A 70,741-nucleotide genomic window follows, 5' to 3' on the forward strand; every position below is an offset into this window, starting at 1 on the left:
TTTTCAGCATTTTCTCTAGTGAAAATGTCTTTACTAATGAAAGATAATATTATGTTAAGAGAGAAAAAAACGGGATTTTAAACTTAGGTATATAGCACAAATCCTGGTTGGAAATAGACCAAAATGTTGATAATCATTGTTTCTTTTACAACTTTATGTGTTTTCCAAATTTTCCCCAAAGACTATGTATTACTATTATAATCAGACAAACTGGTGGGTTTTTTGCTGGGGGAGGGGGAGAGATGGGGGGGAATCAATACCATTGTTAGTACTTCCTTCAAACACATACCACACACACACCCTGTTCTTAAGAGTGATTCAGGGTCAAGGGAAGTGAAGTCAGCTAGATTTATTCAAACACTGAGGCTATTCTGAATCAATGAAAATTAGCGTGTTCACACAGCAGTTCTGATAACTGTTTCTATTGTGCGGGGCAGAGCACAGAGCGCACGGCTTATAAGACTGACTTCCCTTTGTATAGGTGCTCAAAGCCACAGCACCGTGAAATGAAAGGGGAGCATTGATTTGGATTCTACCCACATAGAAAAGTGGAAGCCTGGGGTATTAATGTTCGGGGGTGCCGCATGGGTTAGAAAAAGCCCACTGTTCTTCCACTTCCAACTGCTCTAAGCAGGTCTTTCATTCAGGCTGTGTCGCTGCTTCAGTTAAAACCCCCTCCTTGTGAAATGTATTGGCCCTTTTTTCCCCAACTCCTACTCCCCGCTCCCCAGGCCAACTCCCAACAGGAGTATGCTAGAGGCTCAGGATGCTCTGCCACTAATACCTCCCTCTACCTGGAACACCTTGCACCCTTCTCAACTCAGCCGCTGACCCCAGAGTCAGGCCCTGGTGGTGCTCTCCCACCAACTCCCTCCTCCGCAAGTTGTGACCCTTCTGGGTTCCTTTGCTTATTTCTGTCATCACTACTGTATAATTTACAGGTGTTTTTTCCCCTGAGGCTACAGAAACCTTTGCCAGATAGGATCTCTGGCTTATTCAAACATTTGATCCCTGCAGCCTTGCACAAAGTAGGTGCTCAATAAGTAGGTGCTCAGTTTGATTCCAGCCCTGTGGGAGGCCGGCCTTCATGTGGAGCTACAGCAGGAAGGAGCTGCAGTCAGCCCACCAGGACTCCCTCAGTTAGAATCTTCCTGGCTTGAGCCTGAGTGACACCGCCCCGGTTGGCAGGGAGCAGGTGCCCTCAGGGTGTGTGTGGAAAGGCAGGCAGCCCCACAGGAGGCCAGGCACACTGAGTTATGGGGGCCCCCTGGTACTGCTCCTACTAACAGAATCCACAGTTGGCGTTCAGGTTTATGTGCTTTATGTCTCATTGTGACCAGTGTGAATGGAGATACAGACTATCACACCCACTTACACATCTCACTCTGGCTGGGCTTTGTGAAAACAGGATGACACCTCAGAACTGGTGGGCACCACCCCTGGTTTTGCTGTAGCAGGAGGGAAATTTGTGACCTTGTGAATTTTGGTGGGAGTGAGGGTGGGGGGGAGCTTTAGGTACAAAAGGCCCTCCAACTTCACCTCCATTCTCTGAATTTTTTAGTATTATTTACTTTAGCACTTTCTCTGGATGGTTTACTTCCTGTATTTGGAAACCCGGCTTCACAGTTTTACCCCAGCTTGGGTCCTTTGGAGTGTGTGTCCATTTGTAGTTCAACAAACTGCTATCATGGCCCTAGGTCTTGGTTCCTGCTGCTTATCGGCCTGTTCCTCCACTTTCTGTTTTTATCGCCCTACTTCTGGCCAAACCAACAAGAATGTCCCATTGTACCTGTCCTTCGGGAGTCTTTCCTACAACAAGCACGGGATTGTTCTCACTGCCTTGGCTTCCTGGTTTGCTATCAGTTAGAGTTGCTGATCCTAACTGTACATTCAGCTCAGTGCTGACAAAAAAACAAACCAAGCCAAAAAACAAAACCCACAGGAACCATTAGTTGTCTAGAAGTTTTCAGTCTTAGTGAGACAGATGAAACAATTTGGACGGGAATGCTGCTGAAGACAGTGGGATCCTAAAACGGCCCAGTTGCTCGCTGCCTTCCCTAGCTGGGCTGCATTCCCTTCTCTGCTGCTGCTCTTCTCAGAAGCTTCCAGTCACATCCCTCCTGGGAGCCACTGGAGCGGGAGGGGGAGCTGACACTGTTGAGCACCTATAATGCATCAGGCCCTGCATTTAATCCTCAAAATCAACCCGTGAGGCAGGTTATGACTGAAATGGAGAAGCCAGGTTAGTAACTTACCCAAATAAGTTGGGAAAACAATGGCCCTGAAATACATGTCATGTTCTCAACAACCGCCAGCACCACCCCTCTTACAAACTCTCTTGTATCGTCGGCTTTCCATGTCAGTCTGCCTCACCAGGTCCCGAGTCCCTCCAGGGCAAGGACTGTGTCTTCACATACACATTAGACACTCCAGAAATGTTGGTTTATTTCTCTCGCTTCCCTTCCCCTAGTCATCGCTAAACACAGCATTGCATACGCTGTCTCATGATGTGCCTGCATGTTCCACAATTCAAGGATATGTTAGTGCTTAGGCAGTTTAGCTTAATTGAGGAAATGATGTCAACACACATGATGCGAATGTTACAAAGCAAGGGATGCATTAGGGCTCAGCTGGGTGGTAGAGGAAAGGAGAAGAGTGACAGCAGAAGTGGTGGGGTAGCGCTGGGTTTCGTGAAGGATGTGGGACCTCGAGTCATGGAGGACCAGCAGGATTTGGATGTTAATCTGTACATTCAGACCGCAAGGGGAGGTTAAGCTCCCATCCCATGGCAAGCCTGGCTCTGGCTAGGGAGAGTGTTAAAAAAGTAAATGACACCCCGGCCGGGTGGGGCTCAGCAGCTGGGCGTTGGCCTAGGATCCAGGAGATCGAGGGTCTATTCCAGGTAGGGGCACATGCCCGGATTGCGGGCTCCATCCCCAGCAGGAGGTGTGCAGGAGGCAGCCGGCCAATGACTCTCTCATCATTGAGGTTTCTCTCTCTCTCCCTCTCCCTTTCTTTCTCTGAAATCAATAAAAACACATTAAAAAAAAGTAAATGATAAATAAGGGATCAGGTTAAATAAGTAAATGATAATAAGCTAGGGAAGGGCCTTTGGGCCTGGACTTGGTGTTTCCTGGGAGAACTAAGGGCCCGAAGCCCAGAGCTGCACATAAAGAACACTTCTGCCTTCACCCTCCTGAGACATCAGGGGCTAGGAGGAAGTGAGCTTTCTCCTGCCCCAACGAGCATCTTCTAGGGGATATGAATGAGGGATGGGTGCCAACTGCAAGCCATCAGTTAGCATGTCTTTCAGACTCTCCCTCAGCAAAGCTCCAGTCTGCTCAGGAAAAAACTCAGTTTTTATAAGTGTCAGGACACAGCTTTTCCTGCAGATCTTCCAGCTCTGAGTTAATCTCAGTTCTGAAGCTAGGAAGTCTTAATATATCACACAGGTCCAGCGGGTCTGGAAAGAAAACACTGCGATTCAAAAGGATAAGCGCTCATGTAGAAGACATGGCGTGAACTGCAGGCAGGTCTCGGGCTGGCGCTAAGAAGAGTGGCACGCATAAAGCGCCAACTCTAGGTCATAAAAAGGTAGGGCCTGTGGCAACTGCTTTAATTTTTTCCAGGAGAGCTCAGCGGTCAAGTTAGAAGGATTGTAGAGAACATTCAGTTGTAGTCCAGATTCCTGCTGGTGATGAAACTGGCACACAGGGCCAGCCCCTGGCCCTGGATCTCTTAGTTGGTCAAGCTGAAATTGGGGTCTTGGGTCCAAGAACAGTGTTCCAAATACATCAAGGTTTAAAGTGGGTGAAATGTCTGCATATACAAAGACTATTTCTGGAAGGATGTAGAGTGTGGGTAACTGTGGTTTCTTCTAAGGGGGACATGGGATGGAGGGAGATTTAATATTCACTGAATACCTTTTTGTACCTTTTGAATTTTGTGGCATGTATATGTTACCTAATCAAAAGAGAAAGAATTTAGTTTTAAGGATTCAGTGGAGTCCTGAGTATTGCTTTGTTTCCCTGTTGTCTCATGTTCATGTAAAACATTTTCCTGACTCAGGCTGTCTCAGCATGTAAATGGTTTTGCAGGAGCAAGGTTAAGCACTTCGGAAGTGGCAGTGGCAATTGGTTACTACTTTGTGGCTAGAACAAGAAGAGCCTCCTGAACCTCAAGCCAATGCTATTCCAGAGTCCCAACTTCCTGCCAACTTTGACTGTGGCACAATCTGGCAGGATACAACCCAGAGGAACACAATCAATTAGCAGTCAGTGATTTCATTCACTTCAGAGCAGGATATAGTCATTAACAAACCTTGATGGAAAGGTCTCTGTTAGCCAAAACTGTGTCCTTTCCAAGACAACGGAAGATGCAAAGGCGGGAATCCAATGTAATTCATTAGTAAATCCCGTCAATGGTTAGAGCCTTGTGCTAGAAGAATCGAGCTGCTCCTTGACCCAACGAACTGTTGCCCAATAGAGGCAGTGAAAATGTCTGTGTCCAGAGGGCAGTGTAACAATGGAAGAGCTAATCATCTGCTGGAATTTTTCCAAAAATAGTATTTACAAGAGAGGATAGTGTGTGATGTATTCCAAGGAGATTTAATACATGAATCTCACTGAACGAGTGAGAGAACATGGCTCAGACTTCCCAAGCTAGTTTTTCAATTGGAGCTTCCACTGAAACTCTAGTCGATATGGAAAATTAGAATGTATTTGTAAGACTTAAAATGCTACTTTCTGTACAGTAGGGAAAATACTCATTCTGTCATTGGGTATTGGGACCCTATGGCATTTTGAAGGATACAGAGATGAGATTAGCTTTCCTCTTAGGTTTCTACACATATCTCCCGATTAATATTGTGTACAGAAGTATTATTTTAGTGGCTGTTATACTGCTAAAGTCTAGAGTTATTCTTACTTGCTATTTAGTCCACAGTAGATATTTTAAATGATGTCCTTGAAACAATAATACTATTATTCATTTATTGCTTACTATATGCAAAGCACTATGGTAAGTGCTTTATATTAATTTTTCCCCTCAATTCTCACATCAACCCCATGAGATACTTACATAGGAGCCTCACAGAGACCAAATAATTCATGCTGGTTCACATGTGGTAGAGCAGGGATTGAAATCCAGGTTGTTATTCAACCACTATTTAATGACTGCCTACCTGCCAGGCATGAAAGGTAGAGGAAAAACAACATAGCTAGTCCCTGCCCTCTTGAAGATTGTTATCTGTAGAAGGCTTTCTGATCCCAAAGTCCATAGTTTTGACACTGACATTGACATTATACTACTTCCCTAGATCTTTGCAAAGAGGAGTCACATTTTCAAAGGCAATTACTCCTAAGATAAAACTGGCATCCTGAAGGAATTTGGCCAAGCATTTCTGCTCCCTAACACAACATTCCCTATGCTTACTAAAATCAGATTTCTGTCTGGGCTCAAAAGATAAATACTGAGACCTTAAGAAGTATAAAGAGCAGTCCGGAAGCACAGGCTGGATCATTTACTAGCTGCCTGACCTTAAGCAAGTAACTTAATCCCTCTAAGGATGGGGTTATTATTTAAACCCCGACTGAAAATTGGTACATTACCATTACATGTGTTTGCAGGGATAACTAAATGAGGTGGTAAGCCCACCCCGTAGTACACGTTCAATAATAAAGGATCGCTGCTGTTATTAATAGGATTAGGGAGCCCAAGAAAACCTCAAGCCCCTTATGAAGGCTTTAAGTTATGTACAGTTTTCTCGAAGGAGCACACAATCTGCTTGATCCCTGTGTCTGGGGCATACGCACGCAATGAGTATTAGTTGAATGAATGAACGAACGAACGACTGAAGGCAAGGTCAGTCTCTCAGTGAGTTAAGAAGTTCAGATGGGTAGGACATTTATAAAACAAAGTCGATACAATCCCCCTCTTCAGTGTATGTCCTCTGTTCCCGAAGACCCCTTCAAGTTTCAGTGAACTTAAACTGTAAAATGGGCATACCGACACTTCAAGCCCCACCTCGCAGTTGTGAGATCGGAGGAAACGCTGGACGTGAAAGCCTTTGCACACGAGCATCCACTGCGTGAGTGTGGCGCGGTACCAGAGACGCCCCCGCCCGCGCCGCCGCTGCGGGCTCCGAGCCCCCTCTGCGCCCCCTTCCTGGTTTTTCCCGGCGACCCGCCCCTCCGGCGTCATGTGACAGGGGTGCTCTGCCAGGCCGAGCTTCTGATTGGCGGGGATGCAGAACGCCTCGTGATTGGCCTAAAGCCGGCGGGCCCCCGCCTCCCTCCTCCTCCTCGCCGCGGCCCACGTGAGGGGGGCGAGTCACGCGATTTCCGGGAACCCGTCAGGAAGGACATAAACAAAACAAACCCGAGGCAGCATGGAGAGGGGCCGCGGCCCCTGCAGCGGAACCGGACCCAGCTCCTGAGCCGCCCCACACCCACAGGTGAGAGCCGCTGCCTGCCGCCCGGAGCCCGCAGGGGCCTGGGCTGGAGGACGACCGGGCGGGGGGCGGAGGAGGGCCGCTGGCCTAGGAGGCAGCAGCGCCGGGGCTCTGAGCCGGGCCGGCGCGGGGCGGGGGCCGGGACCAGGGCCGAGTCTGGGGGCGCGCGGGCCGCAGGCTGCCGCCTGCCGGTCACGGGGGCTCTGGCCCCCCTCCCCCACCCCTGGCCCAGGACGGTTATATAAAAGCGCGGGGCGGCCGTAGAAAGGACCCACGGGCGGGAGGCAGGCTAGGTCAGGGGTGGGCAGCGCCGGGCGTGCGCCCTGTCGGGCCGCCCGGCCCTTCACCGCTGCCTCCGAGCCCGGGGCCGTGGCTGCCGGCAACCGGCCTGTCAGAGAAGCGAGCGGGTGGGAGGGGCCGGGGAAGGGAGGGGAGGCGAGGCTGGCGGGGGAGGAGGAGAGAGAGAGGGGCGTGTGAGGAAGGGCCGGGGCCACGAAGGTTGTAACCGCGCTGGCGGGAGACTAGGAGGCACGGCTGGGGGTGGGGGGGTTCAGGCAGGGGTGTCTCGGGGGTAGCCGCTCCCCCTTCCCGTCCCCACCCCAGCGACAGGCGAGAGGGGCCTCCCTCCGGGGATTTGTTTATATGTCTTCTCAAAGCAGCTTGAGGCGGCTGGGAGGCGTAGCCCTCGGCGCGGAGTGGCAGGCCGTGCCGTCCAATGGAGCAGGCGGACGGAGGCAGCCTCGCCAATGGACGTGGGGAAGGCGGTGCCTCGGCCCCCCCACCCCAATTGGTTAGGCTGTGCCGGGGGTGGGCCGGGTGGTGCGGCCATGTTAGATGGGAGGGGATCATTGGTGGTGGGTCACTGAGAGGGGAGGAGACAGGGCAAAGGGCGAGGGAGCCGGGCCGGGGGCGTTTCGGGTGTCCGAAGGCGAGTCGGCTCCGACCAGGAAGTAGCTCAGGGGAGCCTGGCCCCGACCCGCCGCGCTCCCCACCCGAGCAGAGGAGGCAGGGAAGTACCGAGGGCAGTCCAGCCGCCCCTGGGGGTGGTTCCTGGGACTGGATGGAGCTCAGTCTCTGGATTCTCCCTCTTTCACGGCCCTACGCTTCCTGACAAGCCCGGCCGCCAAACCCTGTAATTGCCCTCCTTTAACCCGAGAAGCAAACCTTTTGCTGTTTCTGAGCGGGCTTGAACCTTAGGACTGCCTTAAGAAGGTACTTGGATAACTAGCGGTCTGAATTTCTGCACCAGGCCTCAGATAGAGGCAGGCAGGGAGGAGGAGGAAGTTCTGCTTTACTGGATTTTGCACAGAGAAGACCAGGACTAGAAAAGCAAAGAAAGTTAAGGGCTTGGCGGGGTTTCCTTTTTTTTATTATTATTATCAGAATACCCTCTAAAGATCAGGCCCTTCCGTGTTTGCCCCTCCTCACGTTGGTAATTCATGTGAATGAACTTCATGAGCCTTGAGAAAAGTGTTTAGGTTTGAAGGTTTTTTTTAGGATTTTGTCTTGCGAATACTGTGCAGGTGAGAAATAGGATCAAGATCTGACTTATTTCTTTTAAAAAAGCAGAAATTAAGACTTTTATGTAAATCTTGTGATCTGTGGTAAACTGGTTGTCATTTTATTGTACTTTTAAATATTTTCCCCCCTTGTCTTTTAATCCAAAATAGCTAGGAGAAACACCAAAGATGAAGGGGGAAATGGTATGGGTAATTAGAAAATCACTAATTTTACTTTGTTTCATGATTATTTTGGCATCATGTTGACCTTATGAAATGCTTAATTTAGCTTTATGTTAACATCAGCTTACAACCTGTGACTGCATTGGTATTGTCAAGGGTACCAGGCTGTTGATGCATCTTTGGTTAAGCACTTATGGGCCGAAGCAACACACCTTAGATATATCATGCAGGGGCTATTCAAGGGTTGACTGTATTTATTTAGGAATTTGCATTATCTCCTATTTTGTTAACTGGAGAAAAAGAATTGGTAAATAAATGATTTATCAATTCTGTATTTGACATGATTGACTCACACAGTTCTGCTAAGAATGATATGTAAAAATATAATCTCCAATTATTTGATAGACTTCAGTTCTTAAGTATAATTAGCAGCAAGTAAAAGTATTAGCTTGTTTTTTTCTCTTATTTTAAAATGGCAAGTATATCCAACAGGAGTAATTTGGGTGTAATTCTTTTGTATGACTGATATAGCAGCTTTGGGATTTTTAGGCTAGTAAGCATAGAGGAGACTAAATACATCCAGAAGAAAAGATATTGGATGCTTCGCTCACCGTCCCAGTCCCTGTATGTCATAACAGGTGAAAACAAACTTCCAAAGACTATGTCCTACTTAGTTTACCTGGTTCATGGTGGGTGGGTTCTTGGATATTAGCATAAGGAGTAAAGGATAACTAATATGGTTCCTGGTGGTGCTTAACTGAGTACGCATGACAATAAAAGTACATTGAACTTGTATGTTGATTCTGTTAACACAGGACAGATTTTAAAAGATGAAGAGAACTAAATTCACCGTTTGCTTTTAAAGTTTAGTTTTTAGTTAAGATTGACAGTTATATGATGTTGAATGAATCGGCAGAGGTTGTTCCGTGTGGGTTTCTACTTGAATATTTTGGGGAAGAATTCTTTTTCACTATATTCAGTGTTCATCTTCCAGGGCAGATAAACTTTTGGGCTAGACATTGGTCAGATCATTGGTTCTGCTGATTCTAATATAGGGGTCAGCAGACTTTTTCTATACTGGGTCAAGTAGAAAGTATTTAGGCTTTGTGGGCCATATAGTTTCTGTCACAGTGACTCAACTCTGCAAACTGTAGCATGAAAACAGTCATTAGACATTATGTTTGGGGCTATGTTCCAGTAAAACTTTATTTACAAGAACAGCCTGTCGTCAAAGGCTGTAGTTTGTCAACCCCTGTTCAAGACATCAGTCATTGGGCTCTGAGAACTTCAGTGTTCAGAACATGCACTTGCATAATGTACATATCTCCCGCCTTCAAGAATTTTTATAATTAGAGCACATGGCAACATTGTGTTCTGTATTTTTATTTCATTTACAAATAGATGTTTTCCTGAAAAAAACATTTAAAGCAAATGTTGGAATATTAAGTTCTATTTAAGAAGTGCATTCTGATTGAAAAAACTTTGGCTTTAAGATACGATACCTAATAACCTTAATATATTCAAGGGTATGGTCCTATTGAGGTTTAAAAGTGCATTTAGCATATCATTCCTTACAAAACCATGTATAGCTGTTTTAAGAGATGTTAAGTGACTGGTCAACACACTTTTGCTCATATATGTGTCATACAGTTAATTTGGAAACCACATTGATTATGCCAGTGCCTGAGATGTTTGTAAAATTGACTAAATAGGGTCGGATACTTTTTCAAACAAGATCTTAAAAGACAGGTTGCCGCCTTTCTCCTCTCTTGGAAAATGAAGCAGAGATGCCATAATCTAAAAATATTACATAGGCAAATACTTTTCATGGATAGCTTTCCGCTTTGTTTTAATGTACTGTTTTGCCAGTTTTGTTGACGTGAACTGGATTTCAAGTGCAAGCCTGAGAGTTTAGAAAGGAGGTTGTATTGACGTCTTAAAACTGTTTCATCATGTGGCCTGTAACCTTGTTTCTAGTTCTAGTTAACCTACTGTGTGGCTGGGTGACTATGGGTAACTCAATTAATTTGTAATGGTAGGGATTAGTGATGTTCTCTGTCTCACAGATATTGGGCAATTGTTTGTTACGGTGTCCTCAAGCTCTTGTACTTTGAATGTGCTAATACTTGGGGCTGCTAATACTTTAGGATGGTTGGAACCACCACCAATCTGGATTCGATTTTCTCTTAGCTTATTGCTTCTCAGTACTAATCCTTTTAGCATTTGCCCCACTCTTCAGTATTTTTCTACCCATTTAACCGTGAACTTAAGGTCAGAGCTAGCCTGTTATTTCTGTATCCCCAGTGCTTGACACTGTGCCTGACACTTTTTAGTGCTTCTGAATTGTTTAAATGATGCTAAAAACTGCTTATCTGGCAGGTAATAAAGTTAGTCTGCTATTAGTAGAGATGTTGGACTTTTCTTGGTTGGAAGGGAGGAATTAAATCACCATCTGCTCAAATAAAAAACCTTCTTTTAAAAATTGGCCCTTTCTTTTAAGAAGGTTTACATATAAGCTGTTTTGATGATGTCTAAAAATCCCTTGAATTTTTTTGTTAACTTTTTCAGATTCCATTAGTTAGACTTGTTGAATACTCCTTCCAGGCACAAAAAAACCTTGTCCTTTGTCCTTTGGATTTGTCTTTAGCTCTTGGCACCCTGAGTCTCTGGGTGTTTGGCATATGTGAGTAGAATCTCATTTCTTAGAGGTTTGGGATAATTGTGCATCTATATGTCAGAGACCTTTTGGGGGGGGGGGACACTGTAAAATCATTCTTGCTAATAATTCTGATTCATCCCAGTGGGGAGGGCTAGTGTTTGATGCAGGTGACTTCAGTGGTACTTGGTGACTGCAGCACCATCCCATTCCATCCCCTGCCAAGCCTTGTTTGCCTTTTTGCCAGTTCATGACCTTTCTTCCAAAGTCTATACATATTGGAACTGTCCTCCCTAAACAGCTTTCTAAACTAGTCATTTCCCTGCTAATCAAATCAACTCTGATCATCCCATCATTCTGTCCTTTTAGTACCAAAACCACGTTTACATCTTTTGTTACAAAGTCATATTGTCGCTTATTTATCTTTGAGTATTGTTGACTTGAAGTTTCCCATGAAAGCGTCATGGGCTTGCAGACTTTTTGTCCTGTTCCAGTTTTCTTCAGATTCTTGTTGAACACTTATTTTCATCAGTAAGGTCTTCTGTCTGTGAGAGTTTAAGGAGCTCCTTTTATTTTATAGAGGAGGTTCCTTCTTTGACTGCTGTATGCCATTCCTGCTGCATTTTGCTTTGTTCTCTATTATGTGTGTGCCATTCACTGAGAAATTTAAAGCATTACAGAAATAAAACTTCAAGAAAGGTAAGGGCGATGTGCTCTTGTTCAAACAGTTCACTGCAGAATCCCTTCAAACAGTTTGCAAGGCTTCTAGCATCCTACTTGAGTTGTATAAGATGAGGGACTTGACAGTTTTTTGAATTGCTTTTTAGTAAGGGTTTTTGTTCTTACTATTAAATCCTCTGTTGGAGTTGCCTGTGGACTAGTAGAGGAGACGGGCATTGCGGTTCAACATTATGATAATATTTAGAACACATGTTCTGAAAGTAAGTAAGGAGGACTACTAACTCTGCACGGGGAAGCTGGAAAAGCTTCACAGAAAAGGCAGCATTTGAACTGGGCTTTGAAGACCAGTGAAGGAAGCATCCTCGCTGGTGTACAAGATGTGTGGGATGGGCTTGGGTGTGAGAAAGCTTCGCCTCAGGCAGGGGCGGAGGTGGGGAGCAGATGGACCAGGAGGAGACTACTTCATGAGATTTCAGAGAAAAGAACTTTCTTGCCTCCCCGTTGTCCTCTTAATTCTCTGGGCCTGCTGTCAGGTCTCTGGTCTCCTTTCTCTGTGGCTCTGACTGGTTGGTTGGTATCTTTTCCCCTAGTTTTTAGTTTTACTTTTAGTCCCTCATCAAGGTCTGCCGCACCTCCCTTCTCCCTTCTAATCTGTCAGTACCAGCATGCCTTCGGCTCTGACCCAGCGGGTCCCTGGCCTTTATCTCACCTGCTTTACTCCATTCCCACCTTTACTCCCTTCGGGCGTCTGTTTCCTTTTTTGACTTTTGGTTTATTTTAAAACAAAACAAATTCCTTCACAGTCTCTGCTTATTTTGCATATGAACAGCAATATTTGCGTGTGTGTGTGTGTGTGTGTGTGTGTGTGTGTGTGTGTGTGTGTGTGTCTGAGTGTCTGAGTGGATTCCTTCTTGGGAAATCTTGTAAGATCAACTTGTCTCTGATATCTATTCAAGTACTAATTATCCATCTCCATGAATTTCCTCTATGAAGCATTTTCCTTTGTGTTCAGAGATGCCACTTTTCATAGGCTACAGTGCAGAATATGACTACTTATAGGCTGTGTTTTCTACTTCTTTTGCACTTTAAAATTGTTCTGTGATGAGATCAAATTCAGCGTACCCTTCTCTGTAGTTTTTATAGTATATTCTTAACACCTCTTTTTAAAATTATCTTTATTGTGTTATTTACTAAAGTAAAATTCACGCAATTTTTAGTTTTGACAAATGTGTGCAGTTTTCTAACCATCTCTACAGTCATGATGTGGAACATTTCCATCACCACAGGAAGATTCCTCATGCCTCCTTCACTCCTGCCCCCAAGTACTGATTGACTGTCTATTTCTATAATTTTGTCTTTTCTGTACTTTCATATAAATGCAGTCATAGAATTGTTGTTTTTTTAGTGTGACTGCTTTTACTTAACAGGATGCTTGTGAGATTTATTCATGTTGCCTGGAGTATTAGCTGAGTACTTGTTATTGTATGAATGTGCCACAATTTGTCTATCTATTTACCAGTCAATGGATGTTTGGGTTGCTTCCAGATTGTAGGCTATTTTGAATAAAGCTGCTGTAAACATTCATGTGTAGTCTTTTAAATACTTCTTTTAACATTAACTGCCTTTTATTTTTTGGAAGTCAAGTTGCAGAATGGTTAAGAGTGAAAATCCTGAAGTTAGCTATATTCGCCAAGGGGCTTTTTGCTAGCTCTGTGGTTTCGAGAATCTCTAAACTTAGATTCCCCATTTGTAAAATGGGACTGGGTGGAGATTGGAGCAGTTGGAGAGCACAAGCCAGTTAAAGGGATAACTGACTTCAGTGCAAGGGATCCAGTTCAAGTGATCTTGCTGGGAATATGTACCCAGTGTTATCAGGTCTAATTTTTCCCCTCAACGACAGTGGCATTTGATGATAGGATTTAGAAATTTTACATGAAATTTCCAGTTTAAGTGCTGGCAGTTAAAATTTAATTTTTAAGAAACACTAATGTGTGATTTGAACAAAACCCATATGTAGGCATTGATTTGTGGCTGCAAAACAGTTTGAGACTTTTGTTTAAAACCTTCAGCTAATCTTGTCTTTTGTTTTAAAATGTACATACTCCTAGTAGACTGAGCTTGAACTTGTTAGGACTGTGTTACCGTTGTTTTATAGATTAGCATAATAATTTGCTGGTTGTCCAAATTTCCAAGTTAAAAACTAATGAATTACTGTAAATGAATTTTATTCTTTGCTGAGATTGGAGGGATATAAGAATTCTGAGTGTCTGATGGGAGAGTGACACCAGGTTCTTGTTACACTTTGTGCTTCTCTGATAGCTGCTGATTCTATTCAAGCTATGTTTTCCCAGCAGTTGGGGTAGTCAGCTGCCTTTGTTTGACTCATTCAGAACCCCGTTGAGACTAATATGGTATAGATTAAACTCTGTGCGTGGGTGTTTATTAGAAACTGTGTAAGCTGTTACGGATATAAAGATAAATTTTGTGTAAGTCCATTCTCTTGAGTTGCCCAGAATCTATGGTGAAGTCAGTATAACTAACTATAAAACAAAGATTAATTGTATGGAACTGTTTGAACAGTAAAAGCAATAATCTCTCTGAAGAAGCCCTTTCGCCTTGTATGTATCTGCCAGTTCTTTATTGTGTATAGAGATGACTAGTTTGCAGTTTTATGAATTACTCTGGGGACCCAAAGATCTTTTGCTGATTAAACCAGCATAATTGACATTCACCCTCGTAAAGCTGGGGCAAGGATGTTAAATGACCTGTGTTGCCTGAATGTCCCTTATTCACCCTCATTCCAGGTAGTTGGGTTTTTGTGATAATTAAGTGTGGAATTTAGATAATCTAGGATTCTGAGTTGAGTCTGGATTTATATCTTCAGTAACAGCAACATCTCAGAACATCTTATTCCAAGGAAGGAATCTGAGAATAAAAAACAGTCACCATTTATTGTGTCTTTTTTGTGCCAGAGCTACATACTTTACATAATATCTCAAATCACAGTATCCCTGCAAAGAAAGAAGGGGAATTCTTGTATTTACACATAAAAGAAGGCAAGTGAGAATCTGGAGTGAAGTTCCAAATACTCAATTATAAAGGAGAACCTTCTATCTTGAATCTAGAGTTTGCTTCTCATCGAGCAAGCCTTTTAGGAGTATTAGAGTCGGAGAGGCAGCCAGCCTTTCTCAGTGTTGAAAGAAACGACTTTAAAGCTATATTAACAATCTCTTTGTGCCCCCAGCCCATAACCTCTGAACCAGCTGTTCCATAGTCTGGGCTGGTAGTATAACCCATTTCACAGAGTAGGGAAGAATTTTAAGGGAATTTCAAAATTGTGTCTAGTCTATAGCCATGCTACTTTTGAAAAGTTAAAATCTAAGCAAGGAGACAATACATCTTGAGGAAGATTCCAGATCCCTGCTAACAGGAGTACCAAGGTTATTAGGGTATGTCCAGAGTGTCCTGTGATGGGTATTTCCACAGAATCTTGCTGTATGGCTCAAGTGGGTTCCCACCTGCACAACTGTCTTTCTATGCTGCTGACTTTCATTGTATTGTTTCCTTTTTACATTTTGTAGATTTCTGCAAAACAGCTCATAAAACAAAATGATTCTTTAAATCTCCAGTCTTCACCTGCACTGAGTGTTTTGTTTTAATTAAAAATTGTGTGTGTGTGTGTGTGTGTGTGTGTGTGTGAGAGAGAGAGAGAGAGAGAGGGAGGGGAAAGAGGGAGAGAAAGAGAGGAAGGGAGGGGGAGGGTGGGAGGAGAGAAAACAGTGTAACTTGTGGATTCCCTTGGTTTAAGTAGGTTTTAAACCTGCTCCTTCCTCTGCCCTCTCCTCCCTAGACAAGAATTATCTCAGGTCTTTAGAACTGGAATTCAGACAGCACTCTTTCTGGAAATTTGAAAGAAAATTAAGGGGTACAATTTTAAATATTTTTACGATACGATACAGTGGTTCAAGCCTCAAATTAAGCTACTTATAAGATACTTCAGAGCACATAAAAGAAGCTCAATAAATAGATATGGAGTGACTGACTTATTTGTAATGTCCTCTTCGTGTGAAGAACACCGAACCTCCTTATCCGGAAGGACCTGTGGTCTTAGGGGATTTCCTATTCATTGTCAGTCAGCTTTTGTTTGGATGCCTTTGCTGGGCAAGACATTGCTTTCCATATTGTAGTAAAATATACGTGAAATATAGTGGTCATGAAAGATTTTACAACCTGGTGGTGGAAGCAAGGGGTCGGGGCGAGGAAGGGGAAAACAGGAACAGGCAGGAAAGACTAGTCTCACTGTTAGAGGTCCTTAGCGAAGTGGGACTGCAAGTGCCTCAAGGATTTGGGGGAAATTGTAGATCACATGAATGGATATTAGTGTTGTATTGATAGAAGACTAGTGGAAATTGGGGTTGGAAAGATAGTTTCATTGTGTCTGAGTATCTTGAACATTTTCCAAGAGATGTTTGGAGGTGCTGAAAACATGAGCACGATGCTAACATGATGTGTGTGTTTAGGAAGAAAATCTTATAATGGGACTTAACTGGAAAGGGGAGGCTGGAGGCAGAAAGATCTTTAGGTCAAATATTGGATTAGTGAATATAAAATGAGGCAGGTAAGGGTTGAGAAAATGGGAAGGGCCAAGTCAAACATACATCTATGCTTGCTCCAAGGGAAGTTGCCAGTATACCTTTGTTAAAGAGAACTGCATGATTTAACAAAGCCAGTGGGCAGGGGGATGAAAAAGTCAAGGCTGAGATCCGTGTGCCATGCCTGGGTGGCTGTGAGCAATGGTACTATTGACAGAACAGGACTGTTTGCATGGGGAGGTGGCATGTTGTGTCTGAGGTTATGGGATGTGAATGAACATAGAAATACCTGGATCTCAGATGGTAGGGTTTGTGCACTTGGGTGTTTTGTTTTATTTTAAATATATCTTTATTGATTTCAGAGAGAGGAGAGGAGAGGGAGAGAGAGAGATAGAAACATCAATGATGAGTCATTAATCGAGCCCACAACCTGGGCATATGCCCTGACCAGGAATCGAACCCTGATCGCCTGGATCCTAGGTCGACACTCAACTGCTGAGCCACACCCGGCCGAGCGCACTTGGGTGTTTAAGATGAGTATGTAGAGCTGGGCGTCCTCTAGATAATGATCTTTGAGACACTGAGAGTAGAGATGGTCTCTATGATAATAGGTTTGCACAGAGGCATCCATTTACTGAATGACTTTGGGCAAATCTCTTAATCCTTGCTGAACTTTTTTTATTAATATAAAAATGATGGACAGAGGGTGGGGGATGGTAATGATGCTCATACTTACCCTAACTACTTCCCTAAATATGAAATGACAGGGATATAGCAGTGTGCTTTGGTAATCTGTAAACAGCTACACAAATACAAATTTGTGAATATTTTGTTGCCAGTGGTAACCAAGTGTGGCTGCGGTTAGAAATGCATTCTTTAGTTCTGCCTAAACTGTCCCATGATTTTCTTCCTGTGCTCTGAACAACTTAATTGACACGTATCAAGGCTTCAGAAAGTCCCTAATATCTTATAGTTGATAGTTTTCAGAAATAAAAAGTAGCTCTTCCCATTCAACTCACATTGATCCAGAAACCCTGCTTCAGTGGCCTTTCTTATCGGTTCCCAAAGTGTTTCACCAAGCTTCTGTGTGCTGTCCCTGTAGACCACAGGTTAAAGTTGGGCGAGGCCCTTGGAAAGGAATCGAATCAAATTCTGAGAGCTCCTGTGCCTTCTTCCAAGACAGCATTCCAAGGAGAGATCATTTTTGAGATTTAGTGTCTTAGCTCCGTAGGATTCTCAGCAAATTACGTTAAATTTTTGTGGCAAAACAAATTCAAGTCCCATATTCTGTAAACTCCTGGAGCGTGAGGATAAAATGAGGCCGCTGGATTGACCTAGGGACAGAGTCCACCCGGTGTGGGAGGCTCACATCTGCCGTGAGGTCGGCAGTACTCTCGCTGGCTAGAAAAATGCTCTTTCCTCACCCAGCCTGAGGGAGTATGTCTTCTCTCTCCTTACATTCCTTTCCCCTATTTTCCCTCAGAGATCAGCAGCAGCAGCAGGATTTGGAAAATAAATGCAGATCTCTTGCTAATAATTCCTGACATGAACTATAACCATCTAACTTGAAGTTTACTTGCCTGTTTTCTAAATTTTGGAGTTCAGAGAACTGCTGTTGAAGGGGTAGAGAATCCCTCTTTGCTTGCAGTTGCAGTCACAGGATTTATATTACATAATAAAGGGAGAGCGTTGCCCCAGCTTTCCTCCATTGTATTCCTTGCATGGGCAGCCTCTGCTTCCTCAGTGGTGTGGAGATTTGGGATCTCTGATTCTTGCTGCACTAAAAAACAGGCAGTGGTTTGATTTAGTAATCATCAGAAGGACTGTTTGATTGACTTTTAATGAGTCATTTTCAAAAGGAAAAGAATTACTGAATGGGACATATGGAATATAGCAGAATGAATGGACTGTGTGGTGGGTGGGTCCTGGTCTGTTAAAGAGTTTGGGCAAACAAACTTTCCTGTCAAATGAGGGGGTCTCATGGGGTGGTATATACATTGTAGAAGCCTTTAAATTACCAGGTCAGTGGTCCTTCCTTTCTCCCCCTACCCCATCCCCTCCCTCCCTTTTTTCCACCTTTCTTTCAACTTTAGTTGGGACTTAAGCTTGAAATTATTTATTTAAATTGGGGGTCAGGACAGTTACTACCTCTTAGAATTATGAATCTGCCACAGTTTGAAGACAATAAAAAGAAAACCCAAGAACTCTGCCCATATGAAAGTAATGATGAGCATGAACCAGCAAAGACTAGGAAAGATAAAAATAAACCATGGTATATGATAGAACAGTACTTGTGTCAGCATAACAAATTTTAGCCCTGGCTGGTGTGACTCGGCTGGTTGGGTGTCCCGTGCTCCATAAAGCTGCAAGTTCGATTCTGTTCAAGGCACATGCCTGGGTTGCAGGCTTGATACCTGGTAGGGGGTGTGCAGGAAGCAGCCAGTCAATCCATGTTCCACTCTCACATTGATGTTTCTCCCTCTCCCTCCCTCCCTCTCTAAAAATCAATAAAATTTATAAAAAACCTTAATAAAAAGATTATCTTAAAAATTTTTTTTTAATATTTTTCATTTTGGTAAAATAAACAAATTTTGCCATTTTAACCATTTTAAGTGTACGATTTAATGGCATTAAGTAATTGACGATCTTGTGTAACTGTCTATTTCCAGAACATTTTCATCATCCCAAACAGAACTCTGTACCCATTAAACACTCACTCTCCTGGCCCCTGGTAACCTCTGTTCTACTTTCTATCTGTCTGAATTTGCCTATTCTGGTACTCCGTGTAAATGAAATCATATAATATTTATTCTTTTGTGTCAGGTTTAATTTACTTAGCATGTTTTCAAGGTTCATCCATGATGTAGTATGTATCAGCATTTCATTCCTTTTATGGCTGAATCATGTTTTGTTGTATATATGGACCACATTTTGCTTATCTGTTCATCTGTAGATGGCCACTAGGGTTGTTTCCACCTTTTGGCTCTTGTGAATAGTGCTCCTGTGGACATGGGTGTATCTGTATCTGTTTGAGTCCCTGCTTTCGATTCTTTTGGGTCTATATCCAGATGTGGAGTTGCTGGATCGTATGGTAATTCTGTGTGTAACTTTATGAGGAACTGCTAAACCATTTTCCAGCTGCACCATTTTACCTTCCCACCAGCAGTGCGAACAAGGGTTCCGATTTTTCCATATCCTCACCAACACTTGTTATTTTCCTTTTTTTTTTTTTTTTGGATAATAGCCATTCTAATGGGTGTGTCAAAAATTTTTGACTGTCTACTCTGATGAATGTTGGATGACTCAGAGCACTACATGCCATTAAGAGGAACCAATTCCCTCAAGTTACTAAAAGGGAGCAATGGCTTAGGCCAGTGCCCTATAAAAGGGGACCCACAGGGATGCTGGCTATCCTAGACAGTATCTGCTTATTTCTAAGACATTTTAACTTCAAAGAGGTTGATTTCAATCCTTTTTTCTCTATGTGGACTGTAAGGGATCAGCTGAAACCCTCAGATTCAGAGCATAATTTAGGAGCTCTTGGGTATGTGTGAGCTGCCTGGGGCACACCAGGTAGCTTTGGGTTTGACTTTTAAAGATTGGATTAGTGGCTGGAGCAGATCCAGGGAGGAACTTTTGTAAGAAGTCCTTTGACCTTACTTACAATCTTACTTTACCTTTTGCCTTGCCTGATGTAAGCCTCAACATATTTTCAAATGGAGAACCAAAAAAACCTAGGGTAGGACATTGTGGAAAGGGCTATTGTGAAAAAGACTGAAGCAGTTCTGGGTGTCTTCAGGTGGTACCATTGCTGCTCATAAATCAATCACTTGCCCAACTCATAGCTTCAGAGAACTGGTTTCAGTTACCAGAGTATCTTCCTTTGAATGAGCCCTGGTATAGAAAATCTGTTGGTAAATAGTATTTCTTATGGACCACAGTCCTCTCCCAGAGCTGTGAATAAATGGAGTAAGGGGAATTAATTTAGTCTTTCTCCTAGTTTTTTTTTTAAACACTAGTCTTGAGTTCAGCTTGAGGGTAGAGAGGAGGATTTTATGATCAAATAAGTTTGGGACATGTCATCTGTTCTGTTCATCTATTGGTGATTTATAATGTGCATTAGCACCTAGCACTGTCAAGTTTCCAAGAAGTCTTGCATAAAGGCAGTATGATAGTTTTGTTTAATATGGTGATTTCCAACACAACCCTTCTGTTGAGTAACCATTTGACATTCCTTGGAACAAACATTCCTCAGGTCACACATTAGGAAATAAGACTATTGTTTTTTATGGACTTTAATATTAAAGCCTTGAGTAAAATAGGGATTTTCTTGAGCCCAAAGAAGTGCGAAAGCGTCCTGAAAAGCAAGTTGTTACACCTTCCTCCTCAGTCACTTGGCCATCCAAGCATTAACGTACCCTTTGTATATGCTCCCTGGTAAAGGAGATAGATTTTTGTTGTTACGGAAGATTCTATGTAACGGTAACTGCTGTAGAAGCTTTTCCCCCTTCCACTTTTGGGTGGGAGATTTTGTTCTTCATGGTTGTTTCTCAACATATATGTTTGGAACGGTACCAAGCATTTCTGGTAAATGGGTGTAAAACGTTGGAGATGAGGATACTTTGTTGTGAGCTTGAGTCATTAGTTTTAGAGATTACAAGAGTTTATCCCTGAAAAGAGGTCCTACTGCTTGGAGTAGAGTTGGCCCTTCCCCCACTCCTGTTTGCTGATACCTGAGAGACTAGGAGAGGCAAGTAAGGACCTTGAACTATCCCAGGTGAATGAACTCAACCCTTACATAGTGGATGCTGTCTCTTGGGAATGGATGTCTTTAATACACTCAGCCTTGCTTACAGTAGCTGTCACAGATGTTGAGTTTCTGAGCTGGACTAGCTGTGGGACAAAAGAAAGCTCTGGCAACGTATACCTACTGATGATAATAGCTTTTTAGATTTATTTTTATTACTACATCCTAATTTAATATTTAATTCTCATAACATCACTATTACATAGTCAAGGAAGAATAATTGTAATTCCTCAGTTTGGGAGCTAAGGCAAAAATTTAAGCTTTAATTCCTAAGTCTTTAGTTTTAGTTATGGAGCAAAACTGGAATCCAAGTCTCCTGTCTCCCAAACAAGTGGTCTTTTTGCTAACTCCATTGACTGAAGTTTGCTTTGAGGCCAAGTGTTTAAGTACAGTTTTAAATAAATACTTGTATTTGTATGGCAGTATTATGGCATAGAAAATTCAGTAGCCAGAGAGGCGAGAAGAATGGGGCTTAAACAGATTGACCTGCCCAGTGCTGTCTAGTTTGCAAGTGAAAGCTGCCCTAGCATTTAGCCCTCTTTAAATAACAGTGTCTCCCTGGTAAACCAAGCTGATGGTAGATGGTGTCTTTAGTAGACGTTTAAAAACTTACATGAATAATTCTTACTTCAAGGACAGATTTCACTTATAACTGAAAGAATAATGTTGCATGTACCATTACAAATATGATTTTATTTAATGTAGAGGGTATATTAAATTACATCGTTCACAGTTATGTATTCATTGCTCTTCTTGTAGCTTTATGAGTGATATAAAATGTAGATTAATTTAACAGTAATGATTATACAATAGATGGAATTAAATGTTGCAGTATATTTTCTCATATGGAACATAAGGTGAAGGGGAGCTTTACTTTAACATTAAGTATAATAAATACATCTTTCAGCTCACAGGACAAATCAGCCTATGTTAATATTTCAGGATTTTTTTTTTTAATGTCGCTAGTTATAAATTGACCTATTCTATTTTAGAAACAAATGAAGGAATGGTGGATTTCAGAATAGTTGGTACTAAGAAAGGACCAAATTCTTGATATTGCAGCTACAAGACTTACCCCTTTAAAGTGTTCTTTGTTAAGGTTGTCTTGAAAGGTCAGCTTGTTTTTAGTGGTGCTCAGTGAAGTTACTGTGTGCTGCTCTTCGACAGATTCGCACAGAAAAGAAAAGCAGGGAACCAAGCAGTTGAAGTGAAGGCACTCCGTGGAAACCTGCCGCTTGTTGTGAAAATCATCGTTGATCCTGAAATTAAAAGTAAAGCTGGAAGAGCATTTACAAACGAGAAAAAAAAGAAGTTTGGGATCGGACTTGCAGGATCTGGGCTTGGAAATGCCTCAGGTAAAGCACCCAGAGCAGGTGCAAGGTCTTTTGTTTCCCACGGCAGAAGGTCCATGTCATCACTTCTCTAAGTTCTCGGATTCTTTTTTTTTTTTAAACATATTTTTATTGATTTCAGAGAGAGGAAAGGAGGGGAAGAGAAAGAGATAGAAACATCAATGATGAGAGAGTCATTGATCGCCTGCCTAGCCTGCAACCTGAGCATGTGTCCTGACCGGGAATCGAACCCCGATCTCCTGGATCCTAAGTCAGTGCTCAACCACTGAGCCACGCCCGGCCGGGCAGTTCTCGGATTCTTAACACAACTTGACACACTGCCTTTTTAAGACATTTTCCTTCTGATATCAGCTGGTTTTGAAGACTTGTCTTTCCTTCCATTGCTTCTATTTCCTGCTTTGCTATACAGCTTTGAAGTTTAAGGAGCTTGGCACAGGGAACACGGTGAAGGAAAACTTAGTTAGAAACAGACCTGCTGGCTTTATGGGGGCTAAAACAGCTCCCCTGAAAATTAATCTGCCACAGAAAGCCTATTTTCGTCTCCTGTCTTCTTCCTATTTCCCAGTTGTTCCTTTCCATTCATGCCTGTTGAATTTAAAAATAATTAAGAGGAAATGGTACATATACACAAACACCTGTACACACATATACAGGGGTAGGCACAAGTAGGTTTACAGTTGGTAGTATGCAAAAGTTTATTCTTGTATTATGTATTTTCCCATACAAACAACTGTAAACCTACTTGTGCCCACCCCTCTATATACCTTGTACAAAACATGTCTAAGAATGATTATATCCATTTGTATTACTACTTTGAATTCATCAGTTCTGGTTTCAGGCAGTCACTGAAACAATAAATGAAGCCTGTTAGTCCCCACTCTGCATATCCAACTTCTTCCCTTCGTTCTCGTCATTAGCTTTTACCCTCTCCCCTCTTTGTGTTCAGTGCTGGGGAGAAATCTAGAAATAAAGAGAGGGCAGGGCTTCTTAGGTGGCTTTATATGAGGCCAAGCAGAACTATGCGCTGAGCACAGGAACTCAGAAACTTGCTGGGACTGTGCAGTGACTCGGAGGCAGGCAGCGGAGGCAAAGAAAGGGGATTTGCTGGCTCATGTTAAAAAGACCAGTGGCCTGCCTCCATCCCCACCTCCCTGCCAAGTGGACTGCACATACCCATTCGGAGTTTTTTCCCGTTCAAGGCTTAATTTGCTGTTTATCGAATACTTTGAATTTAGGGCTATAAAACACTTTGAGTTTGCAGTCAGGTAGGGTTGGGGAAAATCAGAGAAAAAGAGTGGGATAGGATGTCCCCATGAAGGAAAATATGATGAAGAGAGTATGTAGGATAGTCTTTAAAGGTATATGAATACACAAATGTGAGCAAATGAGGCTAATAATTTTTTAAAATATATCTTTATTGATTTCAGAGAGAGGAAGAGAGGGGGAGAGAGATGGAAACATCAGTGATGAGAGAGGGTCATTGATCGGCTGCCTCCTGCATGCCCCACACTGGGGATCGAACCCGCAACCCACGCATGTGCCCTAACTGGGAATTGAACCCCAATCTCCCGGATCCTAGGCCGATGCTCAACTGCTGAACCATGCCTGGCTGGGCGAGACTAATAATTTTTTACAGTTTCAGCAGAAACTTGCAGAAGAACAAAAAGGCAAAGGGGGAGTTTTATTTTTCCCGTCCTGTTCCTTCACACAAGTTCAACCCCAGAGGGAGGCCTTTCCTTGTTCAGACCACTTCAGGAGTGTGCGCCCTGTCTTCACTCTAGAGTGATTGTAGAGATGCTGAAGTGGAAAGGAGGATGGGTTAACTCTGGGTGCCGAGTCTTTTTTCCTTTTCTTATTTATTATAGAATGAATTGTACCCTTTTCAGGAATCAGGATTAAAGCTACTGAGCGCACGTCCAAGTTACTGGTCTTGTCCAAGAGATTTTTGGATATTTGGCTGACCGTATCTCCATCATGTTCTGGGAGGCATTTGTTGACTAGAGAGGCCAAAGTTCTCTTCCAGTTTGTTTTGAGAAATAAGACATTGGGCTTACTTAGGAGGGCAGAGCTTAGACCCACCTGCTACCTCCATAGGCCCCAGGAAGGGGCCGGAGTTCTCCTCTTCAGGGAGTTAGTACCGAGAGGATTATTAGAGATGGATTTGAAGACCATTTATAGCCTAATAAAAGTATTCATTAGGTACTGTATGCTGACTTGCGGCTAAATAAGCTTTAGTTTTTAGAGGTTAGGTATTACTAACAATTGCCACCTTATTTCTTTTTTTTGTTTTTATGCATCTTAGTTATTCTCCTAATATAAGCCCCCAGTTTAATGCTGGTTAAATCTCTTAAATGTACTAAACAGTAGGAAAAACACCAAATTGTTTTCTGAAAATAGTAGGTGTGGGGGTGGGGCATACGTGTAATAAATAGGTCTTGAGTAGTCTTTCGCTCAAGACTACTAAAATTAAAATCTCTCTGTTGTAGCCTAGTGTAAGCGGAATGGATCCGCCTTTTGGGGATGCCTTTCGAAGCCACACTTTTTCGGAACAGACTCTGATGAGCACAGATCTCTTAGCAAACAGTTCAGATCCAGATTTCATGTATGAGCTGGTAAGTAACATTTGCTTGTATTCTTCTTTGATTTGCGGTAACAGTGTGGTGGTAGAGTTTTTTATTTATAAATGCCTGAAAGGAAAAAAGGATATGATTAGGCCAAATTTGATTCTTGCGACTGTCAGTCTAATACTTTTAGAAGGATGTATGAACCATTGAAAATAGAGGAAAGGCTTTCTGAATACGTTTAGTCTGGTTTTTGATGAGGAGGATGGGAAGCTGTCTTTTTAAAATATGCCTGAATGTTAAGAACTTTTCAACTGGAAGGTTATGAATGATAACAATAAGCAAGGCATGTGACACAGAATGTGAGACAAAAAATAGCAATTCCAAGCAATAGCTGCTTTTTAACATAGAAATATACAACGAGCTGCCTTTCATGTTAGTCCATTAGAGGTTGACTGCATTCTTTGTTATGGGTGCATAGTCTTAATCACATTTTAAAAATTACATCTCTACTTATGAGGAGTATTTTATTTGCTAAGCCCGAGAGTTGTTACAAGGTCTTACCAAAGAGCTGCTGCTTCTGTGGCTGAGTTCCAGCTTCCTTAGGATTGCTCTTTGCCTCTAACTTTAAGTTCGCATTTAAGAAGGCAGATTCTTCTGTGATGAAGGTAAGGTCTTCACTATTTGCTTTGTAATTGAAGCTTGTTTCTTAGGAGATCCCAAAATCCTTCTAGGTCAAAGATCAGGAAATGTAAACTTTTTTTCAGAAAGAGTGTTTGTAGTAAAGTTTAAGAGGCCTTGATGTTTGGACCATACTTAAACCTCTCAAGGGACATATTTTCCCTCTTTTTTTTTTCTTGCCCAAGGAAATGACGTTACATGGAATGGTAAAGTTTCATGTAAGTAGCCTTTATCTTAAAAGACCAGAGTTCAAGAACTGGTTTATTAATTTGATATATGGAAGTGGATGGAGGTGAATATTTCTTTCCTAAAATATGGCGTGTAATTTTTTTTTAAACCCTTCTCAGGATAGAGAGATGAACTACCAACAGAATCCTAGAGACAGCTTCCTTTCTCTGGAGGACTGCAAAGACATTGAAAATCTGGAGTCTTTCACAGATGTCCTGGATAATGAGGGCACTTTAACCTCAAACTGGGAACAGTGGGATACATACTGTGAAGACTTAACGAAGTACACCAAACTAACCAGCTGTGACATCTGGGGAACAAAAGAAGTGGATTACTTGGGTCTTGATGATTTTTCCAGTCCTTACCAAGATGAAGAGGTCATAAGTAAAACTCCAACTTTGGCGCAGCTTAATAGTGAAGACTCTCAGTCTGTTTCTGATTCCCTGTATTACCCGGATTCGCTTTTCAGTGTCAAACAAAATCCTTTGCCCTCTTCATTCCCTGGTAAAAAGATTGCAAGCAGAGCAGCTGCCCCTGTGTGTTCTTCTAAGATGCTCCAAGCTGAGGTCCCTTTGTCAGACTGTGTCCAAAAAGCCAGTAAACCCACTTCAAGCACACAAATCATGGTGAAGACCAATATGTGTCATACTGAAAAGGTGAACTTCCATGTTGAATGTAAAGACTATGTAAAAAAGGCAAAGGTAAAGATCAACCCAGTACAGCAGAGCCGGCCCTCCTTGAGCCAGGCGCACGCCGATGCGGCAAAGGAGAACACCTGCTACTGTGGGGCCGTAGCGAAGAGACCGGAAAAGAAGGGCATGGAGCCTCTTCAGGGCCATGCCACCCCAGCGCTGCCTTTCAGAGAAACCCAGGAGCTGTTACTCAGCCCCCTGCCCCGGGAGGCTGCTGGGGCGAGTGCCGCGGGCGAGAGCAGCAGCCTTTCTGCCAGCGCGTCGGTCTCGGACTCCTCCCAGAAAAAAGAAGAGCACAATTATTCCCTTTTTGTCTCCGACAACCCGGGAGAGCCGCCAGCCAAGTGCAGCCCGGAGGAGGAGGAGGAGGAGGAGGCCGACGACGAGGACCACGACGAAGGCTTCGGCAGTGAGCACGAGCTCTCGGAGAACGAGGAGGAGGAGGAGGAGGAGGAGGACTACGAGGACGACAAGGACGATGACATCAGTGACACTTTCTCCGAACCAGGTATTGGCTGTTCAGAGGCTCGCCAGACCCCTCCCCTGCTGTCCGGGCGTGGACAGGTTTGCGGGGGACACTTGCTTGTGTCTTAGTTGGAGGATTAAGTGACTTATGTCTTGGCTTGGACATGTAATTGCTTTTTACCTATTCATCCAGCTCTAAAATAACCACTTTTGCTCATATGGTGGCTCATATGCTGATTCCTCGAGGGCTACTTCTAAATTTATTTTATGCTGAGTGACCTGATTTATCACTCTCTTGAGTGCTGTGCAAAAATGCCAAGAATTGATTGGCTTAAAAAATATTCCTATTTATGCACGAGGCCCTCTGTTATTGTTGAGGTAAGTTAGGAGTCCCTAGATCGCGGAACCAAGGGCTGATGGCTTATATTACGCATGCTACCAATGAGTAATGTAAAGGAGCCTTTTCTTTGTGTCTACTGCATCTTTCACTTACACAGTGTTTCTCCATTTAAGAAAAATACCTGCTGTAACTGAATAAGCTTGAAGGAGATGCTGTTTTATTTATATACAGTGCTTACAAATAAAGGGAGGAAGAAAATGAAACCTGTGGGGAACTGGTCCACTTCAGTATTTACATGCTTGGGCTGTTGCCGCTGTTGGCTTGTGCAGTTTATTTATGAAAATGGTGTTGCCAAGTGGAACACAGTTAATACACAAAGAAGTGAAGATCTTCAAGTTTAAGCAAAAGTTATTTTCTTCAGAAATAATGTTGATACTGTAACGCCTACATAAAAAACTAAGTTATTAAAAAACCTTACACATTGTGAAAGAAAACCCTTCCCATTTGTTATGATGATTGCTGGAATTTCCGGCAGTATAAACATTGGTGTTTAATTTTTGGAAAGGTTTTTAAGGCATAGTAGGTGTACTGTAGGCACTGCAGCACTGTTATTGCTGAAAGACTTCTTTTAGTGCAATCCTCCTATTACACAAACGCTTAGATTGATGTATTTGATACAACCAAGTTGTTTGACTTGGGTGGGCTGCAAGTAAGGAAAAGGTACATTAAATTTAATGTGGAGGAGAGGGGGTTTTGCCTTTTCTTTGGTTTACTTTAGAACTCTATATAGTCTAGATAAAACAATTGTCTTTCCTACTTAACAGGAAATTTTTTCAACAAACTTTGAGATGTTTCAGGGGAAATTGTCTTTGTAGCTGGGTTAAGTTACTTCGCTCCTTCCCATAGGAAGAGCAGAGTGGTCCTTAAAGTCTGGCAGGTCAGCCCTATTGCTCTGAGTCCATATTTAGAATTGGGATAGGAGGGTAGGGGCAGTGCGAGACCAACAGGAGCTAGGTAATAACTAAGGGAAATGGCAAGTGTGGGGAAAGAAATGCCTTTGCCAGCTGGTGCTTAAAGGAATAGATAAATCAGTGAGTAAACCCCATCACCGCCAACCAGGCAGGGACTATGCTGCCTACCCCACTTCTGGTTTTAGTTTTGCTTTCCTTTGACTTCTAACTCCACTTTAAATTCATTCTTGATCTTTTGACTTTGATGTGGTTTTGTGTTGAGAAGCAGGGGAGAGCCCACTTGGTAGATTGACCCTCGTTTCCATTTTCTCAGCCTTTGACAGTGTTAGAGTTGGTATTGCCCTGTTATGCCACATCCCTTGCAACCAACACTACTTTATAAGAGATGGGTTAGCTGTCACTCTGCAGGGAAAAGCTCTTCTTGATGCTGTTTAACAGTGCTAAATGTTTGGGTGGCGTTTAATTCCTTCACTTTCAGTGACCTAAAGTAAAACCTCCTTGGTTAGTATCACTTGGACAGTTCTCACAAACATTAATGGATGACATTCTTTAACCACAAAATCAGCACAATTTTGTGGTTGTAGTTTGGGCTTTATTCATATATGCTAATGAAAATTTCCTTTATTCTTGAAAGAAAGAGCTAAATAAACTACTTTAAGGATACAAAAGTGAATTTTTGGTGAGGAGCAGGAAGAAATTCTTTGAAGCTGAAAAGTGGGAATAGTTATAGTTTCTTCAGAGTGCTAGTTTTAGAGTGGGTTGATTGGTTTAATTTGCAGCAGACAGTTTACAAAGGCCCTTTTGTGATGACTAGCTCCCTGGATGCTGGTTCTTGGCAGTCCGCTACTACAGTGCCCGAGCCTACAAAGCTCCAGGAGAGGTGTAAATGGAGTTTCAGTCCCAACTCTGGACTGGCTCCCAAGTTTTAATAGAGCCTATTCTGTGGACAGGCTACACTGGGGTCATGGAGTTACATGGTTGTAAGACTAAGAATTGGACCCCCAGAATGAGAGTTTATTTTGTAATCCCTACTAAACATTTTTACGATTGACCTTACCAGCTCAATGGCAGTAATCTTCACTAACCAAAGATGTGTGAATGGAATTTTAGGCAATAAATAAACCTTTTTTACTTTCTTTTGATAACCATGTCAGGAAGAAATAAGCTAGATTAGTATGGTGATCCATCAAATGAAAAAAAAAAGGGAAAAGGCTCTGTGGGAAATGTTATATTAAATCATTGATTTGTTAAAAAGTTTGTGTGTGCCTCCTTGTATGTCAGACACTGTGTATTAGGTATTGGCTGTGCAGAGATGAGCAGAATAGACATGATCCTTGTCTTCGTGGAGCTCAGAGTTGAGTGGTTTATTGTTGTTTTGATTTCTGTCTTCCAACATGCTTGTGTACTGTGACTTGGCGAGAGAGGTGCAGTATTAGTTTCTTACACTTAGTAGAACTCATTTGGGGATGAAGTCGTATCTTATAGTAATAGTGTTTCTCAGAACATACTTTGAGAGAGATTTAAAGACATTAAATGCTAGATTAGTGTTCTGGGAATACAATTTTCCTGCATTTTACTGAATCCTGGTAGTCTCTGTATTGAAATGTGGATGACTTTAGCTAAATGCCCGGTGTGGGTGTGGGTGTGTGTATTATGGTGGATTTATGGTGTATGCTGTTAGAAAATGTGAAAATATTAGGTCAAAGAAAGCTGATGGCCCTTTAAATACTTTTTAATTTAATTTATTTTTAATCCTCACCCGAGGGTATTTTTTCCATTGCTTTTCAGAGAGAGTGGAAGAGACAGAAACAGGAATGTGCGAGAGACACGTTCATCGGTTGCCTCCTACACGCCCCACCTGGGGCCGGGGATCAAGCCTGCAACTGAGGTACATGCCCTTGACTGGAGTTGAACCCAAGACCCTTCAGTTCACAGTTGACGTTCTAACCACTGAGCCCAACTGGCTAGAGCTGTACTTACTGATTTTAGAGAGAGAGAAAGGGGGAGAGAGAGAGAGAGAGAGAGAGAGAGAGAGAGAGAGAGAGAGAAGCATCAGTGATGAGAGAGTCATTGATCAGCTGCCTCCTGCACGCCCCCGACTGGGGATCGAGCCCACAGCCCGGGCATGTGCCCTGACCGGGAATTGAACTGTGACCTCTCTTGGTTCATGGGTTGATGCTCAATCACTGAGCCACACCAGCCAGGCTAAATACTTTTTTTAAAAATAGATAAAACTTGTAACTCATTTGCATGGAACTGAAGAAATAAAAATCTTCATGACTCTGAATTTAATGTGGAATGTATGTAAAAAAAATCCACTTATACCGTTTAACTGGATAGGCACAGGGAAAGTGGGAAGCCCAGCTGGAGCTGGACTCCTTGAGTCATGGGGCCTACATCAGTCCCAGGTTCTGCTCAAGCACTTAAACCCTCCATGAGCATGTTTCTTTGTGAAAAGGGTGTTAATAATCTCTTTCTACCAGTTCTTACAAATCTGAAATGAAGTTTCTGTAAGTGAAATATGTGAGGACAAGTTGCTAGCTAAGGGAGCATATAAAATAGTGTTGGGGGCATGGGTTCACCCCTTTAAAGTCGACAGTTCTCTGAGCTCTGACAGTGCATGTAGTCACGTAACCACCACCACCTAAGGGAGTTGTATGTAAAAAAAGTTCCCCTGGTGCTCTGGGCTGGAATAGACTGAAGTGTGGAATACCAGTTCCTGATGTTGGTGGGAAGATGGGAGTGTTTAGATTGGTCCATCCACCAGTGCTGAGGTGTTCCCAGGCATATGAGGGGAATCTCTGTGAGCCAGTTAATTTTGATTGGCCTGGTGGAGCAAGGGGCTTTTTAAAAAGGCCATTTTGCAACATGGCCTTTTTGCACCTTTTCCAAAGGTAGGTGGAAAACTGGAACAGGATAAAACCCTTCATTTTGAAGCGAAACATTCACACAAGTAAATAGGCCAAAGCTATCTAACACAATTTTTAAAAGTCAGAGTTCTAGAAATTATTGTGTCACTGAACTTGTGCATCATTTCTTAAAGAAGCACCTAAGGTTTGCGTTGACACTGCCTACCATGTGGCTCTGAAGAACCTCAGGTGCACTCTAATGCTGTCCAACACTTGGCCTGACTCTTGCCTCGAAATCATTCTGCTCCTCAAATTGATTCTCTTTTTAAAGGTCATGTTTAGTGAGGTATACTTTTCACACAGTAAGATTCACCCCCTTTAAGGGCACACTTCTGTGAGTTTTGACACGTGCGTGTCATCACGTAACCAACATAATCAAGACACAGAAGAATTTGGACAGCCCCCCCTAATTTCCCTCGAGTTCCGTTATAGTTAGCCCCTCCCTCCACCCTCAACTCCTGGCAGTCACTTTGTCCCTATAATTTTGCTTTTTCTAGAATGTCATGTAAATGGAATCATATCTTAATTAATTCTTAATCTGTAGAAAACCTGGTAAAATTCTAATCCCCCCCCCCCCAAATGCTCAGATGTCATCACTTTCTTAATGTCAGTTCCAGAGGAGTCACGTTTTTAGGAGGGAAAGTAGTCATTTTGCTTGGCCAGTGCTGCCCAATTTTTTCTGGCCACCTTAGGTTTAGGGTTGTGTGCATCCTGTGCCTAGCTCATCCTCACTACCCCATGTTCCTAGTCCTAAATACACGGAGTACATACACGGGTGGGCATCCTCTGAGGGAATCTGAGATTGATAGGCCATCCTGTATTGGGGCTGACCAATCATTCAAGCAGCTCAGAACTAAGTGTTTTCTGAAACTTCCCATTAGTAAGGAAAATAACTTATTTAAAAGTGAAGTAAATGCCCTGGTCAGTGTGGCTCAGTGGTTAGAGTGTTGGCCCACGCACCGAAGGATCTCGGGTTCAATTTCCAGTCAAGGGCGTGTACCTAGTTTGCTGGCTTAATTCCGGGCCCCTGTTGGGGCACGTGGGGGAGGCAGTCAATCAATATGTCTCTCTCACATCCATGTTTCCCTCCCTCCCCCCCCCCCCGCCTTTTTCCTCTTTCCTTCCATTCTCTCTAAAGAAAAAAAATCAATGGAAAAAATGTCCTCCGTGAGGATTAACAACAACAAAAAAGTGAAGTAAATGCAAATTGTTTCCAGTAAAATGTTAGAACAGGCATATAAGTTTTTATTTAATAGCCTGTGAGAGAACTGTCATTAGTGTACTTTTACAAAAGGGGTGGGGTGGGAGGTCGAAGAAAACCACTGCTCCCTCACAGAATTCTGCCCAGAAATGCACATAGCTTTCGGTCTGGGGATGTTTCAGAGGCATAAATATTAAAAAGAAGACATTTAAGATCACTAGTGGCTAAGTACTGTTACCTTATGGTGCTTTTGACATTCTTGTAGCTGTATTTCATCATTCTCTCAGTCCTACGTGAAGATACAAAGTGTTGTGTACTAACTTATAAAAACTGAAGAGAAACCCCAGGGAGATAGTGTAGTCATCTATGCTTTTAATCTCTGAGTATTTTATGAATTAGAGATTTCTACATTAAAAGTTATTTTATGGGCCTGGCTTATTATCTTTGACATGCCAGTGATAAACAGCAATGTTTTCAGATGAATAGAAATGTATCAAGTATCTTGTTGTTTGTCCTGATTGGTGTATTGAAATTTATGGAACTGAAAAATTGGGGTGGGGGGTCTTTCTGTTTTTTAGGCTATGAAAATGATTCCGTGGAAGACTTGAAGGAGATGACTTCAGTATCGTCTCGGAAGAGAGGTAAAAGAAGGTACTTCTGGGAATATAGTGAACAACTCACCCCAGCGCAGCAGGAGAGGATGCTAAGGCCATCTGAGTGGAACCGAGACACCTTGCCAAGTAATGTGTATCAGAAAAATGGCTTACATCACGGTAAGCGGATTGCTGTCAAATATTTTGTGTCACTTCGCACAGAGATACTAAACCATAGTGTTTAATCATTGTATGTAGGTGCCCAAACCTTCCTAGCAAACTGAGAGGGGAGCATAGAGCTGCTGTGTTTGCTATGACCACTCTTCACTCACAAATAGGTTTTACCAGGGTCAAGAGCCATCACCTAAACAGGGAGAAAGGCCTATGTAAAAACTGTTTCATTTCTAGTCACTTCCAGGAAATGATCAGGAGACTGCTGATTCCTGACCTGTCACAGTTGCTATAAACCAGAAGGGTTGGCGAGAAAGAGAACGGGCTCCAGTGTTCACTTCCATTGTCATCCAGTCTCCAGGCCTAATATAAACTGGGAGATTGGGATCAACAGTGGTGAGAGGAAAGAGGAGGGGGAGGGAAAAGAGAGGAAAAATAGTGGTAAGAAAGGAGTAGAGACAGAGGAGTGGAAAATAAGGGTCGGGAGAAGCTTATACTCTAAGGTCAAATTTCGAATTGTGAACCCAGGTCGATGTAATTAAATAGAATTTCTTCTGCATAAATGTTATTTGTATGTTAATCTAAAATCTGTTCTATAATTTTACATTAACCCAAAGTGGAGGGCACTAGTAAACTTGGTGCTCAGTACACAGTTTAGTCACTCATGCCTCACATTTAAGTTGCTAAGCATTTTTGACACCGTAATTGTGCCAGAAGTATATTTGTGCCTCAGTTTCCCTTTCCACTGGTACCCAGGTCTGCACTTTACCGTCTCTTAATGAATAAAAACCCAGTTTTTGCCTTCAGGGCAATTTTTCTACCACAGTGAAAAGACAGGATCAATATATAGGTTCAGATGGCATGTGGAGAATGCCAGGAAAGTTCTGTGTTGTAGTGTGGTTCTGAAGAGCAGTCCCGCTTGCCCGCAGTGATAGGGCAGGACCTCTGGAGTCTTCCATGACATTATGTACCAAACTAACTGAAGACGAGCTTTCAAAAGGCAGCCTTTACTTGGTCGACTTTTTTTTTTTAAATATATTTTTTATTGATTTCAGAGAGAGGAAGGGAGAGGGGGAGAGAGAGACAGAAACATGAATGAGAGTCGTTGATCGGCTGCCTCCTGCATGGGGATTGAGCCCAAAACCCTGGCCTGTGGAATCAAACTGTGATCTCCTGGATCATAGGTCAATACTCTACCGCCGAGCCACACTGGCCGGGCACTTGGTGCACTTTTGAGTCAAATACAAGAGCATCAAAGCATCTCAGTTTGGGTAAAATATCCAAAATCTTTTCCTGACTATATATTATACCCTAGCCCTGATTTTTGCGCGCAGGTGAACTTGCACTCCGATCCTAAAGTTTGAGGTGCTTATTACTGCCATGCCAATCATAAGAATCTGTCATACTGGGGATAGAAACCTTAAGGTGAGAAGGACTTGGAAAAGGCTGGAGCTGACCATAGTGCCCCCATTTCTTGCAGTCACAAGGTGGGAAGGAGAGGTGGCTAGCCCTTCTAGCACAGGTTGTTAACATTCTGAGACTTCTGAAACATGCTGAGACTTCTGAACAAGAAAAGAGGGGTGGGGTGGGGATATGGTTTTAAAATATGGTTATAGAAAATGTATGTCTTGTTAAAATAAAATGGTGTAACTTAAACTTCTTTTAAACCACCTGTAGGAAAATACACAGTAAAGAAGTCACGGAGAACTGATGTAGAAGACCTGACTCCAAACCCTAAGAAGCTGCTGCAGATAGGCAATGAGCTGCGGAAACTAAACAAAGTGATCAGCGACCTGACTCCGGTCAGTGAGCTCCCCTTAACTGCCCGGCCCCGGTCAAGGAAGGAAAAGAATAAGCTGGCTTCCAGGTAAATGCTGGTCACGTTCACTCTGCGAATGGAGTCCAGGAGATGAGGCTAGGCTTGCACTGAGCTTGTAGAGAAGCTCATCTTCCCGCAACCATTTACTTAGAAATAGACTTTTACAAATACTACAATGAGAGAATGATAATTTTCCTGTGAAAGTAGAGGTGGAATTGATGCTTGATGGAAAAAGTTTTTAAAGGGGAGAGGTGAATGGACTCAAGTCTAGTATGGCAATGAAAATTATTATCATAGCTTTGTGTTTTATTTCGTAATAATTAAAACTCATCCCTTTTAAGGTACACTTCTGTGAGTTTTGATAAACACATCGATCCTATAAGCTCCACCACAATCAAGATATTGAACATTTTCATCATCTTAAAAAATGTCCTCATGGCCCTTCATAAACAGCCCCCCCCGGATCTGTGTTCTGTCCATACAGTTTTGCATTTTCTAGAATGTCATGTAGATGGAGTCATACTGCATGTAGCCTTTTGACTCTGAGTTCTTTGATTTAACGTGGTGCGTTGGAGTTTCATCCATGTTGCTGAGAGGAGGAGGGGTTCCTTTTTATTGCTGAGTAGTATTCCTTCGTGGGGATATACTTCAGTTTACCTATCACCAGTTGAAGGACATTTGGGTTGTTCCCATTTTTTGGCAATTATGAGTAAAGCCACCATAGACATTCACTTAGAGGTGTTTGTGTGAGCATAAGTTTTCATCTCCCAGGAATGTATGTTTAATTTTATAAGAAACTGTCTAAGTAGCTATCTCCAAAGTAATAAAGCAAATTTTTAAAAAATTACTGTTTTCCAAAGTAGCTGTGGGTACTATTTTACATCCCTACCAGCAATATATGAGGGTTCCACTTACTTCACAACACTTGGTATTGTCGGTTGTTTATTTCAGTGCACTGGTCATAGCTTTATTTATTTTATTAAATTTATTGGGGTCACGGTGGTTAATATGAACATACATGTTTCAGGTGTGGGTTTCTATGTTACAAATCTGTATATTGCACTGTGTGCCCACCACCCAAAGTCATATCTTCTCCCATCACCACGTATTAAGATCCTCTTCACCCAAAAGCTTTATTTTTGAATATGCTTAAAATTTTTAAAAGTCAGTTTGGATAAATAATTATATTGTGGGTTTTTGAGTTACTTAATATAAACATCGGTAGGCAGTGGGTTTTGGTTGCTATTAGAAAATGACAGTAAAGAGAAGTATATTCTAGATTTTCACTTAAAAAAAGTGAACTAATTGCTGCTTCCTTTCACAGGGCTTGTCGGTTAAAGAAAAAAGCCCAGTATGAAGCTAATAAAGTGAAATTGTGGGGCCTCAACACAGAATATGGTAACCTAAACTTTTAAGAATTTGATTAACCTCCTGTTATTTTGCTGACCACTCTGTTTTTCTTTGGTTTTGTTATTTGCTTTCCCTATAGTCTGCCCAGTTTTAGGCCAGCTTCCTTTTTGTTAATCCATTCAGTAAGCTATCTGCTCTCATTCATTCCTGTGCTAGTGTGAGTGTCTCCATCTGTGGCTCCCTAGCCTGATCTCATCTCTGCCCTGAAGAGCTCATTTACTTGTTAGCATAGTAATTTCTTACTTTCGTTTTACAGTTCTGTTGCTGGGTTAGCCAAATTTATTGCCTACTGTTTATTTTAGCATTTGGGTTGACAGTTTAGATCTCTGGCTTACAAATTTGATTGCTCATTGGATTTGTCTGTGTACATGTTGAAATACAGATTCCTAGGCTTCTCCTCAGATCCTTTGAATTGGAACCTGTGTTAGGAGAACCCAGGAATTTACATTTTTAACATCACATTAGTTACTCTTATGCAACCATCCTAGCATATATTTGGGAATCCTTGCTTTAGATCAGTACTTCCCAATCTTTCACATCATGGCACATGTAGAAAATTATCATCTCTAAGCATCCTGGAATAGAACAGAGTAGGCTGCTTATAGAAAGAGGCCCCTGTGGGCTGAGAGGACCACTCTCATACACCTGGAACCCTTTACAGCCCAGTAGGGGGTTAGGAAGCTCTGGCTTGATCTGTGTCCCTCCGTTCCCCCGTGCTCTGTTATTGTTCCTTAAGCTTGGTATCATAGAGTTTGCATGTTCCTTTGCCTCTAAAATGGTGAGCTTCACTGTGTAGCTCTTTAAGTTGTATTGTAAAGTGAAACAGTGGCAGAATGATCAATTATTATTTGTTTCTAGAGATTTTCTTAAGTGCAGCATGATGTCTGGCACATAGGTGCTCATAAACTTTGTGTAGTTTTTCTTAATCCTTGATCATGATTATCTCATTTCTATTTGTGAGGGCAGAAAGAGGATTTCTAGCTGTGAAGTTTACAACTTGTTAAATGAACTGATGTTTTTATTTATTAATGGCCACTTTAATCAAGTAAGTGAATTAGGTAAAATAATAGTTGGCTTCTTGCAGTGGAAATCTATCCCATTTTCTTATTACTATTTCTTGCTATTGAAGCATTTTGATCTTGAGCTCTGTGAGTAAAATAGATATAATTATTGCAATGTCATGGCATTCGTATGTCTTTTAGAACCCAGCTGGCTCACACTGCAGGGAATGTGGTGGGCCACTGGGAGCCTTGTGGGTCTATGTTTCTTTGGACACATGTTGCCATCTATCTCTATGTTGTTCAGTTAATGTATTTATCCATAATTATGTACATCTCTGTGGCTATATATTTTTGCATTTGTATATATGCACTTTTGTTAAATCAATTGACAATGTATGTATGGGTCTACTTCTAGACGCTATATTCTGTCCCATTAATCTATTTGTCTACCTTTATTTTATATAAACTATTTTGATTACTGTATTTTATAGTAAATCTTAAAGTCAGGTAGTGTTAGTCCTCGCTACTCCTCCAATTCTGTCCTTTCCTTTCAAAGTTGTTTTGGCTATTCTAGGTCCTTTGCATGACCATATAAATTTTAGAATTAGTGTATCACCTTTTTAAAAAAGCCTACTGAAATTTGATTGGGATTGCTTTGAATCTGTAGATCATTTTGGAGAGAATTGCCATCTTAACAAAATGGAGTCTCCCAATCTATGAACTTGGTATCTCTTTTCCATCTGTTAAGTCTTCTTTAATTTTGCTCCACCTGCTTTTATAGTTTTCAGTATAGAGTGCTTGAACATCTTTTGCAAGATTTACTCCTGGGTATGTTATATTTTTTGGTACTGCTGTAAATGGAATTGTTTTTGAAATTTTAGTTTCAAACATTTTGCTGATTATGAATGCATATAAAATGGATTTTTAAGTACTGCTCTTATGTCTTATCTTGCTAAATTTGTTTGTCAGTTCTAGTAGTAGGTGTGCAGATGCTCTGGGATTTTTATTGAAGTAATTATCATCTTCAAATAGGGAGGGTTTTTTTAGTCCTCACCTAAGGGTATGTTTTTATTGACTTTAGAGAAAGGGGAAGGGGGGAGGGGGGGAGAGAGAGAGAGAAACACATTGATGTGAGAAAGAAACACCAATTGGTTGCCTCCCGAATGCACCCCAACTGGGAATCAAACCGCAACCTTTCGGTGTACAGGATGATGCTCCAGCCAACTGAGCCATACTGGCCAGGGCTAAATAGGGAAGGTTTTATTTCTTCCTTTCTGATCTTTATGCCTTTCATTTCTTTTTATTGCCTTATTGCAATGTCTAGGACACTGAATGGTGATTGCCTTGTTTGTAGTCTTGGGGGAGGAGGGAACCTTTCACCTTTAATGATGATGTCTGTAGGCTTTTTTTGTAGATGAGATGCCCTCTGTCATTTTGAGTAAGTTTCATTTATCATGAATGGGTGTTGAGTATTGTCATACAGGGTTTTTTACATTTATTGGAATAATCATGTTGTTATTTTTCCCCCCTGCAAATATGTTACATATTCACCTGTTAATATGGTGAATTACATGAATTGATTTTTTAATATTAAACCAGCCTTGCATTATTAATAAACTCTACTTGGTTATGATGTATTTTGCTTTTTATAGCAGGATCTATTGCAAATATTTTGTTAAATATTTTTGTGTTTATATTCAAGAGGGATATTAGTCTGTGATTTTTCTTTTTCAGACTGTCTTTATCAGGTTTTGGTATTTGGACTATACTGGCCTTATGGAATGAATTAAACCATAATCTTTATCTTTTAAAAAAAGTTTAAGATTAGTTTTATTTCTTTCTTGTGTATTTGGTAGAATTTGCCATTAAAACCATCTGGGTTTTCTTTGGGGAGTATTTTTTGATAAATTCAACTCCTTAGTAGAAACAAGCTGTTCAGATTTTCCATTTCTTCTTGTTTTCAAGAAATTTGTCCGTTTCATCCAAGTTGTTAAATTTGTTGGAAGAGCATTTTCTTATTGTCCTTTTAATGGCTCTAGATTCTGAAGTGATAGCCCTGTTTTCATTCTCGATATAGATGATCGACCCGTCTAGCTGGGGATGGGGATAGGAGAGGGCATCCATTTTGTTGATGTTTTCAAAGAACCAACTTTTGGCTTTATTAACTTTCTCTATTACGTGTTTGTGTTCAGTTTCATTGATTTCTGCTATTATCTTTATTATTTCCCTCCTTCTGTTTACTTTTAGTTAACTCTGCTCTTTCTTTTTAAGCTTCTTAAGGTAGGGAAATTTGTTCTTAAAGCTTTTGTCTTTGAAGGACTTTGATTTATTTAATAAACACTTACTAAGATCTTATGAATGGATATACCAGGCACTATCATAGGTCTTGAAGCTCTGAGGACAAGTAGGGCAAGTTGCTTACGGGGTAGTGTACATTGATACATGTTTGCAGTGTGTTATCAAAAGTGGCACATCATTTGAAATTAGTCTGTTTAGATAAGAAAGCTTATAACTATCACTGCTTAATGTTTTCTTACACATTCTCCATTTTTAATTGAGTATCTGTTATTACATAATTAAAAGCAAATTCTTCTATGTTAGTGACACATTCCAAGTGTCTTGTTCTGTCTTACAGATAATTTGTTGTTTGTAATCAACTCCATCAAGCAAGAGATTGTAAACCGAGTACAGAATCCAAGAGAGGAGAAAGGACCCAACATGGGGCAGAAGCTTGAAATCCTCATTAAAGATACTCTTGGTAAGAAGAATATTGGATAATTAATAATAAATAATAACATGTAGTGGAAAATCCAGGCTTCAAAAGGGTGAGGAAAACTCACGTGCTTTCATTGTAGTTACTCTCGCTATGAGTAGTTTTGTCTTTTGAGATTTAGCATTCGTAAACACACACTGCTGGTTGCCACATGTTGTCTTTAGGACTCATCGCTGAACTATTCTAACTCTTAGGAAAGATAAACTTCTATTGACTTTAAGTTTCTCTGAGGAAAAGGAAAATAAAGATCCCTGAGCTGTTAAGACTCTGCGGTCTTTACTGTAGTTGAGATACTTATCTACTCGTTTTACCCCTAATTCACCCCACAGGATTCTAACAAACCTGACTGTCTGGTTTCCATTCCCAAACAGATGATACAACATGGGGAGGAACAGAGAGGTAGGCATCCTGAGGTCAGGCACAATGTCACCTGACAGGGAGAGCACAGGTAGCTAACATAGGCGTGGACGTGAGAACGCAAGCGCCCAGGAGCTTAGCAGCCGCGGGAGCAAATCCCTTACAGATGTGGGGCGTCCCTAGGGCACCACAGCAGAATGCAGCCCATGAAGCCCCTGCAGCGGCGAGGGCTGCCTCAGCTGGAGCACACGTCCTTTGTTCAACAGCATTCGTTCTGTGATCTTTCAGCGCATTTCTGTCTTTTGTTTCTTGTTCTCCAAAGTTCTTTTCCGTCTGTCTTTGTTAGGTAGAGGGAGGAATTTAATATTATAAGAAAAAAATTCTTCTTGCCTTCTTATTTTTTAATGTAAAGGCCTTCTTTGTTGATGCGTTTGTGCATGCCCTTCACATCTAAAAGTCGGTCTCACTAGATACAAAACCCTTGACTCAAATTTTCTGTCCTTGAGTATGTTAAATATGTTTCCCCATTTTTCTCTGGAACTAAGAGTTGCTATTGAAAAGCTAATAATTGCCTAATTTTTTCCCTTATAAGTCATTTGCTGTTTTTGCCTAGATGCCAACAGGGTATTTTCTTTTTCTTTAAATCCCAATAATTTTAGTAGGCTGTGTCCTGGCACTGGCCGTTTAGGTTGCTATTCTCACATGTGCACTGTGCTCTTTCAGTGTGCTGTTTCCAGTGTTTTTAGTATTTGGCCTGTTCCCTTGCTTTGGTTTTCTTCTTCAGGGACTAATGAGTTATTTGTGGGTTGGATCTTCTTCGCCTTTATTTTATTTATTTATATCTTTATTGATTTCAGAGAGGGAGAGAGAGAGACAGAAACATCAATGATGAGAGAGTCGTCATTGATTGGCTGCCTCCTGCACGCTCCTCACTGGGGATCGAGCCCACAACCTGGGCATCAAACCGAGATCTCCTGGATCCTAGGTGGGCGCTCAGCTGCTGAGCCACGCCTGGCTGGGCTTCTTTGCCTGCCTTTAGTGTTCAAATTCTTTCTCCCTGTCCCCTGTGTTTCTCTTAAAAGCATTATCCGTTACATTTATTTGCTCTTGTGTTCCTTTTAGTTTTGCCTTAATTTTAAGAGTTAATTTTTCCTTTTATTTCTAATTCTTTTCTGAATTCTGTCACCTTCTGAGTTTTTTTATTTATCATTATGTTGTTCTTTCATATCTTATATCATTTTCTTTAATGTCTTCTAGTTCATTTTGAACCATAATAATAATGGGTTATGGTTTTCATCCATTTTGTGGCTATTTATGCCTTTTAGGCAGACTTTTATTGTTTGTAGCAATCTTCTTATTTTCTTTTGTCTTAAGTAACTTTTTATGGGATTTTGACCTTGATACTTTTCTGTTACTTATTTGTATGTGAAATTTAGTTATTTTGAACTGCAAAAGAAAGTTTTGTTCGCGATAGCTTTTCTAACTTCAAACTTCACAGAATCCCGTTTTCAGTTAATGTAAAAAAAAAAAGTGTTGTATTTTGTTCATGAGATGGTCATTCATGTCTAGCCACAAGAGAGGACACAGGAGAGGAGCAGGAAAAAAGTTTATCCTGGCCTTGGCCGGTGTTGCTCAGTGGTTAGAGTGTTGGCCCGCATACCGAAGGGTCATGGGTTCAATTCCTGGTCAAGGGCACATCCCTGGGTTGCAGGTTCGATCCCCAGCCCTAATCAGGGCACATGCAGGAGGCAGCCAATCAATGTGTGTCTTTCAAATTGATGTCTCCCCCTCTCTCTCTCCCCTCTCCCTATCCCTTTCTTCCTCCTTCCGTCTCTTCCACTCTCTCTAAAAATCAGTGGAAAAAATATCCTCAGGTAAAGATTAACAAAAAGAAAAGTTAAGTTTATCCTAGAGAGACAAAGTCAGTGCATGCTACAGTGAGGCCACATGGAGGGAGACTAAGGGAGCAGGCCCAAGCAAGCAGGTGGGAAGGAGACAGACAGAAATAAACCAGGGCAAGTGCCTTTCATGGGGGTCAAGGTGGAGTACAAAAGCAAAAGGTGTGAGGGGATTTCTTTGATGCTTTTGAATGTCACTAGGCCACAGGTGAAGGCAAGAGGAGGAATTTGTGGCAGAGCCAGCCTTGTCACACTAGTGCACATGGCAGCTTTCTTTCTGAGATTCCTTATTCTGCCCCCCCCCCCCCCAATTTTATCTGGACCATTTCTTCCCTATCGTCCCTGTATTGCTCAGTTTTGATTATCAATCCTGGCTCCTGCCCTGCAAGAGGGTCGTAGCTGGTCAGTTTCTGAGTTCACACAGGCTAGACTGCTGCAGCCCCTTCCCATCTTCCTGTGGGCTCCTTGCGCTCACCCTGAACTCACTGTTTGGTTGGACAGAGTCTCTCATAGTTTCAGCTGTTCTCATGCTGGCTTCCTGTGCCTTCCAGAGACTCACCTGTTGGCTGTTTCAGACTTCTTTTGTTCTCAGGTCCATTACTTCCTTTTGACTCATCCTGCATAAATATTGATATTGTTAATACCATGCAGGTTTTATAGCTTTTCGTAGTTTCTTCCCACCCTCTTGAATTTTGGGTTCATGGAGATACTTTGTCACTTAATTTTCCATGGGTTTATGGTTTTGCTATTTAGTTGCTCTGGGGAATTGAGATTAAAAATCTATGTTGTCATATAACCATCTTCCCAGATTCCCCTCTGGAGCAGTTTAAAATACATTGGCATTTCTTTTTCTTAAAGGTTTGGTAGAACACTCTTTAAAACTATCTGGCCCAGTGGGTTTTTTTGTGATTAACTTTGAATACATCCTCTGTGTCCTCTCTGATATTTATATATTCCTAGAAAATTATCTCCTTCCTCCAGGCCCTCAAATTTATTAAAATTGTCTTTGTTTTTTAATTTCCTCTGTATCAGTGGCTAGTGTTCCATTTTCATTTTTTATTTTATATCTGTTGTGTTCTTTATTTCTTGAGTCAGTTAGTTATACTGTCTTATTTAATCCCCCAAAGAACCAGCTCTTGAATTTATCAGTTTTTCTAATTTCTTCAGTTAAATGCTTAATTCATTTCTTTTTATTTTCTTGTTCATTAATAACATTAAAAGCCTTTGAAATTTCTTCCCACCTCTACTTTAGCTTAATTAATTAATTTCATAAATTCTGACATGTCATATTTTTTTTCTGAATTCTTTGAAATTTTAGGTTTGATTTACTCTTTGACCTAAGAATTGTTTGAGAGATATTTAAAATTTTCCAGAAGGTAGGGATCATTATTTTCTAGTTTCATTACTAACTTTTATTTTTTGTGATTTATTGAGGTTTTTTAGCTACCTACTATATGATTACAACTTTAAATGTTTTGTGGGCTTTTGAAAAAGAAGGTATATTTTCTCTTTTATAGTAAGACTCTCATACATGTCAATCAGATGTGCTTAATTAGGTCTTATTTTCCCTTTTTATTTCTGTAGGGGTGTCCATCTGCCTTATGTAGCACTGAGCAAGGCCCCACTAATGTGCTTCAGTGTCTTCTCGTGTTTTCTGTGGTCTTGCTTTTGGATGCTGGGACGTTTGAATAGGATTCCTTACTGCTAGATCGTCATAGTGGAATATAGTCTTTAAGTCTTGTCTGACACTGCAATCATGAATGCAGCTTCCTTACTGTTTGTATTTGCTTGGTATCCCTTTGCCTACCCTTTTAGTCTCCATCTTTCTGAATCACTTAACATTAGATACATCTGTTTTAAAAAACATTTTAAATTAAATTAAATTTCTGACTTGTATACCATAGAATTCACTCTTAGATTTTTACATATAATACATAATTGGATTTTCTTTGTTAGGGAATTGGGCAGTTTTTCTCCAGTAAGTGAGTTTAGCTCATTTTTTTCTTGTTAGATGTTCGGTTTTAGTTCTGTCATCAAAAAATCTGTTAGAGCCCGGCCGGGTGTGGCTAAGCAGCTAGGATCCAGGAGATTTGGGTTTGATTCCCGGTCAGGGTTCGATCCGCCAGCAGGGGGCGTGCAGGAGGCAGCCCATCAATGACTCACTCACCATTGATGTTTCTCTCTCCCCCCCTCCCCATTCCTCTCTCTGAAATCAATGAAGATATATTAAAAAAAAACACCCTTTACTCTTTAAAAAAAAAGTTAGAATTTGTTCATATGGCTTTTTTTTTTTTTTTTTTGCCTTTTTATGTCATTCACTGTATGATCCATTTTTATAGCTTCATTTTTGTATGTATTGTCTGATATTTGCAAGTTCTGCATTTTTGTCTTTTGGACTGTTATTATTTGTCATCTACCCCACTTTAAAATGTTGATTAACCATTCTATATGGTTGTTTTTGATTTGACCCTTCTAATCTTAAATTGGGGGCTTTCATCTGGTGGTGGTTGGAATTATTTTGGGGCTGCAGTATCAAGGAGCAGAGCCCTCGGCTGGGACCCGTGTCACGGAGGGCCACCCCGTCTTATCTGTGCCCTCTCCATCCTGTGTCTAAGAGCCTTTTATTCTTTTCCTCAGGCCTCCCAGTTGCTGGGCAAACCTCAGAATTTGTGAACCAAGTGTTAGAGAAGACCGCGGAAGGCAATCCCACCGGAGGCCTTGTAGGACTAAGGATACCAACGTCAAAAGTGTAATCAGCTTCATTGGACCACTGGTCAGAAACGCCTGAGTTTGTCATGTTATTCATTGTAAATTTACATTTTGTTTGCATGTCAGTTTAGCATTATGTAAACATTTACAATTAGGTTACATCGTTTTAAGAACTAAGTAGCATAAGTGACGCATGATCCAAAATACTTGATTATTGCATTTTCAGAGCATAAACCACAGTTACAACTGCTACTGGCATCAGAATTGAAACTCATACATCTAACTAAACGTTTAGATAAAGATTTCAAAAATCTGTTAAAGCAAAACATTTGGAAGGGTGAAGATATTAGTAAATGCCAAATATTGTAGCAGGTTTATGCTCTGAACCACACACAAAAAATCGAGGAAGCATTTTTAAAAACAGTTTAGATTGTTTTTAGAATTATTGCCTTTTGTTCTCATTTTCCACAACCATTAATGTCACTTGTACATGGCACAATCCAGCACTCACGCCCATGTGCCATATTAGATGTTCATTTTCCGAGCTCAATATGGTATATATAAATATATATATAAATATATATATAATGTCTGTGCAAGTAAGAAAAAAAAGCATATTCTTTGTGCCTTGTATTTTGGGGAAACTATAAAACTGGTAATATTTTGTATGATGAAAACCCTAATGAGGAAAAACAAGATATATAGATGGAAAAATTATGGGGTTTAAATGTTTTTTTGTTCCAACTCTTTTTCAAATTTTTTGAATGTATATAGGACTATGTTGAAATGTAGATATATGCCACAGAGTCTGTGTATTGTATAAAAAAACAAAACAAAAAACAAAAAAAAGATGGCTCTAGAAAACTCCTATTTCGGTATTTGACCGGAAGAAGACAAATACTTGCACATTACTGCGATTGTTTTATTTTTTGTACCAAAGACAAATGCAACTGATATGGCAAACTGCCAGTCTAAGTAAAGTTTTGCACAGCTTACGTGATACTGTATGAATGTATGACTAAAAGGGGAAGAAGAACGACAGGTCAGGGTTAGGGATCTTACTGAACTGTGAATTTTATTTCTGTTTGGGTCCAATTATCTACAGAAGGAGCATCCACACATACAAATATTATTTTGCTGTTCCTCTAGTTCGCTTCCATAGTAGATAAGTTGGTGGCCATTTAGGTGTCTGTCTTTTTATTTCTGCACTTATTGTAGGAAATTTTAATATATTTCATTTTAGTAAGCTATTGATAAAATAGTTTTTGACCTTGAAAATTTAAAGTTTATTTAGCTTATTGTAGTATACTTCCACCAAACAACCAAAATACAGATTATTTTTATTGTATTATGTATATATATATATGTAAAGAAAGAGAAAAGCTAAAAATATCTAATTCTTTAGTTGCCACTTTTCCAATTGATGTATTATTGTGCATGTAATATTTTCAAAGATCAACACAAACTTAAAAACAAAAAAATTTATAGATTTTTATATTTTTGTACAGGTATTTTCAAACTAGCTTCTTCAGACTTACATGTGACTTCTATAGTTTCTAGAACTGAGAAATATTAACACATTTAGTTTTTAGGTGCTCTGTTTTGCTCACATAAAACAGCTTCATTAGTCAGTGTTTTAACTGTGTTAAAGCTTTACCTCTTGAGAAATTTCTGTGTCATGGCAGCATTATAAACCTTCCCCAAGATCTTTTCATCCTGTCTCTCTTACTGTTTGATTCTCAAATCTTGTGGTTTGAATTCTGAAAACTGGTAGTTTAAAAACTATACTTAAAAAAAAAATTCCTACCTAGCCAGAAAAAATAATACCAAAAATTTCAGACCTAGCTGCTGGGAAAGTATCTATTTCTCCATTACCTGTCGGAGAATTTATTCTTTAATTCTGTTTTGTCTGTATAGTGTATTTCTTTTTCTTTTACCCCTTCTCCCCACCCATTTTTAAGTGACAGCACATGAAGCTATAGCTTATAAAGGTTTGAGTCTAAAACACACAGCAACAGCTGAGCAACGGTGAACATGCTTCTTTGTCATTGTGACTGTGATGCACCAGGTTTCTGGTGTATTGATGAAAATGTACCTGGTTAGTGCATTCACACTGAACAGATGCTAAGCTCAGATCGATGGCTGAGTAGAAGAGAAGTTCATTGTTTAAAGCTTTTCCTTTCTAGGTGGGAGAAGGCAAAGCACAAGTTTGTAATTTGGGAGTATATGAAGTTTTGACAGAGTGTGTCTGGCAAATTAAAGCGTATTCCAAAATATGGCAGTTTTGCAATCAGGTGAAAATCACTTCCTGGTAGAGATTCAGCTGATGAGGTTTATAAAATTGCCCCTTTCTAGCTGCTCTGTTAGAAATTCTGGTTTTTGATACTTTTTTCCTCTCTGCAAACCAGAATTTGATTTTTTGGTCTTGCATTTCAAAAAAGACTTTGAATCTGTTTAGTAGATTCCATATCCTTGCATTTCAGTGTTTTATATGTACTACTTAAGTTAAATAGTTAAAAGCTTTTAAATAGTTGAGCTTTTTAATGTTGACACTTTATTTTGTACCTATTTATATATGTATGTATATCTTAGAAAAGCACTTTGTTAAAAAAAATTGCATTTTATATGATTCCTGCCATTTGCTGCTAAATCTGGGCTGGTCAGAATGCTGCAGCGATACTTGATCTCAATAAAACCTGGCAGTAAAATGTAGAGTGAAAGTTAAATCCTCTTGCTGTTTTAACTTTATCATAAAGATGACATAGGCAAGCTGTGCAGCTTTACATTTTAACCAGGGGACTCTGTGGCATTTTAAACCGTCTAGAAATGGTTGTACTTTAATGCCAGTAATAATCTGCTTCCTCTATTGTCATTAAATATATCCGTTTAGTGTATCACACAAACAGATCTTATAAGGGTAATGTAAAAACCCCAACAATTGTACATGTTCTGTTTTTGAAATCGTGGCATGTATTTTTGGGTGAAGATCATTAGAGAAGAGCTCTCTAAAGGTTTTCTGTGTTCATACATGGTATCCAGATTGTTCATAATGAAGTCCAGAATCTTACTTTAAGTGAAGGCATTGTGAATTCACCTCAAATCAACCCATTGTTCCAAAAGCAATGATAGAAACTTTGACTCTAGTACTACTATGATTTAAAAACACAAAAAAACAAACACAAAAAAACGTTCTTCCTCGTTTCAGATACACTGGATTCTTTATAGAGTTTGTCTCCATATGAAAGCATGCTGTCCAGTCGTTCTTGTTAAGATCTTGTCTCAGTTTTGAATTGGGTGCCACACTTTTTCAGTCCATACGATTGCTTGTTCTACTGTACCATGTATGATTCTTGTCCCTTCCTCTATTCTTCATGACAGATTATGATGTGGCTTTATATTGTGCCTTACTTGTACATGAAAACAAAATGTCTTCATTCCCTTCCACTTCCTAAATCTTTCACTTTGACCTTTTCGGTAAGAGAATCAGAGCTATTACAAAAACATCATGAAGGAGTTCAGATGGGTACGGTTTCAAATTCCCTCTCTTCAGAGCTATTTTATATTTGTATGAAAGACCAGTTTTGAATGGTCTTTGAATCTGAGGGGGAAAGAGCAGCGGTAATTTCACTACATCCCTTTTTTCTGACTCACGAGTCTGTCATACATCTTCCTTCTGATGCTTGACTTTATTTGCTCCTTCGCAATAGTCTGCATTTAAAGAAAGGTGTGTTCTGTTCCTCAGCTTGAAATGGACTCTTTCATTTTCCAGACTTTTTTAGGAGAAGAGTACCCATTTTGTTTGTTTTATAAACAGATGACAAGTCTCTTTAAAAGAAACAGAAGTACAGTACTTTTGGAATACAATGCTGTTAGTTTGGATTTCTTTTTATATATAATATTCATACAATTATCTGATGTTTGCCTTCATTAATAAAGCTGTTAGTTTATTCACCAAAATGTCAAGAATGGATGTGCTTTTCTTTATTCCATACATTTAAAAATATTTTAGCTGCTAAGATTTAGTTCACTTTCTAAGAGACGAATTCAAGTTGCCTTCAGCAGGAATTAACAAAAACTTACGTTCCCTTTCTTTATATAGTCTTCCTGAGATTCTGTTTGAGTATTTTCTAGTACATTATGTAACAGAATGTTAGCATCTCTCCAAATCTTGAAACTTGAATTTTGAGAGTGCATTGCTTTCAGTGTTAAAGGTTTCAATATCCGCCTAGTGAAGCCTGCTGTGGAATACCGTTTCCCGTGGGACTGAGGCCGTGTCCACAGCTTTGCACGGGCCTCCGGCCTTGTTCCTCCCGAGTCATGACAGATGTCTCACACAGTGCCGCAATACTTGTGGATTCTTTTGTAATCTTTGTAATCTTAATAAGGGCATTATGAGAAGATGACTCCATGTTTTTTTAATATTTCAAACACATTGGGATGTAACAGTGAACGTCAGTCAGCTGTAGGGATGGTTGTTTCGTTTTAAGGAATAAGCATGTTGGGGAAAGATGCTGAAATGTACTACTGAGAGTTGGACACTTCCATAGGCAGGTAGGGTTATGTGTTGAAGCATAATCCTCATGCTCGGTAAACTGAAGTTGTAGAAATTGCACCTAGGACCTGAATTCTGCCAAATTGCCATTTTTGTTCAGAAAAGAGATTTTGGAGGTAGTCATGAGGGACTAGAACCTTAAAACTACTTTCAAATAGCATTTTGGAGACTTACCTGGTGCCTAGTGCAGAACAGCAGAGTTGGGTATTTCAGTGTGCCAAGTTCTAGGTGAACTAGGTTTCCTTCTTTCATAACTGTAAACACAATGGTGTCGCTAATTAAATCCGGGTGGATGGGAGTGGGACTGAGTACTGTGTCTTGCCCTTCACCCTGTTTTTTTCTGAACCAAATAACAGAAGTGTGTGTGTGTGTGTGTACTGTATCTGCCTCCCCAGCACATTTTTATGACACTGTATTCCACTGCCTGCCTTTTCTACCTTCTTCCCCTAGGGCTTGTCCTGTAACTTAGCATTTGTGGTTCACCGTGATGCTAGGGCTGACCGCGCCTAGGAAGTCACAAAAGAGCGGAAGGGCAAGAATTCAAAGCATTTGTTCGCACAGTGTGGCAACCTCTCGCCTAGCTGCTTAGGGTCCCGTCTGTAACGCTATCATATTCTGTGGTTTTGTTCCCCTGCCCCCCCAGCTGGAGCTATGAAACTTTTTATTGGATTCAGTCTTGTCTTTTGTCTAGAAAGAATTTTATCTTGTTGACGCATGAGCTGTTTAAAAATTACTCTATTAAATGTTGGTTAATAGTTGTGCAGTTTTTCTTCCCAGAAGAAAAGGCGATTCCAATGTTGCCTTTGTTTTCTGTCACCTTCCAACCCCTCGGCACTTCTAGTCAGATACAGACTCATCGTGTATGCAACATCCTTTGTAATTTAAAATAAAAAAAGATGAAAAGGTTTTGAATGGTTGGCCTCATGTTTTCACCCTTTTCTGTCTCTGTGGCTTTCCGTCGCTTACTGAGGTAACCATCCTCTGTTCAGGGTGACCCACTGCAAAGACATTCCCAAATGAAGGGGGCGGGGCACTTGAGTGACATTTAGCTGTTCCGTAGAATCACTGTGATAAACGCCTGCGTTCTTCGTAGCTTAGGACATAGTTTAGTTCATACTGAATTCTCTCTTTGATTCTCTGGGCAAGCAGCTTCACTGTGGGCAATAAAATATTTTGAGTCCTCACTCGGACACTTGTGCGATTAATTCTAAGCAAGACTACATAGAGCCTAAGTCGGGACCGGAGTTACCACCACCATAGATAGCAATGTGTTCCTTCTGCCAGGGCTCGTGCTAGGTCCTGGGCTCGAAGGAAATTCAGGAGCCCTCCAGGAACGTCATCTGCTGAGGGAGGTGGCTGCGAACAGGTTCACAGTAAAACAAGAGTTGTTACACCTGCAGAGGGCTCTGGGCGTGTTACTGGCGAGGACACAGGTGCCACGTCCATCAAGGTGTGTTAGAGAATAAGTGACAGGCTTGTGCCCTTGACATCCCTGGACCCTCGAAGAAGCTCCTTTTGCTCCATTTGAGGGACAGTGAGGTTGTCAGGAAGCAAAGTGGACATGGCCTCGCACAGACTCGTTCTGCTCCAGGACTTGACCTCTGAAGACCACCCGTCACAGGAGCCTCTGCTGTGGTCCAGGAACGTGAAGGAGCTGGGGGAGCCAGGTCAGTACAGGTCTTAAGAAGCTAAACCTGTGAGTGTTCCGCAGTTAGAGGGGTTGCTCACCCACACTGATGTGGAACCAGGAGAGCTCCTCAGCCACAAAGGAAAACACTAGTCGGGAAATACTGTAATGTCCCAGCCGGAAGGTTCAGGACAGCAAGAAGGAGCTCAAAAGTCCTTGAAGGCTAGGCTGGCATTCATGAAGCCCCTGCTAGGTGCTGTCCCATCAGGGAACTTGGCTGCTGCTCAGAGACAATTCATACTCATCTCTAAGGGACCAGGCCAAGTCACAGGCACTATTGGGATGGATGTCTGTGTAGGAGGGAAATAAAGGGCTTAGAATCTGAAAACCAGAAAGAACTAAAGCCAAATCCTAGCAGATGGAGGAACCAAAAGCTACTCTCAGGATCAGAGGGTAAAGGCAATGGGAACAAAACAGCATTGGCAGTTTGGGAGCGGGGGTCACCAAATTGCATACCTATCCCTCAAAGATGGCCTCTAGCTGGTGGGCCTAGAGTTGGGTCATCTTGTTAGATGGGACTGTGTTGAAGGGTGGAGGGAAGGGGAGCTGTGTTTCCTTCTTTAACTGCAGAGAGATGCAACTGGGGACTGTCGATTGCACAGGAATTTCTAGCAAGAAGCAGGATGTGAACGGGGCCCAAGGTCACATGGGCAGACCTGCAGCTCGCCGACTTCGGGCTGCTTTATTGTCCTAAACAAGGAGCTTCTGTTTGAGGATCCTGAATGCTTGACCTATAAAATGCCAACCTCTATTTCTTTCAAAAGTTTTCATCTTAAAATAACATTGCCAGGAATTAACAGAAAATGTACAAGGTCTAAAGAAATTTTGAAAATACTATGAAGGATACAGAAAACTTGAACAAATGCAAAGACAGACCAAGTTCCTGAACAGGAGCAGTCAATAACACAAAGCTGTCAGTCATCCTCTGTTAAATAAAAAATGTAATGCCATCCCAGGAAGGACATACCAGTAAGGTTAAAAAAAACTTTAACCTAAGTTCTCATGGGAAAAATAACAGATGGGAGATGCAGGGGGGAATGTGGCGGGTATTTAATTCCCAACAGATATTAAGACACATAAAACTATAACATGTAGAAGTGTCACTTTGGTGCATGAATGAGTTGATAGGCCAACAGAATGGAAATACATTAAAACATAATTTAGTGTGGTAAACGTGGCATCCTGAACCAGTGAAAAGGATTCTTCAGAAAATAGTGTTGGAACAACTGCATAACCCTCTGGAAAAAGTAAAGTTGGCTCTGTCCCTCACACCATAAACCACCATGCATTTCAGAATGGGTAAAGATCTGAAGGTAAACAAAAAACAAACATAAGAAACAATTCTTGTTGGTGCGGGAAGGCCTTCCTAACCTGGATCCCAAATCCAAGAGTCGTAAGTGAAGACCGATAAAACTATGTGAAACAAAAATTTTTCTAAAAGACAACAAAACTTTAAGACTAAAAAACACTAAGCCAACTCAAAATTCTATAGACTAAGAAAAAAAGCTCATGGCTAAGGGCTAACCCTCCTAATACAGAAAGAGCTCCTGGGAATTGACAGGAAAAAGACCAACAGCCCAACAGAGAAAGGAGCAGAAGATAAATACAAATAACTCGCAACCTCATTCATGATAAGAGAGATGCAAATTTTAAATCGGCATTTTTTTACTTAATCGGATTGGCAAAAATCCCAGCGTTGGACACCCCCTGCTGCCCAGGCTTCTGTCCCACACGCCGGTGGGAGTGCAGACTCCCACGGATACCAGGTCTGCGGAGCGCAGGATTTCCAAATGCTCACGCGCTCGGAGCTGGCGGCGGGAGCGTTCCCGACACCCCCTCTTCTCTCGCTCTCCGTTCCCTTAGGGCCACACCCGAGGACGCGAGGCCCCTGTCCCCGCACGAGTGGAGCGAAGTCCCCGCGCCGCGGCGCCGCCCCCCTCGCTGGCCTCCGGCCGGCCTCCAGGGGGCGCTGTCGCGAGACCCGGCGGCAGCGAAACGCGTTTGAACTTGGCCCCCGCCGCTGCCCGTAGCCGGCGTCTCCAACATGGCGGCTGCCCAGGACGTCCACGTCCGGATCTGTAACCAAGAGATTGTCAAATTCGACCTGGAGGTGAAGGCGCTCATCCAGGTACTGATTCCGGGGCCGCTGTCGGGCTCCGCTGCCTCGACCCCGGGCTCCGCTGGCCTTCGGTGCGCCTCACGGGCTCGCTCCCGAGCTTCCCCGGCCTGGCCGCGTCCCCCCGGTCGCCCGCCCGCTCTGTGGCCGGCCGCCTCCTCTCCGGCCTCCCCTTTCGTCCCTTCCCCTGAGCCGTCGGTCTTGAGCAGCCTCCGTCCCGGTGCCGTTGGCTCGCCCTTTTCCGGCACACCCGTGTGTCCCTCGCCCCTCTGTGGCCCCGCTGGGACCCCCCTGCGGCCCCCTGGCTGTGGCCGCGCCCGGGCCGCCTCCCAGGGTGCGGTCCCCCGTTCGGCGCCGTCCCCGGGTCGGGTTGGGTTCTGGAGGCATCAGCCCCGCCCCCTGCCGGCCCCCCGAGGCCGCCTGGCCCGGAGGGTGAACTGAGCGTCACCGGCCGCAGCTGTGATTTGCTAAGTGAGGAAATGGAGTCGGGCGGCAGGGTCTGAATCTGACGGCAGAGGGGGCGAAGCTGGGACCCCCCCCCCCCCGGGAAAAGTCAGCCTGGGGAAGGGACCTGGGTCCCCGAGGTGCTTTGCCTCAAGCCCTCCGGGGGTGGAAGGCGGCAGCGCAGTACACCAGGCGGCACAGGAGAGAACCGGGAATGTAGAAATGGCTCCTTGACTTAGCAAAAAGACACCGAGGGTTTTAAACCTTCGTTTGGGGCAGATCGTTTCCATTTCCAACAAATGTTACTAAACGTTAGGTGTCGATTCGGAGTTTGCAACTAGCTGGGGCAAAAAGTGAAGGAAAGTAGGCCCCTCCCCTCTCCCTCCCTCCCCGCAACCAGATGCAAAATAAACCTAATTAGTGGTTTATCACAGGGCGCCAGGAAGTGTGATTTAATGAGCGAGCCAGAGAACAAGTGAGGAAACTTGAGGCACACGTTGGCACTTCTTGAACTTCCCTTCTTCCCATGTGTAAGCTACAGTAGGTCGGGCCAACTCTAAAGTCTAATGAGAAAGATTGGTTGTAGCTCGATCCCTTGCACTCTTACTGTGTTTCAGCTCCTCTGCCAAATGCTTTATGCACATAGGTGGTCTCCATGAGGTAGGTAATGTGATGAGGAAACTGAGGCACAGAACTCAGGTGACAGCTTGAGTTCAAGGTTGTACAGCTTGAGTTCAAGGTTGTACAGCTAATAAATACACAGCCAGAATCTGAATCCACATAGCCTGGCTCTATGGCCTGCTCTAAGACCTGGCTCCAAAAATTCTGACTGCCCAGAAACAAATTCTAAACCCATCCTTGAATGTGTCTATAAACACTGTGATTTCTAATACACGGCTTGTAAAAGCAGATTGAAGTTAATCTTGTCATACGATGCCAGGAACTCAGCATCCCTATTTTCAAAGATCTAACATTAGTAGTATCAGTTTTGGATTTCCATTTTAGTTGAACACACAAGCTACTTGAAGGCTTTCATAGCTGCCAGGTTGCGTTCTGTTTAACTTTAGGAACTAGTAAGTCAAGACAGTTGTGTTTCTCCATGTGCTTCTATGTTACCTATTCAAAATTTACTTAAAGAGGGATGAGACAGTGTAAATAACAGTGTTTACTTGTGTTGCAGAGGTAAACAAAAGGTCAAGGTAAATTACGGTCAGTGGGCCAACCTTAGTTGTGGCATAAGCCAGCTCTCTCTGTATAGATGGTGTCATTTTGTTTCATTGCCTTGCGAAAGGCCCCCTCATCTCTTCAATGTCTCCTAGGATATTCGAGATTGTTCAGGACCGTTAAGTGCACTTACTGAACTGAATACTAAAGTGAAAGAGAAGTTTCGAGAGTTGCGGCACAGAATACAGGTGAGCAGTGCAGAGCTGGGATGCTAAGAATGGGGAACAGGAAAGGGGCTCGGTCCTAGGACCAACCTCTGCCTGAGAGCTGTCCGGGCTTTTTGGTAAACTTTTAGACAGCGAGGGTAACTGTACTAACCTGCTATCCAGGTTAAAGCTAGGAACTCTAGATGCAGAGCACTGCCAGCTGTGTTAAGTGGATGTCAGGGACACCATTGTTGTTGGAATAGTTTAATTTAAAAACTCTGAGGTCACTTGAACTACTTTCTTTTCTCTCCCACCCTCTCCAACCCACTCACCCCAACCCGTCACCAGCCTCTCCTGGGTTATTTTTCCAGCTGTCACTCTGCCCACCCTCTTCCTTGTTTCGTAGTCACCCATCACATCCGCACATGCAGCGCTCCTGAATTTGACTGCAGTATATGTGCCATCTCAAAACAGCAGAGCGAGAGGTACCAGCTGGGATAGCGTAGGTGTTTCTGTGCTGTGCCTCAGTGAGGGTAACGGGTGGAGTGATCTGCCCATCTCTGGGTGGGTGTTGGGCACCCAGTCTCCCTGCATGTGGTGCTGGGGTGTGAAGCCTTGTGCTTTTCATATTGCGTGGCCAGCCAACAACTGTTGCTTAGCACAGAAGACAATCTGGTCCAAAGCTGGTGGAAAAACTGGCCGTCTGGATCCTCAGAAACAGTATGTCTGTGTCCTGTGTGTTGCCTTCCAAGGGGACTTTCAAGGGCAGTTTTGAAAATATGCAGCTTTTGATATTCCTGTATATTGGCTTTAGAATCATTTTCACACAGGGCTGTTTTCCCCCATAGGAGCTTGAGCAGGCGGCTAAAGAGCAAGACAGAGAGTCAGACAAGCAAGTTCTGCTGCAGGAGGTGGAGAACCACAAGAAGCAGATGCTCAGGTAGGCGGTGGCCTCTGCTGGATCACGTGCTCCCTGGGAAACTCGTGCCTGGGTTTGCCTAAGACACCTGAGTTTAATGACTTAATTGTGTCACTTACACATAGACTGAATGTCATCTCGAGATGAGTAATTCTCAAAGAGGAGGGCAAACAGGGGCTGTTGGGTAGGTGGAACTGGGCATAGTTTACAAAAGCATATTTAGCGTTATACTGTTTTTTATATTTTTAAAACAAAACCAAAAAAATGGTGGCTATGTAATATGCCTTCTTTTTCTGTAAGGAGAATTACTACCAGGAGAAGTCCACTGAAAGGGCCTATTTAAGATGGGCCAAAATTTAGAAAACTGTGAATGGGACTTTATCTTAAAAAGTGAAATAAGACTGTAACTCAGCTTCTGTTATATAAAGTTGAGGTTATTGTGGCTGTGTGCTAATACTTGATTCTGTAACTGAAGATATGTGCTATTTCTTGGTATTGAATTGGGGGACTTTTCCAACAAAATTGTCTGAAACAGTGCCTGTCCCTTCACATTTGACTTTCACACCATAATCATAAGAGAGTTCTTATTGCAAAAATATTTGAGGGCTCATCACCTTTCCCAACCTTCTGGTGGCCAAAGTGTTCTCTTTTAAAGCCCCTGCTGGGCCACCCCCCAGGCGTTCTCTTCATCCTTGGTAGTGGGTTGAACTCTGCCACATCCGTGCATGTCTGTGGCTTTGCTTCTGATTTGAATGTTGCTCAGCATCTTCCTGGCTGACAGCAGCTGTGTTTACAACACCCAGCAATCAGGAGGAGGGAGGCTGACAGTGCCATGGGTGTGCTCGAGGCTAGTGTGGCAGGGAGGAGGTGTGAGTGGCGACCAGTGCTAATGTGCTGGGCTCAGTAGTGATGCTTTGTGTCATGATGACTTTTGCCTCTCGGGGGCCACCAAGGGCACTCAGAGTACAAATGCTGAGTAAAGAGGACCCCTGGGATAAAATAGCAAGTTATGCTGGACACAATCAGCTGAGCGTGGGTGGAAAGTTGAGAACGGCCATCCATGCTGTGGAGTTGGAGGGCAGAGGAGAGAGGCAGTAAATCCAGGCTTTGGCGATTGTGTGTGGAAGCAGTAGCTGTGCCTGCTGGCTCCGTGCTCGCTAGTCACACTGAACAGTAAAGATTGGCTCGCTTGTCTTTCTTCCCAGTAAGTGTGAGCCCCTCAAGGGCAGGCACTGTTGCTCTTCATCTTGACTTGCAGGGCCCAGTAGCACTGCCTTGCTACCAGTTTGAAAAAGTCACTGATTTTTTTATAAACATCAGGTGTGAAAGTGCATAGCCGCCGCTCTTCCAGTGTCAGGGCTCATCTGAAGACTCAGCCTCGGGTGCTGGTGGAAAACCACCTGTTGGTTCCGTTCTCTCCGCTTGATCTGAAATGTTTCCAGGGTTCACGCATTGATGCAAGCTGGCTGTGTAGAGTTCTAGAGTCTGGGCTAGGGGCTCTGGGGGGCCCAGTTCACTTTTTTCTGGTCCATCTGCAAAGGCTGCGCTGCTAACTCCAGGCTGCTGCTCACCAAATTGGAGTTGTCCCTCCCAGGGAGAGTGGATAAAACATGTAAATAAATCTAATGCACCAGGCCTGCTGGTTCAGTGTGTTTGTGTCATCTGCAGTCTGTGTGTGGTATGCAGAGAACAGCGGACTTTGAAGAAACGTTGAGCAAAACTGGCTTTTCATGATTTTTCTACTTCTTACAACCTGTACTGGCTGGGCACTTGGTGGGCCAGAAACCGTCGTTGTAGGTGCCGGTGATGCATGCATGGGTGAGGCTGGGTCTTGAGGATCAAAGTCCACTGTATATAGGGCAGAGCAGGAAAGTGTGAGGGAGAGCTGGGCAAAACCGGGCCTCCTGTATTCAGCCGAGGGGTTCAGAGGTTACCCTGAAGTCTAGAGCCTTGCAGGCTGCATACAGAGCTGTGCCATGGCCAGACTGCTCCCTCAGGCTACCCGGGGGACAGGGACAGTGTGGGCATTTGGAGAATATCCCAGACATGGCCAGGGTCCAGATGAGAGGTGCTGGGGCCTGAGCTGGAGCAATTGCTGGGGCAACTAAGAGGAGGAGGCGGTGGGAGGTGGGGAGGGACTTCATGGGCCACCCTGCGTGCCCTCCAACGCCCCCCCTGCCAGAAGGAAGAACTGCTGGGACTCGAACTGTCAACCTAGCAGAATCCTCAGAAACTCACCGGTGCCCCTTCTGCTTCCAGCAATCAGACATCGTGGAGGAAAGCGAATCTCACTTGCAAGATCGCAATCGACAATCTAGAGAAAGCAGAACTTCTCCAGGGAGGAGACCTCTTAAGGCAAAGGTATCTCTCTGTTACAGAAGGCAGCACCCATGGACGTCCCTGTAGCAGTCTTTAGGAGTGTGGACTCAGCACGCCCTTGTCAGCATTGCCCATGAACATTTAAATAATTTGTATTCATTTGATAGATTAAAACATGGGGTCTCATTTGCATTGGGGCTTCCTTGCAGCCAGGCTTGTTGACAGTCCTCCTGCTCTGGACTTCTAGGAAAACTACCAAGGAGAACCTGGCACAGACGTCCAGCACCATCACAGAGAACCTCATGGGGATCAGCAGGATGATGTCCCAGCAGGTACAGCAGAGCGAGGAGGCCATGCACACGCTAGGTAAAGCCAGGCCTGGAGTGGGCAGCGTCTCCCGGGGGTGTGGCTCCAGGTCCATGGCCTGGCACCTGCCTCAGCCTCCCATCGAGGCTTCCTGACTCGTGTGGCTTCTCACTTCCAAGACCCCATGGTTTCATCCAGAGTGGGATGTGCTGCTCTTTTCTTTGGTTTTTATTGTACATCCCCATTTAAAGGTTTCCTTGGCAGAAGCACTGCCAGGGGCTCGTGTGAAAATCAAGAGATCCACAGTGGGTGCCAGCAAGTGGGGCTGGGGAGGGCCTGGGAGTCTGTGCTTTATCCAGGGCTCTCAGGACCAACCGGGCCAGGCTGCCTTGGGAGTCATCACCCAGAGAGATATTCAGGGTATTGGCGGCCGGCTTACCTGCTAGGACCTCAGCTTACAGTTACACTCCCCCGTATGGTTTTTACCATGAGCTCCTTTCACAAGATCCAGTCAGAGGCCACAGAAGCTGCTTGAGACCATGTGGCTCTCCAGCAGCTTTCCCACGATGTCTCCCTTGTGACTTGAGAGAGAATCTGCCTCTCCAAGGCCCTCTATGTAGGAAAACAGAAGAGGGTTTGCTCCTTGAGCCACTTTGGAAGATTTCACACAGAAGTAGAGAGCATGGTACATGAACTCCACGAACCCATTACCAGCTGATCCAGTCTTGTTTCAACTCTGTCCTCACTGTGCTCCTGTCTGGGTGATTTTGAAGCAAATCCTAGCCATCAGGTCTAAACATCTCAGTGTGTCTCTAAGAGACTTTTGAAACAAAAAACAAAAGAAAACCAAGACCCCAGTACCGTTACCACCCCTAAGAAGTCTTTCAGTTTGAATCACCTTTGTTTTCAGTGCACAATTCAAACAGGCAAAAGCAGAAGGAAGCTAGCAGCTTGTCCCGAGGGTGACTCCCTGTGTGTGAAACTTATCCGGGCATTTAGGCTCAGAACCAGCTGATCACTCATCTGAGTCTGTCCTGCATGCGCAGACGGAGCCTGGGGAGAGCCCTCGGAGAACGTGAGAGAGAGGAGGTGTCTGGCCTTGAGTCAGGGCTTTCCTGCTCTCATGCAGGTGACAGACACCTGCCCCCAACACACTCATCAGGAGCAGACGGTGTATTTAGGTGGTGGGGAGGGCACACAGGTGCCAATAGTTCCTGGGGTGTTGAGGACTGTTTGGGGGGCACATTTTGTAGGAGAGAGCTGTTGAAAAAATGCAGTTCTTAATCTCCATATGGCTCACAACTTCAGCTTGATTTAATAGCCAGTAGAGCCATAATTTTTTTAAAGAGCCTATTAGGGACCCGATCTGGAATTTGCTGGTGGGGGTAGCTAGGGGACAGGATTGCCAGGGAGCTCGTGGTTCTTGGGTAGGGGCGATGGGCACATGGTATTTTATGATACTATTCTGTCTACTTTTGTGATGTTTTAAAGTCCTCTATAAAGAAAGTTTACAAAGAAAGGCCTATTAGGTTTTTACTTAACAGGTTCTGACTTAGGTTCTGAAGTGCAGAGGCATGGAGAGAGGGCTGAGGGGCTCTTATGTCAGAGTTCGTTTCTCCCCTTCTCTGCCTTTTCCAAAGTGCTTCTCTGTGTCTTCTAGTAATTTCTTTTACTTGCTTATTAACTTTTGACTTTGCGAAAGGTAATGTAAGTTCCATGGTTAAGGAAAAGTCTCCAGGCCGGCAGCGTCCGAAACACCGTGAGCCATGTGTATAACTTTCAGTTTTCCAGGAGGCACATAAAACAAAACAAAACATGAAATTAATTTTAATAATGCATATTATTTAACCCATTATATGTAAAATATTACCATTTCAACATGCAATTAGTATTAAAAATAATTGAGATAGTTTATATTCCTTTTTCTTCATACTAAGCCTTTGAAACTGTGGCTGTTTTATACTCAGACATCGCTCTTTGGCTCCGCCCCATTTTACAGACTCAAGTTCCTCGTGGGTCCAGGGCTGCCATATTGGACTGCGCAGCCTCAGACTGTGCAAGGGGGAAGCAGAAAGACAGCCCCTCTGACCCCCCGACCCCTGACCTCCAGGTCTGCTCCCCAGGGGCACTACTGTTACCAGTTTCTTTCCATTTTTCTGAGGTCTCCAAGCATGGACAGCACAAGCAAATGAAATGTTATCCACCTGCCTCTTTCTTAACCTGGATGGAAACATTTCACGTATCTCCTTCACGCTTTGCTCTCCACTTAGCAACACGTTTTATTCTGTGGATGTTCCGATGATGCCTTGTTTTACTTTATAGGATAGTCTTGCCAGGTAACCTCTTCCCCAAGTGTCAGGCCCCCATACCCAAACTCGGCAGTAAAGTTGACACCTGGGCATGACTAGCCTGAGGGGACATGTGCCTCCTCTTAGGTGTCACTCAGTGTCCAAGCACAGGTGTTACATCTTTAAAGCAGCAGCCTGTCTCAGGACTGAAGGACTTGCTTATGTGAGGGCTTGTGGCAGGGCCAAGCCCAGGCTTTCATGATCCCACAGAGAGCAGGTCTGGCCAGCAGGTGTCCTGGCAGGGCCTGGTGCCTTCCAGCTCTGTCCCCATACAGACCTCTGGGGCTGGTCCCCGGTCACCTGGAGTAGTTTTGTGGTTGGTGGCTCTCAGCAGCACCCGCCTGCTTCAGAAACGGAGGTCGGCAGTAGGGAAGAGGCCTCTTCTGCCCTTGTCCCTGGTGGTGTCCACACGGGAGGACTCCTGGTTATGGCCCTGTGCCATTGTATGTGAACGCACCACGGCACTCTAAGCTGGGTGGGACCAGGGGAGCGCAATGCCTTGTTTTGCCTTGTGCTCCACTTCTCTGATCTCTGTTCTCCGTCTCTGCTTCTGGCTCGGGGAACCTGCTTCGGAGAGCAGTGTGTTTACTGGGATCCTGGCCAGCAGGGCCATCTTCGGATTTTCTGCTGAGCAGTCTCTGAGTCAGGCTCCTTCCCTCTTATGTTTCAGTCAACTCTTCCCGGACTATCCTGGATGCCAATGAAGAATTTAAGTCCATGTCGGGGACCATCCAGCTGGGACGGAAGCTCATCACAAAATATAATCGCCGAGAGCTGACGGACAAGCTTCTTATTTTCCTTGCCCTGGCCCTTTTTCTTGCTACAGTTCTCTATATTGTAAAAAAGCGGCTCTTCCCATTTTTATAAGAGCCGAGAGCTGCCAGCGTATGCCCTTTAAGCTCCGGTGTCAAGATTCCGCCAGACTCCTGAGCTCTGGCCCAGGCTGCCAACCGATCCACCTCCCCCGATTGGTTCCAGTTGCTCGGCAGGTCGGATGCAGACGGCCCCCAGGTTTTTGCAGGTGTCTGCCTTGTAAAGGATGAGCAAAGCAAGGGAGGCCTGTCCTCAGGACCCCTACAGGGACACACGGACTCCAAGAGCCATGGCACACTATGGGTGGCTGCTGCGTGGACCACCCTCTGGGATCTGATGTTCCTCCTCTCTCTCCCTCTCCCACTGTGGCCTTCATGCCAGATTCGGTGGAGGGAAGAGAGAAGGGGGCAGGGGGAGGAAGGAAACTCTGGTCCATTCCTTGAATAAACTTGACTGTTTAATGGAGTGAAATGCAGTTGGCGTTGCAGGGTTTCCCTCTGGGAACCGTGTGCCTCTGTGTTTGATGTCCAGATTTCTAGGACATGAACTTTGATCATTTATTTGTTCATCCAGCAAAGCAGTGTGGCACCACAGGCGCGCACAGTGAGTTGTAGACATGACTGCTACGAATACACTGAGAAAGCAGCCACGGCCCCTCCCTCAAGGAGCACGGAGAGTGAGGCCCCACAGGCACTGGAAGGAGCGCGGCAGCCCCGCTGGAGGAGGCTCACCGACCCCTGAAAAGGCTGAGGCAGACAGCCTCTGCACAGCAGCCCGACCTGGGCTGGCCTGGGGGTGCAGTGTCGCAGGGGCTGGCCCACACCTTTCTCTTTGAGGTCCAGAGCTAAATATAACCAAGGAGAGTGAAGCTGGTGATAAGCTGAGGCCTGTCTGGGCCTGAGTTCTGTTGAGGCCAAGGGGATAGGGCCCTGGCTCGGCCAGGCTGGGGATGTTAGTGTCTCTCTGTGCCATAGGCCTGGCTCACCTTGCACATGCATCCCAGCCTCCCCACTATTTATAGCCCCAGAGGCCCTGGAAGGGTAGTGTGGAGGCAGAGGGGAGAGTGGGAAGAGCGTGGACTTTGAAGCTTGGCTCAAGGACTTGGCTCTGAGTCTTCACTACTAATGGACCACATGGCCATGGGCAAGTGACCTTATGTCCCTAAGCCTTAAGTTCCCCACCTGTACCGTGGGGCCCATAGTCGACATAGACACTCGCGGAGTCCATTCGAGAATCAAACGAGAATGTGCAGTAGCAAGTACAGCTTCCGTGTGACTGAGCAGTGGCATTTCGAGATGCAGAACTCTGGGCCCGAGGGTTCTGTAGCGACAGCCGGGGCTTTGGGGAGAGCTGGCCGGGCACCGGAGTTCTGTTAGATGTGTTTGGGTGGCAGGGCCACAGCTAAGGCCTCAGGTCTGAAGTGCCAGCTGGTCATGGGACCGTGTTAGGAGACGCAGCACACTGCAGGCTGACTAGTTTCCTGAGTAGTTCTGGAGTCGAAGTGTGGGCCTGTGTTTACACCTTATAGATACCAGCCTTAGACAACGTATGGCCCCAGAAGACACTGGGTGTAAATTGGGCGCCCATGTGTCTTATTTATAGTTCAAGTTAAAGCTGAGACTACAGCACAGATGGGAAATTCCGCTCAGATTCCAGCTGTAAGGGCAGCAGATGGGTGTGATCAAGTTAGGAGTTTCTCGTCTTAACGTTTTTCTTTACTGCTTCCCGCTGATTGTCAACATCCTCCTCACAATATGGAACGTGTGGGCTCCGTACTCCTCAAAATTCTTCCTGTGACACTTTATTCCTCTCTTACTTGCCTCCTGAAAATAGTGTTGAATTTGACCCATTTTGAAATGTCATTGATAACGTTTGTCTTACAACTGCCATCAGCCCTTGGGGTTAAGAGCCATCCCCTGCACCGCTGTGCAGGAAGTGGCCGTCCCCACGTTCAGCCATGAGGGGGCACTGTTCACACTTGCTCTATGGTCTTGGCGAATGTAGGACTAACCCCATCGGTCCATGTGAAATGCTCTTAGGGATTTTTAAAAAAACCAAATACCAGGTTTTAAACAAAAGAAATGTATGAAGCTTACTTTTATATCTAGGTTTTGGAAGACATTACATAGATCACTTTCCACTGTTAAACAGTAAGGCAAGCTTGTATTCAACATTTTAATTAGCTGACAAGGAATTAAAAGCATAGAGCCGTCAAGAGAGATCTCTCATTCTAGTACTTACAAAGCACCTACTTTGTGCCAGGCACTGTGTGAGGGATACATGGTGAACACGAGCAAGATTCCCTGTGGGCACTGAACTTACAGTATGTGGGGAAAGGCCGGGCAGATGGTAACAGTTAACACATCAATACGTCATTCACTGTGTTAGAAAGTAAGTGCTTGGGGACGGAGCAGGCTAATGGAGATCGGAACGTAGGCGTGGTCATTAGGCAGGGTGCTCAGAGCTGGCCTCACTGAGGTAAGATTTGAACAAAGACTTGGGGACACACCACACACAGTTAAATGGGTAGCCAAGGGAAAAGGGCTCCACATGGACCAGCTAGAGCAAAGGCATCTATGCTATTGTGATTTATAATAAGAAATATATATTTTGTCTTAGTCCTGTCCCTGGCCCAAAGCCCCTAAAACCCTTGGAATTTCTTGTGAGGAGAGGGATGAATATGTCTTTTGTTATGTTAATTGAATGACTTTTGAACCCCACCCCAAGATGGGGGCTGGTTGCCAGAGGAACCAACTCTGTGATTAGAGAGTTGGAGCTTTCGGGCCCACTTCTGACCTCTGAGGAAGGCACAGGGACTGAAGGTGTAGTTCAGTCACCAGTGGCCAGTGAATCCAGCAATCGTGCGTTTGTGATGCCTCCATAGAACCCAAAAGGACAGGTTCAGAGAGCTCCTGGGCTGGTGAGCACCTGCAGATTCAGGAGGGTGTCAGGAGTGCGCTCGGAGAGGGCGTGAAGCCCCACACCCCTTCCCCATGCCTTGCTGTCCGCATCTCTTCCATCTGGCTGATCCTGAGTTACATCCTTTATAATAAACCAGTGATCTAGTGAGTAATATCTCTGATTTCTGTGAGCCACTCTAGCAAATTATTGAACCCAAGGAGGGGGTCGTGGGAACCTCTAGTCTATAGCCTGTTGGTCAGAAGCACAGGCGACACCCTGGACTTCCAGTTGGCATCTGATGTGGAGTTGAGTTGGGGCCGTTTTGTGGAACTGGACCTTCAACCTTGGGGATGTGACACTATCTCCAGGCAGCTAGTGGCAGAAGTGCATCGAATTGGACACCCAGCTCGCGTCCGAGACTTGCCTGGTGATGTGGAAAGAACCCACACGGTACAACTGGGAGCAGAATCGAAGCACAACTGGCCTACTTGGGGAATAGCAAGGAAGCCACTGTGTCCAGACCAGAGTGTGAGGAATGGGGGAGAAGAAACACCACAGGTCAGAGAGACAGCGGGGGACAAGGTCACGAAAGGCCATACAGGCCATTGGAAGGATTGGCCTTGTGCTCTGAGAGACATGGGAGCCACTAGAGGGCTCTGAGCAGAGCAGTGACTTGATATGACTTAGGGGTTAATAACAAAGTGAAGGGGACAAGGGCAGAGCAGAGAGACCAGTTAGAAGGACAATTGCAGCTGTCCAGGTGGCAGACAACGGTGGCTTGTACCTGGCTGGTAGCAGTAGACTTGGAGAGAGGTAGTCATATCTGGATATGACTGGGTAGGGTCTCCTGAAGGGATGGACATCGGTCTTGAAGGAATGAGAGGAAAAAAAAAGAGAGAGATCTGTGGCCTAAGCAGCGGAGGGAGAAAGACGATCGGGAGTGAGGTGCTGCTGGGTGCGCGGGGTTCGAGATGCCTGTTTTGAGATGGCAGGCGCGCAGGTGCGTGTAGGTCTGGAGGCCGGGAGACCAAGCAGGGCGAGCGGTGTAACTTTGGGCCGCCTCTGGCAGCCGGGATTTAAGCCGTGAGGTCGGGTGAGATCCAGTATAGAGGGAGGAAAGGAACAGAGAGGAGGCAGCAGGCGAGACAGAGGGAGGGACCGGACGGAGGAGGCGCTCTGACTGGTGAAGCCCAGCAGTCCCGCTGCTGCTCTCTTACTTCCTAAAATGAGATTTCCTTATCTTCAAGAATCTGTATTTTTTTAAAAGTATGTCTTTATTGATCTCAGATAGAGGAGGGGAGAGGGAGGGAGAGAGAGAAACATCAGTGATGAGAGTCACTGATCGGCTGCCTCCTGCAGGCCCCCACTGGGGGTCGAGCCCACAACCTGGGCACGTTCCCCGACCGGGAATGAACCGCGCTCTCCCAGATCCTAGGGCGATGCTCAACCGCTGAGCCACGCCGGCCGGGCAAGAATCTGTATTTTTCATCGCTGTCTTCATCATTGTCATCAGCACTGTTACCGTCATCAAAAGTGTACAGAACATGAGCAGAGTGGACTCCGGACACCTTCGACAATCCAGTATGGGGTCGCCATCAGCCACGACAGTTATGCCAAGTGCTGTGTCAAAACTGAGGTAAAGGGGTGAAAGGGAAACCCCCTTAGGAGGGGCCTGGAGTGCCCCAAACCACAAGTCTGGACACTTGGATGACTCCATCTGGACACCGATACGGGTGGGATATCTGACCATTATGGGCTATAAAAACTCAGCTCTGACCACCCAGCTCTTGAGCGTGGCTGTCCCAGGGGTCACGCTCAGAGCCCCTGCTGGACTTCCAGTGAACCAGACGTGACATCACTGCAGCCACCTGACTTGAGACTGACACCTGCCACTCCACCCGCCGCTCCCCGTGTGGATGCCGCCAGTGACTGAGACTTCACGCCAGACCCTCGCTCTGCTCGCTTCTACCTAGTGAGCTCCCCCTCTCCGTGTGTGACCTGAGTGGGACTCTGCTGACTTACTGGGGAGTCTCCCCTGTAAACCTGGCCTTGTGGAAAGACACAAACGTGTGTGAGTGACTCCTTTAGGGGACGCTCCCTTGCTCACGACAAAACGCGTGTACTCTTTGTTGAGTTCCCACTGTGTGTGAGACACCTGGGACTACACGTGTGAGTCTCCTGCCCTTAGGGACAATACAGATGGCAACGGTGCCTGTATGCCGGTGCCCCGAGCACCCGGAGGGGGACAGTGCTCCCCCGGGGCAGGACATGGCCCAGCTTGCCTCCAGCCAGCCGCTCACTGCTGCCTCACAGCCCACCCCTGTGCCAGGCTTCGCTCCTCACTCCCCACTCGCCGTCCACTCCCACCTGCCGTCTGCTGCCATCACTGTCCCCAGTTGCCTCCAGGCCGCCCACCTGGAGGGTGTTGCCCCACCTGTCCTCATCTCTCAGCGGTCGCTGCCCCCGTTGGTCACTGGCTCTTCCCGAGACCTCTGCTCTGTGATAACAACGCTCTTGTTTGTCTCTGGCTCCTCCGGCAGCTCCTGCTGCCCTTCTTTCTCCACCTTCGAGTCTGCCCCCAAAGCTGCCCTAGGTCCTCGCTTTCCCTCTATTCTCCCAGAGGCGAGGCCTTCCATGCCCGCAGCTCTGACACCTAGGGGCGCATCATCATAGTTCCAGAGTGACCCCTCCACTGCAGACGTCTCCGGTGGCCTCCGGACCCCTCTATCTCCATTCAGATGTCTCTGAGGCTCCTCCACCTCACCTGTCCCTGATCTCCCCCTCCACGCGCAGCCCGGCCCTTCTCCAGGCTTCCCTCTCGTCCCCACACGCCTCCCATTTTTCTTTCCGGGGTCCCTTTTCCCTTCACTAAGCCCCTCTTCTTGACACCTCCTCCCAGGATCCCAGACGGTGAGACTTCAACAGACACAGGTCAGCATTGCTCTGAGAAGCAGGCGTCCTTACTTTGCGTTGGTGAACGTAGGGAGCCCTGCTCAAGGCAGTTTGGCAGGCGACTCAATTTGGAGATGCTTCTAAGGAAAAAAGATGGTGAAATAAGCTCTCTTCCCCCCTGGCTAACGATGGTCTCCCTGGGGCCCTGCGTGAGGGTTCCCAGGCCGTGTTTCTTCTCCAAGAGAAGGCAGAATAAAAATAGCTGGGGGCTAATCTAAGAGATACCAGATAGGAGTCTCAGCCACAGCCAGGCTGTCAGGAATGAAGGGCTAGGGTGAGGGGAGGGGTGGGTGTCACCAACACCCTCAGCCCCCCCAGCCAAGCCCCAGGGCCTATGGAACTGGTCAACTTGCGTTTTCAGTGGGCCTCAATGCACGGTGTGGCCTTTGGTGGCAGAGAGGCCTGGGTTTGAATTGTATCCTTCGTGGCCGTGTGCCCCTGGGCAGGGATTTTCTGCTGCTTCCTCATCTGGGCCACAGGGACAGCCAATGGCATTGACCCCTTAGGGGTCCTGGGTGGATTAAAGGACAGAGCTCACTCAGGAGCTCCCAGGGGCCTCTCCACTCACACCCCCTACACATTCATTCCTAAACAGATGCGGAGGGGCCCCCCTCCCCTTACTCTGTGGGGCTTTACTCTGGGGAATGTGCTTAGGCAAAGAGGGGATGCTTGGCTAGCGAGGAATCAGAACCCAGGCCGGAGGGGACTTTCTCGAAGGGCAGAGGGCTGGGCACGGACAGGAGCAGGCCGGGCAAACCAGCCACCTCTCCGGGCGCATCAGACGGCCGGCGCCTGCGCTCAGGGTCAGGTGCTCTCTCTTCGCTGTTCCTAAACCTCTGCTCTTCTCCCCCTTGGTCTTGTGAGGGCGCCTGAGTAAAGTGACTCCGCAGAGGAGCAAACGCATGTGGACCGAAAGCCGAGGGAGCGGCTGGTTTTGATCCGACGGGTGGACAGGTGCGCGCCTGGCAGGGGCAGTTCCTACGAAAGGGACCCTGGTTGGGAGAGCTGGCTCTTCCCCAGCGGTCTTCTTGCCGCCTGAGCCGGTTTGGGGGCCAGGGGATTAGAGGACCACGGGGACGTGAGGCGCTGGACTCTGCGAGCCGTGGCCGCCGTACCGAGCGACCTCCCACCGCCCGCTCAGCCGGCTGGGTCTTACCCAGGCTGTGCTCCGCTGCCCTGTGCCAGGCGCCGGGATGGAGGGGACAATGCCACCAGCCCTGCAGAGCCCGCTCCTGCCAGAGCCAGACCTGGAGCCAGGCAGTTACACTGGAGGGTGGTGAGTGTCCTGCAGGGGGCCCAAGGGACCCTGAGCAGCCCAGAGTGACAACTCCTTTAGACTCTAAGCTTAGAAACAGCAAATGGCAGGCAAAATAAAATTAATGCTAAGCGATTATAAAGAGATCCAAAAGCAGCATTGGCAAGGTGCTTCAGTTCAGCGGGTGACGATGATGTTAAACTTCCTGAGTGCTCATGAGACGAAGCACTGCGATTAGTACTTCATCCGAGACTTCTCCCAGTCGGCAGTGTTACTACAGCTGATGCCACAGGCCCAGGAAGGTCCAGAAACATGCCCGAGGTCCCAGCCCTAAGCAACACTAATCTATTCTCCGTCTCTATACTTTTCCCTGTTCTAGACTCTCATGTGATTGAAATCACACAGTATGTGGTCTCTGTGACTGGCTTCTTTCCCTTGGCGTCATGCTTTCAAGGTTCATCGATGTTATAGCGTGTGTCGCAACGTCACTCCTTTTCATGGCAGAATAATATTCCAGTGTGTGGATATACCACATTTGGTTTATCTGTCTGTTGATGGATGTTTTGGGTTGTTTCCATCTTTTGGCTATGACGAATATGTTACAAACGTTTGTGTAAACGTTTTTGTGAAGAGATATATTTTCACTTTTCTTGTGATATACCTGGGAGCAGAATTGCTGGGTCGCATGCTAACTCTAGATTTGATGCTTGGAGGGAGGGCCACACTGTGTTCCACAGTGGCTGCACCCTGTCACATTCCTGGGCTTTACATTTCTGAGCTGTGTGCTGATGAGCAAGTTCCTAAACCTCTCTGAGCCTCAGGTCCTCTCAGCCATGAAAAGAGACTAAAACTCAGGGTGTGGGGAAGATTAAACAAAAAAAGGACACAAGGGCACTTTGCACATTAGAAGTGGTTTAGCAAATCTAAGGGTAAGTTTTTTGTTTTATTTTATTTTAAAATTTTTGTTCAATCCTAAGTGTATGTGCGTTTGGTTCTCTGATTTAGGGGACTTGCTCTCACTCCAGAGCACTAACGAGTGGGAGACGCTGAGGTGTCATTATCTTCTCCAACCTGTTCCCAATAACGGCAGGTAGCAACCGGGAAGCCGCAGCACTGTCTGGGACTCCAGGTCCCCTCCCCGCCCTCTGCTCTGAGAGCCAATCTACAGGCCCCTGAGTTCATATACCCCGAGATGACTGCCATTCAGCAGTGAAGTTGACTCTACAGGCCGGGTCTCATGGCATATCCGAGGCAGGCGGTCTATCCCTGAGCATGGCTCTCGGCTCCTTACAGGGTTTCCAAGTGACAAGTGGCATCTACAGTGTGCAAAACTCTTCCCAGGGCCCCAGTGAGCTCACAAGCCTTCGGTCCTGTGCCTCACACTGTGTCCCCTCCTTGTGGCCATGCCAGCTGGTGTTAAAGTGGGCACTTCCTCCAACAAGCTCACCAGGGACTGAGCTCTTCTGCTGGGAACTGATGGGAGCCCAGAGAGGGGGCTCTGGGTGCCCAGTCAGCTTCCTACTGGGGAAGCTCACACGGCCCTGCTTCTCAGAATGGATGTCTCTGCCCAGACTGTCGGGGTCCCTGAGAACCCCAGAAGGTTAGCCCAGTGGGCAGTGTGTTGCTGGGAATTGGGGATATTGACCAAGGATGAGTCTCTCTCTGTACGAGTTAGGATGGTCTGTTAGTGAGAAGCCCCAGAGGTGCCAAGGCAGTTGTTGGGGGTCAGGACACTCAAACAGCCGATAAAGGGTGAAAA

The 70,741-nt window shown here is 44.2% G+C and overlaps 2 protein-coding genes across 6 annotated transcripts; both read left to right on the forward strand.

The window, feature by feature from the left end:
* Window positions 1-6,318: 6,318 nt before the first annotated feature.
* Window positions 6,319-50,456, forward strand: CREBRF (CREB3 regulatory factor). Of its 3 annotated transcripts, none has more exons than XM_081135952.1 (10): window positions 6,328-6,454; window positions 22,037-22,224; window positions 24,708-24,833; window positions 25,649-25,681; window positions 25,811-26,891; window positions 32,848-33,042; window positions 34,711-34,900; window positions 36,177-36,250; window positions 39,899-40,021; window positions 44,929-50,456. In XM_081135952.1, the coding sequence occupies exons 2-10, from the start codon at window positions 22,216-22,218 to the stop codon at window positions 45,042-45,044; spliced, it is 1,947 nt and encodes a 648-aa protein (XP_080992078.1). In that variant the 5' UTR covers window positions 6,328-6,454; window positions 22,037-22,215; the 3' UTR covers window positions 45,045-50,456. The 3 variants fall into 3 exon arrangements, with proteins under 3 accessions (XP_080992080.1, XP_080992078.1, XP_080992079.1); XM_081135953.1 differs by lacking the exon at window positions 6,328-6,454 and adding an exon at window positions 7,281-7,974; XM_081135954.1 differs by lacking the exon at window positions 25,649-25,681 and having other exon boundaries at window positions 6,319-6,454.
* Window positions 50,457-53,239: 2,783 nt separating this feature from the next.
* On the forward strand, window positions 53,240-62,339 carry BNIP1 (BCL2 interacting protein 1). 3 transcript variants are annotated; one of them, XM_081134549.1, is made up of 6 exons: window positions 53,248-53,367; window positions 55,119-55,211; window positions 56,018-56,109; window positions 58,348-58,449; window positions 58,655-58,773; window positions 61,732-62,339. In XM_081134549.1, the coding sequence occupies exons 1-6, from the start codon at window positions 53,284-53,286 to the stop codon at window positions 61,926-61,928; spliced, it is 687 nt and encodes a 228-aa protein (XP_080990675.1). In that variant the 5' UTR covers window positions 53,248-53,283; the 3' UTR covers window positions 61,929-62,339. The 3 variants fall into 3 exon arrangements, with proteins under 3 accessions (XP_080990676.1, XP_080990675.1, XP_080990677.1); XM_081134551.1 differs by having other exon boundaries at window positions 53,249-53,367; window positions 58,655-58,739; XM_081134550.1 differs by lacking the exon at window positions 55,119-55,211 and having other exon boundaries at window positions 53,240-53,367.
* Window positions 62,340-70,741: the final 8,402 nt, after the last annotated feature.

Source organism: Miniopterus schreibersii, assembly GCF_964146895.1.
Source record: "Miniopterus schreibersii genome assembly, chromosome: 4".
NCBI classification, from domain to species: Eukaryota; Metazoa; Chordata; class Mammalia; order Chiroptera; family Miniopteridae; genus Miniopterus; species Miniopterus schreibersii.

Excerpts from the sequence above, each read along its gene's own strand:
- CREBRF (XM_081135952.1), top strand. Across the intron at positions 25,682-25,810 it reads ATGGAATGGTAAAGTTTCAT|GATAGAGAGATGAACTACCA; the intron begins GTAAGTAGCCTT and ends AACCCTTCTCAG. Across the intron at positions 34,901-36,176 it reads AAGAATAAGCTGGCTTCCAG|GGCTTGTCGGTTAAAGAAAA; the intron begins GTAAATGCTGGT and ends TTCCTTTCACAG.
- BNIP1 (XM_081134549.1), top strand. The coding sequence starts at position 53,284 with ATGGCGGCTGCCCAGGACGTCCACGTCCGGATCTGTAACCAAGAGATT. Across the intron at positions 56,110-58,347 it reads CACAAGAAGCAGATGCTCAG|CAATCAGACATCGTGGAGGA; the intron begins GTAGGCGGTGGC and ends TTCTGCTTCCAG. Across the intron at positions 58,450-58,654 it reads GGAGACCTCTTAAGGCAAAG|GAAAACTACCAAGGAGAACC; the intron begins GTATCTCTCTGT and ends CTGGACTTCTAG.